The 72,089-nt window shown below is 27.9% G+C and overlaps 1 protein-coding gene across 2 annotated transcripts; it reads right to left on the bottom strand.

Annotated features, from left to right (window-relative positions):
• Window positions 1–8,448: 8,448 nt before the first annotated feature.
• Window positions 8,449–42,327, bottom strand: LOC142327754 (lisH domain-containing protein ARMC9-like). Of its 2 annotated transcripts, none has more exons than XM_075371061.1 (11): window positions 42,173–42,327; window positions 33,372–33,611; window positions 28,162–29,268; window positions 26,452–26,767; window positions 22,444–22,589; window positions 21,291–21,419; window positions 18,546–18,871; window positions 17,056–17,296; window positions 14,479–14,706; window positions 10,521–10,641; window positions 8,449–9,273 (listed from the first exon to the last, which is right to left on the bottom strand). In XM_075371061.1, exons 2-11 carry the CDS (start codon window positions 33,552–33,554, stop codon window positions 9,227–9,229), a joined length of 2,844 nt encoding a protein of 947 aa, XP_075227176.1. In that variant the 5' UTR covers window positions 33,555–33,611; window positions 42,173–42,327; the 3' UTR covers window positions 8,449–9,226. The 2 variants fall into 2 exon arrangements, with proteins under 2 accessions (XP_075227176.1, XP_075227177.1); XM_075371062.1 differs by lacking the exon at window positions 42,173–42,327 and adding an exon at window positions 41,746–41,853.
• Between the last annotated feature and the right edge of the window lie 29,762 nt (window positions 42,328–72,089).

Consider the following 72,089-nt stretch of genomic DNA (forward strand, 5'->3'; position numbering starts at 1 on the left):
TGCTATATCTGACCGGGATTTGAACTCGGGACCTCCGGATGAAAGGTCGAGACGCTACAATAAATCATTACTTTCATAAAATCTATACTTTATTTTTTCAATATTTTTAAACAATTCTCTTTTGAATTATTATTTTTTTTGTTAGGTATCACTTCTCTATATGTAATTTTTTCCACAAAGTAAGAGTTTTTATTTCAAATTTGGGTATTTTGATGCTTAAACCTTATTTTGGTAATCATCATAATCAATAAAGAAAAGTTCTGTTTTAAAAAACCTCCCAAATTTTAAAAAATTCGCAAAAGAAGTTCTTTTAGATTTAAACGTATGTAAAACTAATTTTGGTGAATATTAGCTTTATTAAAAGTCTTTTTTGATACGGCAAAATTGTGCTAGAACATATAACGACTTATTAAGGCTATTTATTTTACAATTTCGTAGAATTTTTTACGATTTTAAATTACTACTTATTTACCGGTGTAGCCGGGGAAGTCATGCAAAAAATGACAGTTTTTTTTAATGAAAATACTGTTAATATCAGAATAAGGTAAGGCTGTATATGATTATATTATAATAACACAATACATACCAATGAGGTAAACGAAAAGAAAAACTTTCAACTCTTATACGTATATGCGATTAATTATTTAATGCAAAATTCTATCCGCTTAGACCAAAATTAAAGCTTTAAAAATAACTAAAAATATTTTAGTAGGTTAAAAATAGCACAAAAAAAAATTAATACCGATGATTCAAGAAGAATATAACAACAAGCTTTCAGACCAAGCAATTGTAACCCACCGAGTTGGTCTAGTGGTGAACTCCTTTTTTACCGTTTACTGACTCGGTCACATCCTTGCAGTAATTAAATATCACTTTGTTCCATTACACTACATATGAGTTTGATCAGCTTTATTCAGGGATGAGAGATAATAAACCTAATATTTTTGCTTTTTTTCGTCAATTATCATCTATGATATCTTCAGACTGGATCTTCTTTAATTATTAAAATTCCTATCTTTTTTAAGACATGAATTTAACTTTTTACTTATTTTCTTTGCAAAAAAAAGGTGTAAAAAATTTGTATAATTTACCTGGCTATATCAGTTATACAACTCTGGTTACCACTTAAGGACGGAGATTTTTATGAAATTTCGTAAAATGACTTCTAAATATGGGCCTTGATTCTGTTTAATTTTATTTACAGTGAGTCAAGGGGATTGTATACAGTCACTATGAGTTCTGAATGTCAAAATTTTATTCAAAGAGAATTTTTTTTTGTTTACATAGTTTAATGTTCCACTTAAGTAGTAATTTATCAAGTCAAAACCATCGTTTTATAGGCTATTTTTGATTATAAACAATAAGTAAAAAAAAAACGTTTTAACATTTTAGTAATTGAGAAAGGGTTAAAATTTATGTTTTAATTAAAAACCGGGAAGTTTAGCATCATCGTTGCCAGGCTTTAAAAAAAAATTATTTTTTACTTTATGACTGACATTGCTCAGTTATTTACAAATTACGGGCTGTCAGGACAAAAAGAAAAAGAGAAATGGTTTATAAAAATTACGCAGTCTTTTATTATTGCATTCTGAACAAAAGATTCACGTATTTTTTCTTCTTATGTATGCTACAGATAAATAAAAGAAGTTTCTATAGGGTTAGAAATAGATTTGACTCATCATCATACAAGGAAGTTTTTATAAATAAATAACAGCGTGTAAATTAATATACACAAGTATGTGTAATATAAAAATAGGGGTGGAAATATGAAAATAGGGGTAAAGAGGACGAAACTACGTGACGTCATTCATAATAATATGAGGGTATACATATGCATGCGTATACTAGGTATAGTGTGATTCATTCACTATTTTGTTATGTAGCCTATGACGTGTATCAGGGTAAATTGTGTAACACCCTGTTTTTTTCGACAAAAATACCACCCTGTTTTAATAGATAAAAAGGGGAAGGAACTGGCTCAAAAAGCTATTTGAAATTAATTCTCAGCTTCTCCTTTTTTTATCTCTCTCTTTCTCTTAAACATTTCTCTCTTGCTCTCACTTAATCTGTCCCTGTCCCATGGTATTGTCAACGTATTAACAATGATGCCTTCTTATTTTTCAATTCAAATGATTCACATCTGTTCCCGTTTTGATTTGATCTTTTTCAATTGTGAGCAAAACGGGAGTATTTTTATTTATTCTGCACACACACACACACACACATACTCGAAATGGCGCGCTTAAACCCTACTATGTCTGAAAGTAATTCCTATATTTATTTTATCAGTCACATGATAAAATATCCTTGTACTCGCTGATTTCATTTTAAAATCCATGAGTTGTTAAATTTTCCGGATATTTACAGAAAATTTAACATTTCCCGCTAATGATAAATTAAAACTATTTAAAAAACCACTTATTATTTTTTTTATTACTGTCTCATTTAAATAAAAATAACAAAATAATCTTAAAAAACAAGACTCGACATAAAAAATCTATCTATTAATTTGTTTTTAATTCCAGTTTTAGAAGAAATTAATTATAACAATTATAACGTTTAATTTTTCACCGACTTCAAAAAGTCGATTTAAAAAAAATCTGATATGAACACCACATAACTTCCTTGTTCGCCTATTAAATTACATATACTTTTTGTTACGAATTTTTATTATATTCTTGTTATTATTGAATTATTATTTATTGTAAAAATTTACAAACACAGGTTAATAATTATTAATAAATCAATATATTTAAATTAAAAAAAAGTTAAGAAAAAAGGAAATAAAGTCAAATTCTCGCCAATGTGCCTTCCCCTTGTAAGATCCAAAAATTTCATTAATTAAAATTTTATTAGACTATAACTCTGGAACAAATGAAAATAAATACCAGTTATGATATATCGTTGAAAAGTCCTCAGTGAGGGCTTATTACTGTAGTTAAAAAAACGCCAAAAATCCAAATGTTTTGGGCTTTTTTTGGACACTTTTGGTTTAGTCGATTGCAATCAAAAGGGGAGGTGCACAACTAAATGTTACAACACTCCTAAATCGAAAATTTCAACATCATACGGCTCATCGTTTTTGAGTTATGCGAGATACAGATTTATGCACATACGTATGTACGCACGTACAGACGTCACGCCGAAAATAGTCAAAATGGACTCAGGGATGGTTAAAATAGATATTTACGTTGAAGTTAGAAAAACGAAATTTTTGCTATTACAATAGCTCATTGTACTTCGTACAAGGAAGTAAAAATGCTTATGACCCTTTCAACGTTCAAAATCTTCCTCAACTATTAACTGAATACTATGATTTATTATTCAGAAAAGATTTTTTTTTTTTTACTTTTTTTAAAATTAAATATATTGATTTATTAATAATAATCAGATGTTTCACCAAATCTTGTTGTTTTCTGGTTTTCTTGCCACATGACTTCCTTGCACGCCTATTAAGTTATACATACACATTTTTAAAAGTACATAAAATTTTATTTCACTATTAAATTCTTTTTATTTTCATATTTTTTTATTCTTATTAATGAATTATTATTTATTGTAAAACTTTATTTAAAATCATAGATTAATAATTATTAATAAATCAATATATTTAAATTTAAAAAAAGAAGCTAAAAAAAAATATTTGTATATGAAGTCGGATTCGAACCGATATGCCTTGCCGTTGTAAGATCCAAATATTTCATTAATTAACTCTTTATTTGGCTATAACTCTGGAACCAATGAAAATAAGTACCACTCATGATACATCGTTGAAAAGCTCTCAATTAGGTCTTATTACTGCAGTTAAGAAAAAGTTCAAAAATCCAAATTTTTTGGATTTTTAAAAATGGTATCGGTAATATATCAGTTTAGAACATCCTTTTGTCATAAATTATTGATATTCTCTACGTCCAAATGTGCCTTTTGAGGATATATTTTTTCCTAATTCTGGAATAGTATACAGTATTTTCCCACACAAATAACGTCTCACTTAAATGAAAAATAATTCAATAATTTTTTGACCAAATAGTCAAAAGTAAAGAAATCTATTAAAAAAAAAATACTTATGGGAGGTAGGTTTTATGAAAGATTTTACAAATAATTATTTTTTATAGTATATGTGAAGATATATTTTTGTAAGCTAAAATAAACAGAATTAACATATTTTGTATGAGGAAATATTTTTCCAGCCATATTATTCAAATGCGACTGGAACATGTTATCATAATCCCAAAAAAAATTACAATGAAATTGTAAACCGTACCGTAAAAGTCTTGCAGATATCATTTCTTCCGCTCAAAAACAAAAATTAATGTAATATAAATAAAACTGTTTTTAATAAAACGATACTGATATCAAAAAAGGTAAGACACTACTACATTTCTATTATAAAAATCTGTTATTTAAAATTTTCAAAAAAAAAAAATGCATGTTAAATATATGTAATATATACTAATTATAATATATAATATTATTAACCGATTTAAAAAAAAAAATAGAATGTCATCTTATTCAAAATAAACGGCTTAATATTTTAGCAAACATAAGTTTTAATAAAACTAATATTTACGGAGATAAAACAGATTGAAAAATTAATATGGCCGCCATTTTGTAATTTGCGAAGGTATTTAGTCCTGATTTTTTGCTTATTTTAAAACTTACAAAAGCTATTATAAAGATCGCTTACCAAGTATTAATGTGATTCGTCTATCGAACTTGAGATATAAATTTTTATATAAAAATAACAAAATGGCGGGCAGTGGGAGAACGAAGGAGAAATTGCTATTTTTTGTTTAATTTTATTTGTAAAATTCGAAAAAGTATAGCCAGCCCACCATTTTAGAACATATATATATATATATATACTGAAGCAGAGAAAAATGTAAGCTTTGCTCAGTATTTAGTATAAAGTAGTGCACAATACATTTTGTAAAACAGTAATGAGAATTTTTTTAATATCACTTGTTTACTTTTTGGAAGTTTGTCAAGAAAAGATTAGAAATAATAGAATCTAATTCTAAATTTCAATAATACTGGTATGGCTAGTAACTTATTTTAGGTAACAAAAAATATTAACAGATTTAGATGTACCTAAATTACAGTCGTAAAGGAAAATCAAATATCCAGTGGATTAGAGTATATTCATTAAGAATTATGTATTCTTTAATTTAAAATACAAATATCTTGTCGATACAACTAACGTCATCTAATGGTTGTACATGAAAATAAAAGTAGTACCATGCCATCTGTTAGTTAAATGAAGAACCAAATTTGTTTTTAAACACTAAAAAGAGTACATGTATGATACATATAACGTTAGTGTCCAAAATCAATGTTTATTATTACTACTCTTTGCCCTGTTAAAAGAAAAAAAAAATATTTTTTGATGAACTGCAAATGAATTTGGAATTTTATTAAACTATTTTTATAAAATTGTTTTTCAATGCTACAAGACAGAAAGTAGCAGGTGTATTATTTGTTTTCTTGTTTGAATGGGACTTAATAAAACAAAAGAAAAATGAGTTACCATTCCTGTGTAGTTTGAAAAAGTATAACTTTTAATTGAGATCTACAATGTAATTTTAGAACTGGAAAATTTTGTGGATATTTTGAATTCAACTAAAAGTATGCAAGAATCAATTTTAAATTTTTCTATGAGACCTTTACTTATTTTATATTTAAATTAATTTTTCTCAAATAAAAACTATACCATATGGCAATCGCATGACACACTCATTCTAATGAGTATGTCAAGCATGGATTTGCAGTCAGAGCAAAAACTGCACACATCAATTTTTGCCTTTACTAAAGCCAAAGTGACATTTTATATTTCATTTTTAATGGTTTACTTATATTTTATTTGAAAAACAAAACAGAAAATAAATGGTATAGCTTAAGTTGGGATTTTCAAAGTATAGTCTTTCATTTTTTTGTTGACTGTATTTTCTTTCATGGTAAGGGTTGCTGAATAAGTAGTTGATAGCTATATATAGGTATATATTTTTTTAAGGGGTTAGTTTTGGAAGCAAAAAACTAACTGTGTCACTTTAAATTACACAATCCTCAGTATTTTAGTAGACATTTGAAAAAAAATCTAAATTGAACTGTCTGTATACCTGAATGATAATTGCATTTTTTTATTTTTTATTTTTAGATTGTACTGCTAAATGTTATTTTGTTGCTTTTTGGTTGACAAACAAAGACTCTATGAAGCGCCTTCATTTTTTTCTATGTCCGTACTGGAAGTATACTTTGCCCAAGACCACCAGATATCCTGGTGTTTCAGTAGTTGGATATCTTCATTGTTGAACTGCTAGAAAGTTCACATGACTATCGAATCGCTATCTGTAACTTGAACCAAACTGTCTGATCTCGTCATGAACATAAGGCAATCCAAGATAGTTTGAATTTCTTCATTCTGAGCAAACCTTAGTGTCTCTGCAATGGATCTCGTCAAATTGTTCTGAGAACATTGTACAATCTCAAAGTTGCTTCTTTTGCACGTTGTGTCCCATAGCTCTATGCCATATGTTCAAACCGGTTTTAGAATCACTTTGTATATCAAAGGTTTATTGGACAATGACAGGTGCGAGTTCCTACCTAACAACCAATAAAGCTTTCTTTACATAAATTTTTTGCTAGATTTACCACCTGTGAATAAGACACACAGGAAAGGGTATAGTTTGGATATGATTTTCCTTAGTAATATTATACAACCTGTTATACTTATCCAATTTTTTATAATTTAGAATCCAATTTTTCTATGCAACTTACTAATACACATGGTTATTTTGTTCTTTAATTTTTGAGGCAGAAAACATTCATTTCTACAGTTTTAATATTTTTAATTCAGTTTTTAATTATATAAAAAAAATTTGATGTGGACATTACATGACCTCCTTGTATGCTTATTAAATTATATATACAATTTTTTTTGAAATAAAAGGTACATAAAATTTTATTTTACTAATAACTTCTGATCTTTTTAAAAATTTTTTTCCTCTTATTGAATTATTATTTATTGTGAATTTTTTTTACAATCAGAGGTTAATAATTATTAATAAATCAATATATTTAAATTAAAAAAAAAGTTAAAAAAAGAAGGAAAGTCGGATTCGAACCGATGCGCTTTCCCCTTGTAAGCTCTAAATGTTTCATTAATTAAAAATTTATTTCGCTATAACTGGAACCAATGAAAATAATTACCACTTATGGAATATTGTTAAAAAGTTCTGAATGAGGGCTTATTACTGCAGTTAAGAAAAAGTTCAAAATTCAAATTTTGGGGATTTTTAAAAATGGTATCGGTAATGTCAGTTAAGAACAACCTTTTGTTATCATAAATTATTGATATTCTCTACGTCCAAATGTGTGCTGTAAATTTCGATCTATGACAGAAGAGAAGGTGCAAAATGAGAACTGATTTCAGTTGCAACTTAAAGTAAATCTGTAATCTTTACTGCTGCAGCTATAAGGGGTAAGACAGCTACAACAGCGAGTGATTGATCATGACTAAGAACAGTACCGACACTGACAAGACCACTAGTATGAGAGGCAGTAATTTTGTGTTTTCTTCCATACACCAACTAAATCAACCTGATATCATGTTCATTTTAGTTTTATAAATAAATCATTTAGGGTATAAAAAAAAAGAAGTACATAAATATAGTATAAACATAAATATTAACAAATAGTTTTATAAACGCTACCACTCGTGCCGGCCTCCGTGGCGCGAGTGGTAGCGTCTCGGCCTTTCACCCGGAGGTCCTGGGTTCGAATCCCGGTCAGGCATGGCATTTTTTCATACGCTACATTTCCATATCCCATGCACAGGCTTCAAGCTTATTGTGGTGATGTCATCAAACAACCAAAAAAAACAAAAAGAAAACATAAAACTATATAAACTATGAAACATAAGTTAATCAGAATCAAAAAAAATAATCAGATGCATGGAATGATTTACTTTTACTTGTTTTGGATATTTTAGGCTTGTGTGTTGTAAAAAGTGAAAAAATTAATCGCTAGGTAATGGTCTTACTACTACTTTGTAGTTGGCATTTATAGGGATGTTTATGCATGAGTAGTGATTTATTTTGTTGATTCTATTAAATTTACAAAACAATCAAGTGAAGCAGTAATTTCTTGAAAATATTGACTTGTAGAAATTTTACTAATGCATGTTATTTTATATATATTTAGAGATATTCTACAGAATAGGTAGAATATCTAAGGGAGATTCAGGATCAAGTGAAATTACAACTGGTTTCTAATCTGTAATTTCAAGGAACTGCAATTACTATTGTCTTAAGATAATAAAGCAATTCTTATGGTTGTTTATTAATGAAAAAACCCAGTTCTTTGCTGTCATGGGATAAAATAAGGAAACATTATTAGAGGAAAGTTGGGTAATTCAGTTGCTGAAAATGTAAAAGTTAATTATGCAAGTACTTCTTAATAATAATTTTAATTAATATTTTAATAGTTCAGTAACAGTAGATAATGAATATATAAGATACAATTTATCATAACATTATAGTAATTTTGATTATTAATTTATTAAAAGAATCATGATAAATTTATATACATTATTACACAGAGTGAGGAAAGGAAAATAATTTGGAAACTGATTCTACAACTTGAATTAAGGAAAACATTTATACAAACTTATGTCTGAAAACCATTTGTTATTGAGTTAAAGCTAATGAAGCAGCTCCATCACTAGCAGCTGTAGTTCCTAAAAAGCTTCACCTAAAAATCAAATAAAACAGGTTCCAGAACCTGTTGTTTTATTCAATTTTTCAGATCAAAAAATCATAAGAAACCATCAACTTTACCCCTTGTATAATGCCCTAAAACGTCAGTATGATCACATTTCATTACAGAAATTTAAATACGGGGGAAATTTTTTGTTAGCTGTAACTTGATAAGAAAGCGTTTTTGGTCATAAGTTTGTAGAACCTTTTTTCTTATTTCAAGATCTAAAATTAATTCTAAAATTATTTCTTTTTCCTCCTGAATCATTCTGTATAATTATAAAAATTAAAGAAAAATAGAACTGTAATTCACAACAGAATGCAAGTGCTTTTCTGCTTTCTCATAAATTGTATACAGTGATGGTCTTCACTCTTCTCTTATTACAATCATGACTGAGTAACATGTGCAGAACAGTCAGAAGTTTATATTTATATTACTCAACTAATAAAAATAATTGAAGATTTAATTATATTTATAATGACATCATTGAAGCAGCTCCATCACTAGCAGCTGTAGTTCCTAAATCAAGAAAAAGTGTTTGTGTTTATTAATAAAAAGAAAGTACAATTCTAATTATAACTAAAAGATATAAAAATTACGTAATTCAAAGTGATAAAAAAAATCATGGACCTCTACTCTTCTATTGAGTATATTCTTTTAGAAGTAAAATTTTAAATGTAATGCATTCAAGAAATGCAATAAAAGAAGTCAATAATCATAAAAATTGTCACTACTAATTTTTCAATAAAATTGGTATATTTTGGTGAAATCTTATTGTATTATTTTATTTTATAAATAGTTGTATTTATGGCAAAATAATTTAATATATAAACAAAATAATTCAATGTAACTTGTTAAAAAAAACGAGGCTACCTGAAAAATTTCAGTTGATATTTTTTGAATTGTCACTACATCTATTGAAAGAACAAAAAATGATTTTGTTTAATATGAAGAAAGTAAGTAAAAATGTTTATGACTATTGATGAGATTATTAGTCTGGAAAGATGAAACTTTTAATGGCATGCTTCCAGTACAACATAATGAGGGTTATTCGAAAAGTTCTTGACCTGACAAAGAAAACACAAGATTTCTCAAAAGTTGTTCTTTTCATTTTTCAATTTAGTCATCTTGTAATCTGATAAATTTTTAACCAATTATATTTTGATTTTTTAATACTCAATTTTAATATGATTTGCTCAACTGTTCAAAATAGGTAGTTATTTCAGCTTTAATGTCATCTTTTGAAGAGAATCTTCATCCAGTGAACTATTTCTTCACATTTTGGAAGAGGAAGTAATTTATATGCCCATGTGCAAGCACTTCAAAGCATAGGCCATGATGTTGTGCAGGAACCAAAGTTGGTAAACTTGATTCCAGGGTTAGAAAATTTGGTACATAACAGTGAGAGTTTTTATGTGAGGTTTGTTTTATGGGCTTAGGCAGTGGGACAAGGATTAAGATAAAAAAAATCCTCATATTCAAAATGTATTAAGTCAAATTTTATTCATTTTGTAATAAACTGACAAGCTACTGACCAAGATTTACTCAAAATGTAAAAGTATATAATAAAGTCTTATCTTTGCCAATACATATTTAATAAATTAAAAGTGTTTTAATCGATAAGGTTCAGCTGTGGGGAAGTTTAGGAATAAGAAAGGTCTATCTCATTTTATAGCAAATAATACTAATAATTAAAAATTATGTTTAAAATTAAAAATAAATTATCTTATCAGACTATTAACATGCTATAAACAATAAAATTATACCATGTACACTTGTAGGGCAGGAGTATAATCTATTCAATAAGTCATCCCCAGAAAGGTCACCTGGCATAGCTCTTACTGGATCATTTAAATCTAGCTCTTGTTCCAACTCTTCTGGATCATCCTATAAAAGAAATTTTTTTTATTTTACATTTCATCTCATGTGATAAAAATATTGGATGAAATACAGAGTCCATGCTTGACTGATTTGTAGGTGGGTAAACAAAACTTAACATTGTTTGATGAATTAGTATAACATTAGTATTGGAGGATAGGCTATATTGTACTGATGTGTGATTTTACTCTTACAATCAAGATTTCAAAAACCAGATAAATCTTTTATTTAATCACAGGTTTATTTTTTACAATTTTATCACTTTAAATACCTCAATGATATTTAGTGAATAAATTTATTGGTAGAATTGTAATACTTAAAAAATGTTAGGATTATATTATTGGAAACCTGATCTAATGCAGTCTGGGAAAGGTGCGTGTTACTATGCATGTTAAAACTCATGGAAGAATGCTTTTTGAATTATTAAAGTAAAAACAGTGTTCATCACAATATTTTATAATGACAAGAATAAACAAAACACTTGGTTTGTTTCATATTTGATAGAGGAATATGTTGCTAGCTGAACTGACTTCAAAACTTTCTTAACCAGCTTTCCCAAGCTTTATATCAACAATTATGGATTGAATGTAACAAGGTCTCTAAATTCAATCTTATAAAGACTTCATGGTCTGTATTATCTATGATAATAATTTTTCAACTGATAAAAGGATTTTAACAAAACAACAGTACTTTAGAATTTTTAAAGGGTAAGGTAAATTTAAAATGATCATTGCATCTAACTGATATCTTGGAAAAGATATCCTACTCCATTATTAATTTCATTTTTTCAACAATAACATTTCTGCTACTCATTTTAATGACTAATGTTGTGGGTCATCTAAAATTAAAAAAAAAAAGTTAGCACTTAGTGTTTATCTTTGGTTTCAGGAAATCTTAGAAATTATCCAACTAATTTCAAATATGAATTGCGTCATTGAATAACTAAAATTTTTTTATTAAAAATTATCGTAAGACAGATCATAGAAAAAGTTTTCCAAATGTAAAATAAAATAATTATGATCTTAAGCTACAGATCATTTACAATCATATTAATAAAGAGACAGCTTCTTAAATGTGCAAAATGTTTGACTAAATCAGATTAAATGGTAGCTTATTTCATACCACAGACACAATGATTCATAAATGAATCTAGAATGAGTAAATAGTGAATAATGTTAAACAATTTGAGAAAAATGTACAAAATAATGAGAAATCAATGTTCATCTCTATTGATGATGAGCTTAAAACCAGGATTAATGAACAAAACATATTGAACACAACTAACAGTGATTAAACTGCATGAAAAATGATATGATGTTTTCTACAAATACATCAGTTCATTATATATCTTAATTCAACGTCCAATGAAATGTTAGTAATGTTAACTAACATTACAACATATTACAAATGATAACTTACAATACAAAAACCTGTATGTAGGCACATTTTACATCTGGATCAATCATTTTAGCTGGGTATCATGTTAAAACTTGGTGGATATGGTTTAATTCGTTGCTTAGGTTTTATTTATTAAACAAAAAAATTAATTATGGTTATTTCTTTATTAGAATTTGATTATTTGGTTGTTTATACTAAAGTATGTTTTGTTTGATTCAGACAAATTTTAATATTTCGGTGGCTGTTGATTCTAATGAATTATAAACTGCAGGAAAATGAAAGCTGTTTTATTTTATATCAATATTGGATGTGAGAATGGGTTCAAGTACAACATTTGAATATAAACAGGTCGCTACTTTTGAGAAATAAGATTCAAGGCTCTTTGAATTTTCAAGGAAAACAATTGTTGACATTTGATTCTTACTTGATATTCTTTTATTTTTAAGATAATACACTTAATGAGGTTCCAGGTGGTGTTACAGAACAGTTTGTAAGCAAAGGGAGTTACCCAGGAACAATTTGTGTCTGATTTGTAAACACTTTTCTGTGAATTATGTGAGTTAGTTTTTAAATAAAGATTAATCTTGACTGTTAATTGCAAATATTAACTCTGTTCAATCATGGCAAACGTAGTTATTTAATTTGAAATTAATTAGTTAAAAGTTTACTGACCTATTGTTTAATAGATTTTGAAGACAATATTTATAACATATTATTGTTACATCTGTAGATCTGCAAGAAATGTGAATTCTTCCCACATGCTATATACAAAAATATTGTAGTTTTAGGTATTTTTTGTTCCATTAACTGGGGAGAAGTATAATAAGTTGTCAATGCTTCTGTTGTTATAGCATAAACTCAGAAGGTCTAGGTTTACAGGTGGCACAACCAATCTTGATGCTTGGTGCCACGGCAGAAACAGCCACACTTGAATCATTCTACAATCTTTTAGCATAACATTTGCTTCATTACCTAACAGCGAATGGAGCCTTCATTAGATGTATTGTGGTATTAGTATTGGATTGCAGAACATAATTTTTTGAAATTTTAATCACTTCAGTGAATAGCTATTAACATTTTGAACATTATTACATTTTTATATTTAATTTTATGTATAAGAGAGGGGATGTGAAGAGAGTGAGTAATAGAAGAGAGATGGCTCATAGATTGAGGCAGGTGGAGAAATTCTATAGAAGGCACAACCCGAGGAAACTTGGATATAGGGAACTGAAAATGATGATATGTCAAATTTAATTGGTTCACTGAAAAATGTTTAATTAATGGTTAAAACCATTGAAAATGGTTATCCAATCGTTTTCTATGAAAAAATATGTTATTATGAATTTTTCAAAACGGTAACAAGACAAGAATTACAGTAGTGCTTATATGAATCTGGGAATTGTAACAGTAGGCTTACACACAAAAAAAAAAAAATGGTATAACATGCAAATCAAAATGAATTACCTACATTGAATGTCTGTAATATTCCATTTTATTTTCAAACAAATATTGAAAAGGTAAATAATGGTGATATTTAAAAGGTACAGATAATGATTAAATATAACAAATAATAAAATTAGAAATTACAGCAGAAACTAATTATTTTTAAATGTTAGAAAAAATAAAACTATTTTAAATATAGAGGGTGAACGCCATCCACTTAGCAAGAAATATTAGAATTTCTGAGCTTAATGTCATCAGAATCATCATCATAATCCTTAGTGTCCCTTTCACTATCTTCTTGTAAAGAAATAATAAATGATTCCATAATATCCATAGTATTGTCAATAATGTGTTCTTAATGCATATATTTATTCAGCTTCTGTTTCTTTATCACAATACACCTTCCAATATTTTTATTCCTATTGGCCACTTTATTTTCAGCCTTTGAACATCTTTATATCAAACGTTATGTTTGCTACATATTCTTTAACTTCTGACCAAACCATCTCGATAGGATTTAAATCCAGGTGGAGACAGCCAGAGAATGTCATGTCATACATTGTATTGTGTATATATAGTGTATATATTAAACAATATATATTTATAGAATAAGAAAATGTAACAAAAAAATTAGCACAATTGATATAAGTAATAATTGCACAGCAATGATGCAGAAATGTCAGAAATATCTTGTAAGAAATAATAATGAAAGTATTTATGAAAAGTAAACTGTATCTATTAAAATTAATATTTTTCATTATTTATTTTCACTTCAGTCAGATAAAAACTCTACAAAATATTGAAAATGAGAAACAGACAGTTATAAAATTGTTGTTTTACAAATCCCTATGTATAGGAAGTTTTTTCATAAATTTAAAAGAGCCTATTTGATGTGTGTATATATATGTAATAGAATAAATATAAAAACAAGAAAAACAATTTTTTTTTTCAGTTTATAAGAAGGTATTATTATTTATTTATTTTTTTTTTTTTTACTTAACTTACCATTTCATCCTCATTATGATCTTCTGATACAGCAGGTAAACTATCTACATTCAATTGTCTCTTATGTAACCTCAATAATGTTTCCAACTGTCGAACAAGTGGTACATCATTATTAAATCTGTGTATTAGCCTTAATATTGTTTTTTCTATATCATATTCTTTTGCTACTTGATTTATATCATCTCTAGTTAATAAACAATAGATAGTTCCAGTTACCACCGGTACAATCTGCAATAATACAAATAAAAAATAAGAAATTATTACACTAAATAAAGTAGCAACAAATCATAAAACTGTATAAAATATTACAAATTGTACAACTGCAGCTTCATCTTGGACAAAAATGTTGCAAATATGTTGGTTGGCAAAGAAGACACTTATCCCTTCTGCATCATTTAATATACCTAGGAAGATGAAGAGATCTTTTAGCAATTAATTTATGATACTGTAAAAAATTAATTTATGATTGAATGTTTATTTTTTTTGTAATCTATTCTTTAGTTTTCCTTAAAAATCCATGTGATATAAGTAATTTCTATTTTATCTAGATGAGTTTAACTGATTCACATATTTTTAAGTCAAACCTTTCGAGTAGTAGGTGTAGAAAAAAAAACGTAAATCATTTTAATTATTTATTTTATATTATATAAGTTTTTATTCTAATAAAAATTAAAGTATAAAAATCATTGTGTATTTTATTTATTTTATTAGGTAGTAACATTATCCTTTTTTCTAGTTTTGTTACCTGGGATAACATTACCTATTTTTTTCTATTTGATCATCATTTTCTACTTTTTTTTTTATTGTATGTTGAAACTAAAAATGTCTTAGAAATAATATTAAAGTTTGGAATTAAGCAATATTAATGTTTTATTAGTTCCATAAATAAATTTTTTAAGTATTTATTATTTTTAAAAAAACCAAAAAAAAAACTTTATTTATATTTCAAAATTATAAGTGTTATAATCAAATGGCTATAGTAACATGAAATTTTATGAAATCATATATCAAATTTCATTATCACAGTATCAAATATTCTCATAATAGTAATTTGTTCATTATAAACAAAAAAATATGATGGAAAAATTATATAGAGGGAATAATTTGTAAGTGATTTTTAAAAATTTTAATGAAATTTAACAAAAAAAAAAGAAAATGAAATGAACACTTTAATGTAATAGTATAACTTATTCATAAATACAGTCGACCTCTGTGACAGATGGTGAAGCATGCTTGCCTTTCATCTAGAAGTTTTTGGATTCATAGTTCATCCTTTGTGCTATTGGCAACTTTGCAGTTATCTACACTTCTGGTCACTTACTGCCATATAATATCTTTTTATCGTAATATTGTTCACCCACACTTATGCATGCACATTACATGAATGTTTGATTTGAAGAAAGTAGATTGAAATTTTTTTTAAATTTAATTTTACTCATCTTTTTTTAAAGAACCTAACTGTGCTACTGTAAAATTCTACAATTATTGTTCTATACTGCTGGTTAGTAAACACTTATCTGATATAAATTCTACAAATCTGTTTAATAAATAAGATATCTGTTTTGAATTTTATTTTTAATTGTTTAATTTAAAGATTTATTTTTGTATAATAAAATAAAACATTCAGGCACAAATATATGCTACTACATTTTATGATATCAGAAATAGTATTCTAGAATAAGAAATGTTATAAAACAGAGTTAAATATAATTAATTCTAAATTGAGTTAAATCTTTTCGTTATTTATTTTAAAGTGTATAAAACTGCATGCACATATACACACATGAGTAATTCATGATACTGTTAGTTCAGTTCTAAATATGATTACATTATTCAAGCAAATTTTAATTGAACAATTTTCAGGACATTTCAATTATTCTCTAAAAGAAACTTTCAAAACCACCAATCATAATTCAGAAAACCACTTTTTAGTATATATTTTTTGCTTAAAATGGTTTAATTTTAATTAAAATAAAATATTAATCACTTGTTATATCAAAACTTATTAAATAAACCTTTAAAACAAAAAAAATCCTCATCATCCAAAAATTAAATTCAAAGGTGTAATGAACTTTTATTTTTAGAATAACAATATGTCTAAGATTAACATGATTTTTTTTTTAGATTTCAATATAACATAGTAATGAAATAAGTGAAATGGAGTATATAAAAATTGTTTTACAGCCATAAACTTAACTGGCAAGGTGAATCACTCACTGAAATGGTATGCACAGTTTATGAATGGTGGAGAACTGTACAGAGACATTTCACTTTATGAAGATAATTGGAAGATAGTTAATAAATAAAAATAAATTTATATTTTTACTGTTTTTTTCCTATAAGCACTCTTATAGAAAATATTGATTGCCTCTTGGAAAAATATCATTTATAATGCGTTTTTTTGTGAGAATTATCTTTATTGATTTGTTAAAAAATAAAATTTCTACTCATTTACATAAGATTGGATATTTCTTTATAAAGGTTGTTTTCTTTTATCACAACCATAAAAAAACTGATACTAGTTACTATTGTTTGATCTTATTAAAATAACTGAATAAAAATAGAAACTGAGGTTACCTGTATATGTGGTGTATCTAACAAATATATTAATACAGATATTGATGCTGGTGGGAATAGCTGTCTAGCTTCATCATGAAGACATAAATTCATTAACAAGGCTGTACTGTATTCTAATGTATAAGCTCCTACAACAACAGCTACTCCTGGACGATCCACATCAGGCTGAGTAAATAATTTCATCTTTTCTATTAACCATTGAACCACACCTTCTTCAATCATCCATAATCTTTGATTTTTTCTATTAAATATGAAGAGAAAAGAATTAAGTAGTATAAACTTACCGCTGGAAATAATCTATAGTCAGTTTTTAATATATTTGAACTATTAAGGATTATTTACAAATTCAACAACTAATGAGAAACACAGAGTTAGTAAAAGTTAGTAATGCTTAAACATTAATGCATGTAAATAAAATTTAAAAAAAATACAAAATACAACAAAAGAACTGTGAGATTATCATCAAATTTAGTCCTGATTTAAAAATTTATCTTGAATCCATGAACTGTGAAGCACAATGTGTAGATACACTAAGTAGGAAAGTGAGAAAAAATAAAAAAGGAAGTGCAATAAGTTATTTAGAAATCATGATAAATTAGTACAATATCTAATGCAAATACAACAAAATCATTTACGAAAATGAAGAAATATTGGTTGATGCATATTAAACTTCGAACAGTCATCATCATTAAAGATAATTATAAATACAAAAGAGAACTGATTTTAAAAAAAAATAAGAAAAAAACAAGAGACAGAACCTGCCTTCAACTATTAAAAAACAATTAACTTTTACTTTAACTGTAAAGCAAAGGTAAAGCAGTTTACTGTCTTCATCTATTAAAAACTGAACATCAGTTGAAATAAAAAAGAAAAGAATATGGCTTTCCATAGAGAAAAAACATGGACCTTCATGGATGAAAAATAATTGATCCGTAGAAGGAATAAATATGAAGAAGAACAGAGAAGATTAAATTGACAGATTTGATGATAAACATAAAAATTAGAGAAAGGAAAATACAATAAAAAAATAAAATAAAGAAAGATTAAATATAACTGTCCAGAAAATATAGCCCTCCAGAAAGAAAATATCTACTGATATAGAAAAGAATGTACAATAATTAATAAAAAAGAGGACAAGTAAATGAAATTAGAACTGATGAAAAGTGAACTGTGATTTTGAAATCACATGAAAGTAAGGAAATACAGTAAACTACATATATTTATGTCCCTAATGTTTTCAGTATATCAGTAAAATATCAGGAATTACTATCCTGTATTACAAAGAATCTTCAAAGTAACAGTAGAATTGTCCATTGCATGGATAATTAAATGTTGCTAATATCCTAGTAAGAAGTTTATAACCCTATTAAAAAAAAAAAAAAATATAGTACTGATATATTTTAACAAAATGGAATACAGAGTAAAAAAGACAGATATGACAAAATACAGAAACAACCGTAGTAATGTATACAATTAATTTAAGTACTGACCTAAGGCTTAATTTCTGAAGGGTAGCAAGAAGCATATCAGCAGTTGATTGATCAATTCTAACATTATCTTGTCGTAAAGTTGTAACCAAAAGAGAGAGTAATCTGTTAGATGGTGCTAAATAATCTCTACCGCAACGCAATGATGCAATGGTATTGAGTAATCTAGCAGCAGCCTGTTGTAATGGATGAGGTGTACATGTTCCTGGTGTTATTAACATTTCTTCTAATACAGGACACTGACCACCATATTTTATCGATAATACATCATGTTGTGATATCCACAATACTGTTTGATCTCTTTCTTCACCAGTTGTACGAGTGAGTCTCTATCAAAGATATAGAACAGAGTTAACATACTTATAAGATGTTTTAAAATATGTAATGTATAAAATGTTTTATAAAGCGATATAGTCATTTTGAATACTATAGGTTAAAGTAAAGTCACACAGCAAGTAGAATCAGTTTATTTATATAACAGCTTAAGTATGGAGACCAAAATTACAACCATCAAACAGTTTCTATATTTATAAAACCATGTAGTTCTCAGATCATAATCATAAATATATTGTAAGATCTCAAGACCATAGATATCAGCTGTTTGAGTGACATCAGTAACAAATAGATGATCAGCCCTGACTGGAAATAGTTTTGGATGCTTCAAATACGTTACAGTACAAGTAATAACTATCTTGCAAACTTCTTACTACGTAATTGTAATAAATATAACATGTAACAGTATTCACAATCAATCTTTCAGCTGTTTTATGCTGTTTTTGTTTTGCACACCTTCAAAGAATGTATTACAATAATATTGTAAAGTATATATCAAAACTATGGAAGAATCAGTGGAATAAGAATTGAATATGAAAACAGGGCGAATATTTAAATAATCTGTTTTGAGTAACTTATCTCACACAGTACTATTATTTTAATGAAATTGTCCATCAAGGATATATTATAAATTTATACAGCTTAACATTCTTCTTTAGATCATAGTGAAAGGCTATGATAAGCATGGAATATTCATCTTGATGTGATCATCAATGTTGAGTACACACTAATGCTTTAGTAACATTGGATTACTCAATTACAGTTTGCCTTAGGATCAGTTATGTATCTGAAACATGTAAAGGTTTTGTACTTTAAAATCTTCAATTAAAATATTGAGCTTATCATAAAAGTATTAATGAATTAGGAAGGGATGTAAGCTTCCTTAAATGTAATCATGGGAACAGATTTGAATGGTTTTAGGTTCATGCTATTTCTGTCTTTTCAGAGATAATTTTTTATCTTATTTGGCTTATATGATAAGCATGCATAACATCATGGCCGTAGTTGAGAAGAAGGGTTTAGTAGAGTAGAAGATTAAAATAAATTTTGATTAGGATTGCCTTAAACACAATTAATTTGATTTTTCACTTTTATTTTAAAACACTGTTAGAAAAACCTCTTTATAGCATTTAGTATGAAAAATTGTTTGTTAGTTAATTAATGGGTTTTTTATTATTTATTTTCTTATCTATACTATTTCCTTAGTGTCTACTGATGATTGATTAATAACAGAAATGACCATCTGGTTTAAGATTTAAACATTTTTGAATGGTTTTTGAATATTTTTATTATTTTCCAGTTTTTTAAAATTAGAAGTAATAAAGAAAAAAGATCTGAACAAAACTAGCACAATAAGAAAATAGTACAACATAATTAATTGTATATGCAATGTTACAAACAATTAAAAAAAATAAATAAAAAACTGTCAAAAAATTATAATAAAATTAAAATATTATACTTTTAAATTTTTTTTAAGTTCCAACATTTGGAAGTCTGTTAAAATAATAAAAACTACCAGGAACTTATTAATTCTTAATTTGGGGCTGACTTCAAGTTAACACATATAAAGCAATATTAATATTCTTTTTAGTACAATTATTTAAAAGTTGGTCTATTTTTTTTTAAATATTTTACTTTACATTTTTTAGCCCTAATTATACTTAAAATATGATAGGCCTATAAAATATGAAAAAAATATTTCTCACCTTTGCTTAAAATGGTAGCAAATGTGGTGTATGGTTCTCTGGAATGCAAAAATTTATACTGCTTTTTATTATAAGTTTTCTGAATAATTTCCTAATATCAGAATGACATCAGGATATACATCAACATATGCTATAAAAATCCAATATTAAGCAATAATAATGAAAAAAAAAGAAAAATTCCTTCAAATTGGGTCAGTGTTATTTTCTGTTAAAAAAAATCTTCCACTTAACTTATCTGGGATAAATTTACAATGAAACAATTAGAATACCTTTCTTTATTAAATAAAAGAAGAATAAAAATTGGTCCAATGATTGAACTTAAGTTGAGAAGAAAAGAACATACAAAAACATAAAGAAAAGATGTTCAACAAAAGATAGGATTGTGAGTCTGAGTATGTTTTGAAGTTGATCAAAATTTTAACATGTCTATAGTTCCTTTGTTTTTAGGAAAATCCAGTAGGATGAAATTTATAACAAATATTACATATTAAACAGAAATTAATTGAATAAAGGAATGCAAAGTAAATTATTTCTAATGCTATGAAATTATATACTATATAGTGATGGAACAAAATTTAATTAAAATAACAGAAAAAAAAACTTATTTTAGTAGTACAATTAGATGAACTAAAAACCATGAATCTTACAACAGTTATAATGACTTAACTTCATTTCAACAATTTTATATTCAGATAAATTTACAACATACCCATCTAACTGCTTGTAGCAATAAAAGTTTTGCTTTAATGCTTCCAGTCGCTAAATGTTGTTTAATTTTTTGTACATCCAAATGATAGCATGGCATTTCTTCCTGTGGATATGGCACCCTGACATCTTTCTGTAAAATTAATAAATTCTATTTTAATAACAAAAATAATGATAAATAACAAGATCAAAATGTCAAATATTATATAAACAAAGAACTTCAAGGTACATCAGAGATTAGATAAAATTTTGTGAAGAATAGTAAACTAAAAAAATTAGAAGGTTGCGTAATATGTAGAAACATCAGAAGGACACTGACAAACAGAGCAATGAAGGTATTACAGCACAGCAATTGAGTCTATTGCATTTTTATAGAATAATGGCTGTGCCTACATTGACAATGGAAGTGAGACTTGGTATCACTTTCAAAAGAGGAATCATGTATTCAGTCAGCTGAAATGAGATTTTTATGATCAGGAAAAAATTGTTCCAAAATAGACTGAATTAGAAGAGAGAATATAAGAAAGGAACTGCAAATTGAACCGGTTAATGATTTCTAAGAAGGTAATGCAGGAATTGGACTGAACACCTTTTTCATATGCCAAGCCTTAGACTTACTTTATGTGCCTGGCATTACAAGTCAACAAGGAGAAGAAATCTAGGCCAACTGAGGAAAAGATGAATGTCACAACAGACTTTTTAGCCTAAACCTTGTGGGATGAAGAAGAAGAATATAAAGCAAAGTTTGTGTATTCAATTACACAAAGAAACTTATAAGCTTTTGCACTACAATTATAAAAGATAAATGGTAATAATAAACAATAGGGCTTGTTTCAAATGAAATAAAAAAACTTTAAAATCTGTGTTTTTTTTATGAACTTTGTTTTATAATTCAAGACACTTCAAAAATTCATAAAATGTCTTCTATTTTGCTCAACAGAAATCCATGATATTTTAGGATCTACAGTTTTAAAATCCCATCTTATACCACCCTTAGGGACAATGCTAGTTATAAAGCTGATGCAGGACAATCCTCATAGTTGAAAATGTAGTAGTTTATTAATTTAAACAAATATAACTAATTTGGTTAAGGTAAAAAAATACAAATTTATGTCACCATATAAATACATGATTTCAAACTAATTTAATTACTTTACCTTAACATTGTCTTCACCAGTATTTAATCTCGTTTTACTGAACAATTCTGGGAAAATTTTAACGCAATTATTTAATGTAGCTTTTATATCAACAGCTTGACCTCTAACTGAATTTTCAAGGGCAGCAGTCAATTCTGCTGCAACACCTAAAATAAACAAATATATTGAACAAAAATTAACTAATTTATATTATATATTAAACAATGATAAATCACTACAAAGAAATAACATAAATTACCATGAAATTTAATTAATTAAAAAAAGAAGTTAAAGAAATAAGTTTAAAAGAAATAAAATACATTATTGTGCCAGGAAATCATTTGATGGATAATAATACTGACAGCAATTTAATGCATTACTTCCACATCTAATTCTTTTCTTAATAATCCTAACACACACACAAATTGTTTTTGTAATCTCAAACTGAAATATATAAAACGGATGAAATAATTTAACACTTTAAAAATAAATAAAAGTTAAGTTTTGTAAACCAATCAAACCGTAATAATTAAAAGAGATTTTTTATGATGCAACATAAAGTAAAATTAATACAAGATGAAAATAACTAATTAATAAAAAATATAAAATAAACAAATACAGATTTAATTTAAACAGTAAATTGGTTACAATGTGCTTGAAGGAGTTTAATCCTTTACTTATTCCAACCAAATAAACAAGTTCTGAACTGTTTGTATATGGAATGGCCTGTTCTTTATTAATAAAAAGTATCTTAAGCCTAACTTGTCTTACAATTGAAACCTTATATATTATATTTATACCTACATTTACATTATTAGGAGGGATAAGAGGTCTGGCTTTATTCCTATTTGCCACTAGTTATGTGTTTGTACAAACTAAGCAGATAGAAAGTGGGAGCCCTGGACAACCTGGTAAAGAGAGTTATCAACTAACTACTTACTCCTTTATCAGCCTATCAAAAACACCAGTTTGGTAATTCCATTGTAACATTGCTTTGAGAGAAACTCATGTTAAAAATGCAGAAAACAAAAATTTTAAATAAGTTTACTGTTATTTTGCTCTTAAGACATGTAAAACAGATGATAATTCATGTTCATTAAAAAAAGTAATTCAGTAAATGATTCTTTTTTGTCTTCAAAAGTGAACAAGATTTTTTCACTTTGAAACTGTTTTCAAACTTTAAAAGGTTCTTCAGTATGCAACAATAACTAAGAATTAAAATATCTATCAATTATTGAATAAAATTAGTTTATTTATTTATTCCAATGAAAAGTTTTTAATCTTTTTTCCTGTTAAATTAGTTTAATTTTATTTTATTGCTACATGATTTATTGAAAACTCTTAATTAACTCTAAATTAACTCTTAATAATTTGGTGAAAACAATGAAATTATAAATTTATCACTTTCAAATTTTCAAATTATTAGAACTATTTTTAATTAACCTCTTTGGAAGAGTAGCTCCATTAATCTAAAGGTGAGTTATTTATCATTTTTAACAACTTTAATGTGTCATCATTTTGTTCAACAAATAAAACTTTATTTTTCATAATATTTTTCTGAAGTACTCAAATACAACTAAAGTTGTAATAAACTACTTTTTGGTGTAACTGCTATATAATTAAAAAATTTTCCAAAATTATGAAGATATGTACAGTTATCTGATTTGTTTTCAATTTTCAAACTTGTGGAAAAACTAAGCCAGATTTTGAATGCTAAAGAAAGATATTGTTATTCTATATAAGTGTACTAAATTAATTACAAATCACATGAAAATGTCAAACAAATATTAAATGATCAATATTAAGTTTTTTAAATGGAATTTATTTGGTTATTGCTGCTACCTATGATGAATTAAAGCTTTAATTATGATTAAGAATAATTATAATAACTTCAACAGTATGCACAGTCTTATATGTTACGTTGTGAAATATTATTAAATGGTTTTACTTTAATGATAAACCTTATGGTTCAAAAGGTCTCAAAGTATTTTAATTAAATAACACTTATTTAAATAAGTGGAAGGGAAAAAGAAGATATCATTTTTATTATCTCTTATTTGTATTAATAAATGTTATTAAATCACATCTGATATATTAAAAATTATGGAAAGAAATTGGAAAGTGGCAGAAAGGGAATAATTGTTAAGACATAACATAATAAATCAAAGTACAATAATTTTTTATTTGTTTATAAAATTTGTTACAACTGAAGTGGTGTAGATAAATTAAATATTCGACAAAAATTTTGCTGGGAAGTATATAACAAACATAAAAATCTCCATACTATATAAAGTAATGTGAGAAGTGGTTTTTTGATGACATTTTCATAGATTGAAGTATAATGCAAAAAAGGACAGTAATTTTGTACTTTGATTTATGTAGTAAAATTACAAAGGTGGATAAAACAAGGAGCATTTAATAAATAGACTAAGACAAAGGAAGCTTTTTTACAGAAGAATTCTGTAATTATCAAATTTAAGAATAAACATAAAACAAAAATGTTAAGATAATTGTGTAAAACACAGTATGAGAGAAAAAGAAAGAGTATTAATTATTATCTTTTAAAATGTGTTTTGCAGGATAAAAATGAAAATTATTCAACATTAAAATAAGTATGAAAAAAGAAATGTTAAGCTAAATATTGTGATAGGGAAAAAGGTTTGCGCAGAATTTTTAAAACGAATTCAAGGTTGGTCAGCCATAACTTTAGATATTTGAAATTAGTTAATTCAGTGTAGAAGATTAAAAAAAATTGTAAGGAAAGATAAATAGTAAAATATGTGAATCAGAGAAATGAAGATATATTAAATATTGTGAGAGTAAAAGATCGACACAAAAGGAAAGGGAGTGAAGACTTAAACTACATAGGTAAAATTATTCAGTACCAAAAAAAATGGCAAAGTATTGCTTGACTTTTTTGGCCATTAATAATTAATATTAAAATAGTGAGATTAAAAATAAAAAACCAAAAAACAGAATATATATTGTTTAGAGGTAGGAAACAAATTCTAAGAAAGATTTTTCTAAAAATATTCATGTATAGGTTAAGCTTAAAAAATTTGCTTAAGTTAAATTTTCTCTAAATCATTTTAGGTCTAGGGTTATAATTTTAAAAAAAATTGTAGACATTTCATGATAGTTCTGTATATGAAATATAAAATTTCGAAAAATGTTTGAAAAATATTTAAACTGAAGGGAGATAAAATAGAATAACAAAAAAACATATAATTCAATTTTAAGAATGAAGGTTGATTTTATAAAAAACAATTTTTGGATTATTTATGTATACATTGTAAGTAATAAATAAATAATGAATTAGTAATTAAGTAATAATAAATTTGCTTTAATGAATTTTTTTTTCTAAAATGCTTCAGAAAAAAACTGAAATTGGTTTTTTCATTGTACCTCCTGAATGAATTTTTAAAAATATTAATATGATCAATACCCCATATATAGAAATATTTGAAAATGATTGAAAATCGGTTTGGTAAATCTAAGGCCAAAAGGAGTGAAACACACATACATTTTTTTAGTTAGGTAAACTAGTCGAACCCTAAAATGTAATGACATGGAAAAAAACTGATACTCCATTTTTGACATGATCACCATACTTTCCCTTCAATTCAGTTATTCTATCTATATCACCTGGAAAGTAAAAAAAAACTGTATGAAATTCTTTTTATTCTTGGCTACTTGAGACTACATGGAATCACATCTGAAGTGACTACATGGAATCATTCTTTTGCTAGAATTCAAATTTTTTTTTACAGTCTATTGAAACTATCTGCATTTCTTTTTTTTAAATTAATTATTCAAAATTATAAATTGTCAACTTGTTATATGAACAAAATAATGTAAGCAAATGATGATACACTGAGACAGTATTCTCATGTCCTTGAATTAATTATGCGTTTTCTCACTGAATATGATATATTTTTAGTACAATTTAAATATCAAATTAAAGTCATTTAAACACACAAATGCAGTGAAATAGTAGTAGTTTTAAATAAGTTTAATTACAATACTGACCAATCAAATTCTGATGATCTCTATGAAGTTTTTGAAATTTCCATTTAATATTTTTATAACGTCTATTACTATCAGTATTATCTTGTGCCTGAGGTGAACTAACAATTTTAACTGGAGTTGTACTTCGTTTTTGTAATACTTTTTTTGTCGGTTTTTCATCATTTTTATTAATACTAATATTATTTTCTTCATTAGTTTTACTATTAGTCTTATTATTTGGATATAATCTCATTAAACTGGGTGTAACTGTATTACCATAACTATATTGCTGTATAAAATCTATCAACCTTTGTTCCATATTTGATGCCCAAGATTCCTATAAAAAAGATAACTAAATATTTTCTATTAAATAAATCAGTATTAATAAACGAATCACCTAATTTTAATAGTATAATAAAAGAGAACTCATCAATTGACAAACATCTTTTGGTTGTTAGATGATCTTCAGTTTTAACTTCTAATCATAAATTACGTTAGAAGTGAAATTTCTAAATTAAATGTGCCGTATTATATCTAATATAAAATTCTTTTTTATGCTCTGTCTGATTAACTATTCTTATTATAGAAAATAATTGTGTTTAATGCAATCAATGGGATGTGGTTTAATTGTTTCTTCCATATTAATGTATCTAATATTCATTCAATTTATAAATTTCTTTCAAATGCTGCTCTCCTTCACATTTGATATTAAGTACAGTACAACGCTACTTTTGATAACTTATATTTAAGTAATAAATGGAAATTTTTAAGAAAATTAAGAAATAAATGTTGAAAAAGTATACTTTATAAAAAATTTAATTTTTCAACAAAAAATTAACAGAACATTTGTTTTCTGTTGAACATTCCAACAGAAATTTAATTTTAACAAAAATGTAGTTGATCCCATTAAAGCAACCCTAAATATAGATATGCATCAAGAAGTAATCTAATGAACAAGTTATAGTTTTTAATGACAGAAGTTTTAAAGTAGATTATACATATTAACTGGTTTTAGTTTTTGTATAAAGAAGTTATTATATTTTTTTTTAAATCAATAAAAAAACTGTTTATATTAACAGAGTAGGTTAGAGATCATTTAAATGAAATAATGCTAATGTTTGATTTGCAAAGCTGCAGCTGAAATTCATCTCATTCAAAAATAAATAAGCTAGATAAGATTGAAATACATTTACAATCCAGTGTATTTTTTAAAATCAAATAGTTTTTTTTTTTAAGAAATGGTGAAAATCTACTGCTGTTCCAAAAGCTATTAATATATACTATCAAGTAAATTAGTAAAATTTATGGAGTAAAATTTTTGATTTAATTAAAGGAGAGAACTGAATCTTTTCATAAAGTTTTTAAATAGATCTTAAATATACAAAGGAATATTTTTCCCAGTTTATAATTTTATGGTATATCAAATTTTAATAAACAGCAAACATTTTTGTAGAAGTTTTTAAATTAAAACCCATCAATTTAATTGATTTTCTCCAGAATCTCTGAAGGAGGTGATAATTGAAATTAACTTTAAAACTGTTCTATATATTTTATAAAAACAGTTCATTATGGACAGTAGAATGTAAATGTGTACATTTTATTTTATTCAAACAATTAAATATCATAACTATTTGTGAATTTTCAGAAGATATTCAAATATATTAACTCTGATGACTCTGTAGACACTGAGTGAATTTAATTATAATAAAACAAAACAAAAAATCATCTTACCTTAAAAATTTCCATAAAAGATGGATGAGTTCTAGGATTACTAATAAATGGTAAAGCAAAATATGGTAAAAAATCAGGCTCTGAACTAAATTCTGGACCTTTTGTAGTTAAAAATTTTTTAAGAACATCCATAGCAGTTTCATTAGAGTCTTTTTCATTTTCACCATTATCGATGTTATTATTATCATCATCATTGTTCACAATTACTTCATTTTCTGAATGAATGATTTCATCACTAATGACATTTAATTCTGTTTGATTTTGTTTTTCTTTTTCATTTTCATGATCCATAGTTATTAACTGTTTGCCATTTTCTTTAATATTCTTATCATTCAAATTATTTAGATCTATTACTTCATCATTTTTACTATTCTTATCATCGTTATATTTCAGATCTTCTTTTGATCTATCATTACCATCATAATCTTCTAATTCCTCTTCTGAGTTTTGATTAGTTTCATCCTTCATACTTATATTTAAAGAATCTTCATCAAATCCATCGCTATTCTTTTTTCTATTGATAATTTTTAATATCGGTATATCATTATCATTATCATTTTCATCATTATCAATCTTTTTCATTTTATTATCAATATCTTCATCAATGTCTTCTTCTGTTATTACATTATCACTTTTATCTTTTACCGTTATTTTATTAATACTATTTTCTTTTTCCACAGTAATTAAATGTTTTTCTATTATTTCTTCTATATTTTTTTCTTTATCAGTCATTTCTACAATTTCCTTTACATTACTACTGTTATTATTATTATTATTATTATTATTATTTAATAAATTATTTTCAATTTTAATCATTTTATCATTTTTTTTCTTCATTACATATTCATTATTTTCTTCTTTATTACTTTTATCATTATTGTTACTTTTAATATTTACAACAATACTATCATTTTTATCATTATGGTTTTCTTTATTAACATTTTTATCAGTTTGATCATGATTTATATATGTACTTCTATTATTAGTCTCATTATTATTTTCTGATTGTCTAAATGGTAATGTAGCAAAATAAACATATAAATAAAATGTTAATTCTCTGTATACATTTGATTCTTTAACACTACTTGGTATAAGGGTTTGCCACAACTAGAAAAGAAAATCACACATAAACAATAATTAAATAAAAATGTCTGTCATTACTAGAATAATAGTTTATATTATTATTATTATTATTTATTTTTTAATAAATTATAAATTAATATTTTACTTGATACACTCTATAAAGCAAAAAGAATGCCTTAAATTATAAAAGCAAAAACATTTTACCTTATAGAAAAATTGTAATTTTGTTATAATACATTGTATTTTTATGTGGCTGTATATTAAAGCTTATTAATAAATAATTTTTCTATTTATAGTTGTGTAGATCGATAGATTCATATGCAAAATTATCTATGCAAATCTGTATATTCCTATGTAATATGTACCCTTGCAATGTATGAACCACTTTTTCTAGTCAATGAAGTAAAATCAGAGGTGTGTGCCATACATGGGAGTTTAGAGTTAAAAAAAAAATGGGCTGAAAAAAATAATTAACAGCACAAAAAATAAATCACATATAAAAAAAGCTCTCACAGGTTTTATGAACGAGGTCTGTAAATAAAGTAATGAGACTGGTTTGAAAAATTTTTTTTTTACAATCCAATTATACATGGACTCTTTATCACCTTTGAAATAGTTCCCTTGGGAAGCGACACAATGCTTCAAACAGTTTTCCCACTCTTCATAGCAGTGTTAGAACTCAGAAACCAGAATATCCTTCAGATGATCGGTTACATTTTATTTTATGTTTTCTACTGTTCCAAAATGGTGTCTTTAGAGGTGTTTTTTTTAAAGTTGGGAACAGTAAAATAGTCGTAGGGACTCAAGTCAGGTGAATAAGGAGGTTGAGGAACTACAGGAGTGTTTTTCTTTCCCAAAAACTTATTAATTGAGATTGCAGTATGACAAGGTGCATTGTCATGATGCAGCATCATGGATCAAATCAAAACCATGCTAATTTGTTTCTTCAATAGTAATAGCATTGTCCATAAGGAGGTTTTGCCTATGACAGAATTTATCGGTATGTTTACTGATAAATTCTTGAAAGAATGTGGAAAAGAGTTGCCTGAGTGAGACCAGCCATCAAAGACAACTGGATGCTCCATCATGACAATGCACCTTGTCACACTGGACTCTCAATTAATGAGTTTTTGGCAAAGAAAAACATTACTGTAGTTACTCAACCACCTTATTCAACTGACTTGAGTCACTGCGAATTTTCCTGTCCCTGACTTTAAAAATGCATCTCATAGGACACCAGTTTGGAACAGTAGAAAACATAAAAAAAAAATGTAACCATTCATCTGATGGATACTCTGGTTTCTGAGTTCCAACACTGCTATGAAGAATCAGAAAACCAAAGGAAGCATTGCATGGCTTCCCAAGGGAACTATTTTGAAGGGGATAGAGTCCATGTATTATTGGATTTTAAATATAAAGTTTTTCTGAACCAGTCTCATTACTTTATTTATAGACCTCATATATTAATCAGGAATATTTGTTCTTAAAAATTTCATATCATATTAAGCCTAATGCAATCAAACTATTATTTTCATAGAGATGTCATCAATGCTTAAATATTTTATACGTGCATTAATCAATCTTTAAAAAACAAGATAAGAAATTTGTATATAAACTGGAAGGTCAAGACTAATCAGAAGATTACACCTTGTAGTAAATGTGAGGTTCATAAGGTTTTATAAATTCTGACGTATATGTAATTATGACAAAAATTTAAGTAGAAAATGTATAGGTAAAATTAAAATAGAAAATAATAGACAGGAGAGAAGACAGGTAGAAAACCATGGATAATGAGAACCATAATAAAATTGATAAGTAAATGCAGAAAATATAAAAATACAAAGAACATGAAAGAAGAAAATAATACTGAAATATAAGAAGTACAGAAAATTTCTAAAAAGGTTTTAGTCCCATCCTTCATAAAGTTCAAGTTGTTATTCTTTTAAATAAATGAATAATAAAACCATTATTCTGTAATAGAATAAACTTAAAAAAATCCTTTTTGACATGCTGGAAGGCAGTGGTAGATTTCACTGATGCTAAGTGGGAGAAAAAAAAGATTTCCACCTTAAAATTAAGAAAACTTCAAATTTACTCAATACGACAATGGTTGCATGTGAAAAAAGTTTCACTTATTTAGCATACAACAATTCCTTCGTCTTACAATTCCAGCAAAGTTTTGGTCATCCCTTGCTGTGAGGGTTGGTCATATGAAAAATTGTTTCAGACAAAGGTTTTAGGCAATGTTTAGAAGACTAACAACCATTTTAAACTGATTTGACATTGTGCCTATTAAGGAGGAATGATGGTTTTGTCTTCAAAACCCCCATTTTTTCAACCCTCTGAGCCAATGGTTGGTGATATAAAAAAACCTTTCTGTTATAAGTTTTAGGCCCTTATCCAAAGAATAGTAGGAACTTTAAACAAATTTGATATTTTACTTAATAAGAAAGTTATAGTGTTATAGTTGATTTTGTAGTTATAGTTATATTTTGTTTTTTCTAAAAAGCCCCCTTCATTTCCATTCCCATGGTGTGATTTTGGCCGTTAACAAACTCGACTGAGATTTTCGAACGAGTTATTTTTAAGGAACAATTTGAAAGCAATTGGCGCTTTTTTACAGCAGTTATCGTGTCCACAAGAAAGTGAAATATGTATTATATATATATAGATAGTAGATATATATATAAATATATATATAAACTTTGAGCTGATGGTGGTTTTGGGATCTGGGGGTTGTGAAACACGAAGATGTCAAAATTTTCCGGAAGTCGAAACATGGTACCAATTACAATAGGTAGCTTTCTTATGAAATCTACCTAAAATCTTAATAAAACATGCTTAACAATGTACAAAAAAAAAAATTATTCTTAAAATTTTTACTTTAAATCAGAAAGTTTACAAAAGTACTGCCTATATGAAAAAATCCATTCAGAAGATACATAGAGACAAAAATCATGCATTGTGCAAAAATTAGTAAAGCAATATGGAGAAACAATGTACAAAGGCTGCTTGCTATCTAGGGTGAACTAAAGTTCTCTGGAATGATTTATTATTATTTTCATTTCAGTTTTCAACTAATTTTTTTAAAATCTCCTTCAAGTATATTTTGAACATCAGAAAAATATCATTTATCATTCTAATCATTGTTCTTAAACAATCTAATACAGTAGTAATAATGACAAAAATCTAATAAACATATTAAAATTACATTAAACATATTAATACATTAACATATTAATTAATTTCTAATTAAACATATTAATACGGTAAAGAAATAATTCTTTATTTTAAAAATCTATATCTTAAATTATCTAGAAGAAACTTAAACAGACCATCAAAAGAATATTCCCCTACAAAATAGAAAATTATCATTGAATTTTATGACTTTACAAACAGATTAAAATCTACTTGTTTTTTTAAGTCTAAGCAAACAAAAAACCTATATATACAATTTTATATGGATTATTGAATAAATTTTTTTCTGGACAATTTAAAAAAATAAATGATACAGTACCATTTACTGGTTGTTATAGATATAAAAATAAGAAGAATTTTGTAATTACAATTTATCATATTTGATTTTTTTTATTGTTTTATTTCTTCTTCTATTTGTACAGTAGTACTTTTCCTTTCTTTTTCCTGTTTAGCCTCCGGTAACTACCGTTTAGATAATTCTTCAGAGGATGAATGAGGATGATATGTATGAGTGTAAATGAAGTGTAGTCTTGTACATTCTCAGTTCGACCATTCCTGAGATGTGTGGTTAATTGAAACCCAACCACCAAAGAACACCGGTATCCACGATCTAGTATTCAAATCCGTGTAAAAATAACTGGCTTTACTAGGACTTGAACGCTGTAACTCTCGACTTCCAAATCAGCTGATCTGGGCAGACGCGTTAACCGCTAGACCAACCTGGTGGGTTTTTGTACAGTAGTACTGAACTCAGTTGTTTTTACTCTCCAATTCAAGATTTATAAGTGCTATTTCTTTATACACTTTTTACAATATAATTGTTGAAAAATAATTGAATTTTATATGCCAATAATTTAATATTCACCACTTAATAATAATTTGTCATAATTTACTATGAAGTAGTATAATGAAATCAAAAAAATACTTACCTCAAAAAATAATTTATAATTCTTTGATTCAAAACTTGTAATTATTTTTGTTATATCATCTCTTTTAATATGGGGTAGTGGTAATATAATATTATCATGTTTTACATTACTTTTTACACTCATTTTGTCATCACCATCATCATTATTAAGATTATGATTAAATTCAACTGGAAATCCCAGCATTCTTGCTTCATCAATAAATACTGGAATGGTAGATGTAAACTCATAGTGGATGAGAAACTGTAATATAACAATACTTTATTAAAAATTTAACTTCGTAAGTATATTTACACAATTTCATATAATTAAACCAGTAAGTTCTGGTGACTAGCTAATTTTCAAACTCAGTTGAAATATAAAGAGATAATACCATATTGAAAATTTAATAATGATTGCTTTATAAGAAAATTTATAGGGCATGCAAGCAGTTAATTCTAGAAAGTACAGATAAAGGTAGATATTAAGATTATTCATAATTAAGCTTTACTTATATACTCGCACCCAAATATCTTCTGATGCAATAATTGAAAACTAGCATGACTAAAAAATTAATTTACATCTCACAAAAGGTAATAAGTTAACAACTGAACCAAAAATTCTTACATCATGGAAAATATAGAAATAAGTAAAGCAGAGCTAGTTCTTTTTATAGCTAATAATACACAAGATGATGATAGGACAAGTGTCAGTCCCAAATGACTTTAATGTTAGATTAAAAAGTAATATCTTAAACATGCCGGCCTCTGTAGCGCGAGTGGTAGCGTCTTGGCCTTTCATCAGGAGGTCCCTGGTTCAAATCCCGATCAGGCATGGCATTTTCATACATGCTACAAATCATTCATCTCATCCTCTGGTCTTGGAGGTTAAAAAAAACCATCTTAAACATAAGACAAGTGCTCTAATACTGAACTATTGTAAACTCATGTGCACAAAACAAAAAAAAAATAATTAGGTAGTATTAATTGTAGTAACTACTTACTTCATGTATAACATTAATACAGTTTAATTCTTTATTAAAATATTCTTGGAAATTTTCCATATTTTTAACATTTAGAAATATAGAAAAAATTATTAAGAAGATGAAGAAAAGAAATATGGATGTATTTTTCAATAACAGATAAGTACAGCAAATAAAAAAAATAGATTTTAGGAATGTTATGTGAAAATTGTTGTGTAAAAATATACAGATGTGTATTGTGTCCATGTACATTGAAACTGAGCATGCTCATTAAAGTAGCAGTACTGCGTACTAATGGTAAATGTAAAACCAAGGTAGCTGAAAAGAAACATTTGGTTGTTAGGTTACTACTGCAAAGTATTGATTTATAACACGAGAGGTCAAAACAGTAACAAATAATAAATGAATAATTAATAATCTTAGTAAAATGTGTGTAAAAAAGTACATCATTCATAAAATATTTTATACAGATTACCATAAAAAAACAAATAAATAAGTTATAAATAATAATAGTTTATTTATTTTAGAAACTACAGTCCAACCGTGGCATATTATTAATGAGAGATAAATTTTATAGATATGAAAAATATCAAGCCTGACCAGGATTTGAACCCTAAACCTTTTGGATGAAATACAGAAATGCTATCACTCCACTATGATAGTTATGAAACAAAAAATAATAATAATAATAACATTAGTTTTAAAATAAATTTTATGTTTCCTAATACATAACTAATTATTATTTGTTATAATCTCAGTAATATTTATTATAAAATTGAATACTCAATGATTAAAGTTGATAAAGTTGAAATTAAATAGGTTACCATAGTCATGTTAAAATTAAATTATGACAGGTAGCAATGACAGGTAGCAAAGATGTGTGTGTGTACCTTCTGCAGCGAAGTCTTTTTCTGCAAGCTAAGTATCTATGATGTACCTACTGCAAATGCTGATTCCACCTTTTGTGCCAGAAGATTTCTGATGAAAAGTATCTTATCTATTATGAAAGCAATAAATGTTAAAGCATAAATGTTAAAATTGTTTGATGAAGAAAACATAATGACAATACACCTGTCACATCTCTCACCAAGGCTTGTTTATCAGTGTCAACTGAAGAAGATGATCATAATGGTCGAGTAGATAACGTTGAGCCCTAGTATTCTACTGTTAATGTTGACCAAAGTACATTTAATCAAGTCTCTTCTGTTCTGTGCACAATCCGATCATCATTGCAGGATGCTGTAATTGAGATTATAAATACTCTGCATGTGAAGTATCACAAGTTAAATCTAAAATCCAGTCCCTTTAAAAGGAAAATTCAGATTTGAAGAATGTTATTGCTGAATTAATCATCACTGTTAAGGGATCTTTGCCTAGATTGCCCATACTTGCTGGTGCCTCAGCTAACACCTTTAGTAACTGTGCCACTGATATTTCTAGTAAACATTTAAAATCGTATTCTTCAAACAGAACAAAAATCTGGCCTGCCTTGAAAAATAGAGATAAGATTAATTCTAAGTCTTGTAATTCTAACCTTGCTGACTTGAATATTGGTATGAACCATGAGATTTCAATTGATGACACCAACGTTATTAATGGTAATGAAACTTTCCTTCACCAAACAAAACTTCTGATGAAATTTCAGAAAAAACTGGAATGAAAATTTATCATCTTCTTGGGCTGTTGTAGTAAATAGGAAAAATAAGAACAAAAGCACCCAAGGTAATATTAAAGTTAGTAATAATAGAACATTGAAACCTAAGAATGTTGAACTTGGGAATTGCCATGTCAAGGCTGGCAAAGGAAGTAGGAAAAAAGATGTTAAGTTTGGTAAATCTAATACAAATATTAATCTCATATCATGTTACAGAGAGAAGGCGTTGCCAAATACCAGATCAGGATTTCGAAATAATGTTCAATATCAGATCAGAAAAAAGTCATTTAAGAAGATACAATATTTGTCGGTGAGATTAACCGCCAAATGTAAGAGTTAGAAGTGGAGTAACCCTATTAACGTCGACTAGAGCTACCACCGAAGCGGTTGAAATAAACACAAATCTGCAAGCGGTCACAATCAGAAAGAAGCGTCTTCTGCAGATCACTATCTGCAGCATATATTTGCTGCAATTTTGATTGTTAAGAGAATGACATAACAATTAACTGCTCAGCTTCCCCCACCCATACTACTAGTGGGTAACTTTAATGCACATAATCCTATTTGGGGGTCGGATCGAGTAGGTTTCGGGGAAGAGAATTGGAAAAGCTCCTATTTAATTCTGATTTTATTATTTTAAATGACGATTCAGGAATTTTTTCATGCCAGAGGTGGATATACGTCCTGTATAGATTTAGCATTTGTTAAGTGTATCAGTAGCACCAAAGTACACTTCCAAAGTTTTAGAAGATCTACACAGACGTGACCATTTCCTGGTGCAAATTACAACTGATGCTACAAAAAAATTATATCCCATCTCCAAAAGATGGCTGTTTCATAAGGCAGATTGAACGAGCTTCATTGCTAATATGATAGTCCCTGAAACAACTGAAGTTATCAAAGCAAATGTCGATACAATAACAAATGTTATATTTGACTCGGCATCAAGATATATTCCTTGAACATCCGGAAAACTCAAGAAGTGATCCGATCCATGGTGGAATGATAAAATAAGTGAAGCTATAAAAAGAGAAAAAAGTGTACAACAGTTTTTAGAAAGGTCCAACACTGTAAAATGTAACTGCCTTTAAAAAATACAGGGCATACGCAAAAAAACTTATGACAGATTCTATAAAATGATCCTGGTAAAAATATGTGTCATCAATTAACAGAAACATGACTGCATCAAACATTTGGAAGAAAGTGAAGGCTATTTGTGGGCAAACAAACTTTACTTTCATAACTTGCCTGCCATATGAAGATGAAGTTATAGATACTAAAAAAGAAATTTCAAAGTTACTAGCCAATCATTTTGAAGAAGCCAGCAAAATGGCTAACTATGATGAATTTTTTAGAAGGCAAAAAACAGAACTCAAGGGTCTGCTAAATTTCAGAACTAAAATGAATTATTCATATACTGTACCTTTCAAATTAGAAGAACTTGTGAAAGTGTTGGAGAAAACAGGCAGAGGAGCTTCTGGTCTAGACAAAATTCATTCCGTCATGATCAGACAGCTAAGTACCACTGCAAAATGTATATTGTTAGAACTATATAATCAGATATGGCAGGATGGGATGTACCCATGGCAGTGGAAGAAAGCACACACTGTTTCAGTTCCAAAAAAAAATAAAAATCTGGCAGATCTCAATAGTTATCATCCTCTTTCTATGATATGTGCTAGGGGAAAAGGGTTTGAAAAAATGATAAATAATTGACTAGTTTGGATTTTAAAGCTAGAATATCTTTAGATTTTGGAATAGAAAATCTTTTATCATCTCATCAAGCAGGTTTCCGATAGTACTACTCAACTACTGACTAAATGATAAATTTAGAGAATATTATATAGAACTGCTACATCACAAGGAAACATTGTGTCAAGTCTTCTTTGACTTACAGAAGGCTTTTGATTTGACCAGGTGTCATGGAATAATGATTCAACTACACAAGTGGGGCATTTGTGGCAATCTATCAATATTACTCGGCCGCTATATGAATGACCGTACTTTTCAAGTACGCGTTTACAATGGGTTCTCATCAGCCCAACCCCCGTAGGGGAAGACACCCACCTCATGATGCTTCTGGTCGCCACACCACCCCCCCATGTTCATAGCCCTGATGGGTTTTAACAGAGGTCGTCTTTTTGACCCTCTAACTGATTACATCTTACAGTCATCAGCCAGGCCTCAGTTGGGATGCCACTGATTTAAATACCTCGGTAGACATTTACATCAGTGAATTTCTGACTCAACCTTCACCTTCACTGTACGCTTCTTTCGGACATCTTGACTGTCCTACATTGTTGCCCTCTGAACTAGCTAACCGAGATCATGGAAGCACAAAGCCCCACGGCTTAGTTCTACATTTTAAATAAGCTACTAGCGACTGTAAATATCTCATAATATATAAGTCTATTTTAGTTATTATAATACACATCACAAGAAATGCTGATCGCAACAACAAAATTTGGACCTAGTTCCCTTAGTGATCTCAATTTGATCAATTCTCTCTTCAATTAAATTGCAACTACGGACTCCAATCTGGTCTAGGGAGAGGAAGACAGACCTTCTATTCCCACTCAGCTTCATTGTAGAGTCTTGCGTGACATTTACTTCTTAACATAAAAACTACCATCGTCAAGATGACGCTACAGCTCACAGCTGCATGGACAACCATGCCCTTGGCAATGCAGTCACCATCCTGCCGACAGCGATATGGTTGAATGTATCATTGATCATAAATTGAAGAGTCGACCAATTAGAGAAAGTAATCGAAAGCCAATGAAGAAAGAAATAGATGTCCCATCAGAAAAGATTGTTACACAACCAAGGAATGCCTGGTCGAAGGTTATTACACAACCTTCAACCAAGCAAAAGGCGAAGGAAAATGAAACCAAAATGAACAAGACTGAGTACAAATTGAAAAAATCCCCACTCAGGCACCTGCAAAACCAGAAATAATGATTTTGGAAAAGGAAGATTTACGTAAAAATAATGGAGCCTTCAAAAGCACAAAGGCCTTTATGTGAGGGGGTGAGCAGTTTGGCTGCCCCATATGTTCTAGCAGTGAGTGCATCCAGTCTCAACTGTGATGAACTTCTGACCGCACCAGTGAGCTGGTGTCATCTGATGCCAGCAGCAGGAGACCCTCTACAATTTATGGTGGAAGATCTGAGACTCCATCTCTAAAGCCTCAGATGCCTTAGAATTCGACATCGAGGCCATCAGGAAGATGGAAAAACAGAAGAAGAAAGGTTGGCCTAAGGGAAAACCTAGGTAATAATGATTGAGATAAATAATAACCAAGATATTTTTTAAGAATTTTGAAGAATCTTAATCAAAGAAGAGTTTTAATCTCTTTTGTTTGACAATAAATTTAGTTTTAAGTATCAACAACATTTCGTAAGAAATGGTTTGAGAGTTAATGTGTATTTGAAGTGTTCTTAAAATGTCAGTATTCCATGTTTTTTTAAGGGTAAAGGCCCTTACACCCTTGTCATGTTGTGTTTCTCTTGGGGTTTTTAATATCTCTTAAAAAGTCTATTTAACAGTGCAACTAGTATACTGACTATGTCGCTCATGCTTTTAACAGGGAGGGAAAAGTAATTTTTCTTTTTCATGTGGAAGGAGCTAATGGCCATAGCAATCAATGCCCCTAATATTTAAAAAAAATAAAACATTAATAATAATAATAAGAGTAACAATAATAATAATGCATCATATATTTATATACAGTAAATTGAATGGTATTAGTTTTTGTGTTTAGGCCTTCTATAGATTCAACAAGCTGTAAATTTAGTACTGCACTGTGATCAATATCACAGCAATGAAGTGATGGATAATGGTCTAACGCAAATACGGTACTAAACTCTGGTGTAGTTCAATATACCTTAAGTTTACATGAAAATGCTAATTATACTTCATTTACTTTCATGCACAATGTTTTTAAATGTTGTTTTGATTTTGTCAATTAGTTTTTTTAAAATTTATATATTTATTGAATTTACATACAAAATCATGCAAAATTTTGCATAATTTTATCATCCTTTTTAATTTCTTAAAATAGTTGTATAGTAAATAGGTGATGGACAGGTAATATACTGTGTGGGGAGCTTGTGGTCATGTATTAGGTGGTGAGAAGATGATTATTTATGAGGAGATTATTTATGTAAGGAGTAACCTCTCATACTGCTAGAGGATGTACCCTATTTTCTAAATATACTTTTACAGGAGAAAAAAATATGTAACATACTAATACTTTGAATATATTTTTAACATACTCCTTAATAGTAGTTAAATCACTCATTAATACTACCTAATGTAAACAGAAAGAAAAGACTCTAAATGAGTCTTACGGAATGAGGGAAAAAGCATTGTAAAAAAAAAAACAAATGACAGCATTCTAATAACTTTAAAAAGTTTAAACATTTAGACATCTTATCTGATCATCTAAGCACCTAGAATACTTTCAATACTGCATGCTAGTTTAAAATTTATACCACAATTATGCACCAAACACATTATTTAAAGAGTGTGAACAATTGTAGAATGATTTGTCAAATTTTGATCACAATTCATTTTATTGAAAACATAATTAAGTAGATATTTTTTTACTGAAACAGTTAAATAATTTTTGCAATACTGAGATTTTAAAAATGTTCTATTTTGGAACAGTATATTCACATTTAGCTTATGGAAGCAAGATTTGGAAGGTGCTGCTGATGCACATATTGAAAGGTTACTTATTCTACAAAAAAATGCACAAGGGTAAGTTTTAGTTTAAATTGTTTAGTTTTAATTGTTATATGGGAAATCTGTGAATAAAAACTATTCACCTTGTATTCTTTATATATTTGCAAAGTAATTCAGGGCATAAAAATTAAAGGGAAATATACTTATAACAATGAAATACATAACTGTAATACTAGAAGAAGGAATGACATTCATATGGATCAGTTTGCTCACAAATCTAGAATTGAAAAGCAGTAAATTTAAAAAGGCCCTAAAAGAATATTTAATTCATAAAAATGGAATTAATAAGTATTTTGAGAGAGGGCAGGTATTGTAATTAAACATTCACTGTTTTTTCTGATCCTGATTATGAAAGTAAAGTCATGCAGTAACTTATGCTTGACAACAATGTAACTACATAAGTTAAGGTCAAATAAAAAAATATTATTGTTTAAGTATTTATTGTATTGGTGTGTGTGTGTGTGTGTGTGTGTGTGTGTGTGTGTGTGTGTGTGTGTGTGTGTGTGTTTGTTATGGTATTTTTTTGTATTGTATTTAGTGAACCATGTTAAGGTATTGTGTAAAATTAATATAGTAATTTTTGTTTGTTTGCTGAAGTCTAATAATGTCTGACAAAATTGTAAGATTTTATTATGGTCAATAAATTAATTATGAATGAAAATGAAGTGACAAATGATAATGGAATAATTTTATTGAATTGAGGAAATGCAGAGATGCTAATAAATGAGGGTGAGATTTTAAACATCAGAAATTATTGATGCTCCTCAACGTACAGAATTAACACTTTATGAATGAGCATAACAAAAATTGACTGTTATTATTTTATGGCATAAAATGTTAATATATTTTTATGTATAACTTTTAAGTCATACTTTGAAAGACAGCCCAAAGTAGACATATAGAACTTATATTGTTAAAGTGTATAACAGAACTTGCTCCAAATAAAAGATTTTAAAACTAGATTAACAAAAATAATAACGTATAATAACATAACAACGTATGGCATTGTATACCTTTTTTTATATATTATATCATTATGTTTTGTAATTTGGAGTTTATATAAATTTTCATATATCAAAGAACGGTTTGCTTTCAACAAGTTCAAACAACTATTGTGTCAATGTCGGTACTGCGCCGACAAGGCACAGTACCGACATTGACACGATAACGGCAGGCTTGATTTCACATTTATCGACACGGCTCAGTACCGACATCGACAAGAGTATTTTCACATTACAAATTTTAAATAAGTTGGTGTCCACCGGTTTCAGTGATTTTTGCCTTGTTTTACTGCTCAATTTTTTTTTTTGTTTTTTAATAAATGTTTCTTTTAAAATGAGTAAATTTAATAAGACTATAATTATTTGCTGTAACAATTTTTTATCGGAGTATTCTATTTCTATTATCATCATTAAACTTAACCCAACAAGGAGAGCTTACCTTTCTACAAGGTCAACGTTAAAATATCTGTCGTGCTTGCAACCGAAAACGGAGACATTAGCGCGAGTGTGAAAACTATTGATTTAATTGAAAACTGTAACGATCACTGGAATAGTTCGCTATGTGTAAAAACAGCCATTATCGTCCCTGAAACGACAATAAAATTAAATAAATAAATATCTACTGACTAGTAAGATACAATAATTACTACTTGTAAAATTTCCAAATCGCATCTCAACTGAAGTACAGCTATCTCACATTTTAGAAGTTTCAAAATGAAGCGTATTAATAAATCTAAATAATAAGGTAATTAACAATTAAAAAAAAAATAATAAATTACGACAAAAATTGGTTAAATATTAAAAATAATTATAATTTCTGATTAAAATCTTTAAAAAGTAATGTTTAAACATAATTACTACTTTAGTTACATTTTACGACGACAGATAGCCAACAAGTATTAATAAACTGTACTGCTAATAGCCAGGACAAACATCATACTCAGTACTTTATTTGTATTAATGTTTGGAAGTAACAATTTATTTTCTTTAGCAGATTTTTTTTATATTCGCTTGTTTATTCTGCAAAACAGGCGAATATAAAAAAAATAATACAAAATATAAAAAATATTAACTGTTTTCTTGAATAGTTTTGTTTCTAATTAATATTAAATTTAATATGTAATTATTTGCTAAAGATTACTTTAGAAAATAACTAAATTCTATCTTATATTACAAACATTTCTTTCTTCAAAATGCTCTTTAACAATTGTTGTTCTGATTTTTATTTCCTTTTTATTCTTACAATCTTCTGTTCACAAGCTTTCTAAATATCTTCACAGTTTTACTAGTTAATTTATAACTTCTTTGATACAGATATCATCTTACATCCTTGCATTTTAAAAATAATTCACCATTCTGTTATTGCATTTTGATTAAACAACACATCCTGGCCTGTAAACCATAAATGCAACAATCAATAGGTACACTCATAAACAATGGACAACTTCCAACACACATTTAGTCAAGAAAGCTTGACTAAATGTGTGTTCTATTTTTTTTTTTTTTTAATATCCTGTATTTCATCTGTATTATTCTGTTATCATCCGAGTATAACCTGTATTTCTGTATTTTCACCAATTCATCATCTACAAATCTTCCTGTTTATTTTTCTTCCTTTAATGCTAATTTCTTCATCCTTTACAAGAATAACGTTTAATAACATTTTTAATATACATATTGAAGAAATCATAAATTACCATTTAATTAGATAAAATTATAGCCAGGAATAACCAAGGCAAAATAAAAATTAAATTTTACATGAACCTGTTTTTCCCAATCATTTTAAGACTGTTATTTATTGGCTAGCTTATTTCATCTTTTACCATATCGTAACTTTTTGTTACTTTTCTTTTATTAGTAATTAAATAACAAAACCTTTTGTTATTTTTACTAACGTCAAATTTTGAGATTTTTTTATAATCAATTATTTGATTTATTTAATGCTGTTCACAATTTTTTTTCTGTTAGGTATTAATATTTTATTCATTACATCCTTCCCAGTAACATATACATAATTTTTTCTGTGCTGCTTTGTTCCATTGTGTCCTTTCTATGGGCAGTGTCTGCATGAGCTGTTTTAATGGTATTTGGAATTTGCAATGGTCATTAGCCATTAATAGACACCATGAGTGTATAGGGAAATTGGTTCCAGTGTTGTTTAATCTAAAGAGTCTACAGGAATCAATTTATTAAAGCATTTTATCCTTACTGAACACTCTTCAATCTTCATGCTGTTCCAACATGACATATTCCTGGTCCTGCAGAAATGTTAATTTGTTGCACAGTGATGCAGTTCATCAAATTACCCTGGAACTGAACTAAAGAAAAGAAAGGAAAAAGAAATTGGGCATTACACACAGCATGTTATTTTTCTTAATTGCTGTTTTAGCAATATATTTCAATTGTTTTGTTTTTAGAGAAAATTATATGGTTGATAAGTAATTAAAAGCGGAGATTTTTTTTTTAAATATGTGCATTTGTAACTGCATTTATCAGTGGGATAACTATAAAAATTATTAATAGTTGTTTGAACTTGTTGAAAGCAAACAGTTCTTTGATATATGAAAATTTATATAAACTCCAAATTGCAAAACATAATGATACAATATATAATAAAAGGTATACAATGCCATACGTTGTTGTGTTATTATACGTTATTATTTTTGTTAATCTAGTTTTAAAATCTTTTATTTGGAGCAAGTTCTGTTATACACTTTAACAATATAAGTTCTATATGTCTACTTTGGGCTGTCTTTCAAAGTATGACTTAAAAGTTATACATAAAAATATATTAACATTTTATGCCATAAAATAATAACAGTCAATTTTTGTTATGCTCATTCATAAAGTGTTAATTCTTGACATTGAGGAGCATCAATAATTTCTGATGTTTAAAATCTCACCCTCATTTATTAGCATCTCTGCATTTCCTCAATTAAATAAAATTATTCCATTATCATTTGTCACTTCATTTTCATTCATAATTAATTTATTGACCATAATAAAATCTTACAATTTTGTCAGACATTATTAGACTTACAGCAAACAAACAAAAATTACTATATTATGTTTACACAATACCTTAACATGGTTCACAATAAATACAATACAAAAAAATACCATAACAAACACACACATACACATACACACACACACACACACACACACATATATATATATATATATATACACACACACCAATACAATAAATACTAAAACAATCTAAACAATAATATTTTTTTATTTGATCTTAACTTATGTAGTTACATTGTTGTCAAGCATAAGTTACTGCATGACTTTACTTTCATAATCAGGATCAGAAAAAACAGTGAATGTTTAATCACAATACCTGCCCTCTTTCAAAATACTTATTAATTCCATTTTTATGAATTAAATATTCTTTTAGGGCCTTTTTGGCTGATAAAAAGGATGATAAAATTATGCAAAATTTTGCATGATTTTGTATGTAAATTCAATAAATATATAAATTTAAAAAAAAACAGGCAGTAATTTTATTTGTAATCGTAATCACGTTTTGGGGGAAGGTTATGCGATTTTCCAGTGTTTTGCTCCTCTTTTCCTTAAATATTATTCTTTGGAGCTCGTATGGTTGTGATGTAAATAAAACTCAGTGGGTCTGGATCCGGGTTTCGGACCCGGGATGTCCGATGAAAGGCCGAAGCACCGCCACATCCATCATTAACTACGCATCAGAGAAATCTATCTAATGAGCTACTCAAACAAAGTAGTATTTTCAGTAAGGTAAAAAAGCTATATCACAGAATTTGAAATAACATTTTTCAATAATCCCGCTTAAGGTATTTTATATACTCTCTCTCTCTCTCTCTCTCTCTATATATATATATATATATATATATATATATATATATGTATATATATCCATTCTAAAATATCGGGTGGGGCTGTGTCGGGGCGCACGGCCGTTGGCCGTCTGTAACGGTTGGGGCGCAAGGACTATAACGTTTCACGTTAACGTGAAACGTTACAGACCTTGGCTGAAGTTCCTACAAGTAGCACATAAACGAAATGCCGCTAAATTTCTTCGGGGAATTTAATCTGAAGAGGAATGTTGCGAGCTATCGCCCGCTTTAAATTTCTGTCGAACCAAAGTCGATCACAAACGCTGCAAGATAGACCAAAAAGGATTGTTCACAAATACCGTTTTGAAGCATTTGTCCGCTGCACGCCAATGGTCCGCATCGCATCAATTCGACTGATGTTGATATCCATCAGTCCGAGGACGTCTTCGACAGATGTATGGGTTATCTTCACCCGATATGTCTATTAGTTCGGGTACAGCGGCGGTAGAGGTGCTCGCACCGTCGGCGTCGTTCACTGAGCGCGCCGTGGTAGCTTTTCGACGCTCCTGAAACAACCTCGCTCGCTCGGCATCGGACAATGGGATACGTGTGTGTGGTCCATAATCTCTCCTTTCCAACGATATGCTTAATTTATATTTCCGGCCGGCTTTTGCGTGGGCTGAGGCTGACATATTGGATTTTTATACTTTTTACTTGTTTATTTTAATGTTTTATACATAAATATTGTCCAAAATACGCTTATTATTACTTAAATCGATCTATCTCGACAAACTCTAAACACAAACACACGAATCAGTGCGCTATCACGCAGTGATTCATGCGTGAATGTGTAGCTCACGTCCTTGTCGTGAGCTACACTGAATGGAAGTGAGCAAGAGCGTCTGTTTTGGCCGATTTGCGCTGTGCCCCCTTCCCGCTAGTGACGCAAACTCAAAGTCGTATCGGCGAGCTGACCATGTAAATTATAAAATGACACCTCATTTCCGTCTCTGGGACTAATAGTTAGGGAGTTATTAAGGCAGGATGATATAGAACTTTTCGAAACGCTACAAATTTCTGTTCTGGTACCCATATGTTTCAGCGTGATTTTAGAGACGTTTTTCGTAAAAAAATGTGTTTATCCACATATTTCGCGATCGAACTACTTACTTTATTATTTTTTGTATTGTTATTGATAGTATCACCTACAGAGGCAAATTTTTTTTTATAGGAAACTGGATAATTATTATTATCTGTATTACCCAGTTTAATTTTTATTTTAAATTAAGTCTATGTTTACTATTTCAAGACGTTGTTCATCATATTTGTCCACCGCACACGCAACTTTTATTTTGTAATACAACTTCAAGCAGTTCCAGATTACGGTTTTGCATCAATCGGACGTGCAGTTTCTTTAGGTGATCTTAATTGCAAAAGTTATATTATTTTAATTGTATAAATTAAAATGACAATCAATAGTACTGATCTACGAAAACAACCTAAAAAAATGATTGGTATTAATTGTAGTAGGCGATCTACCGCTGTAGTTATTTAGTTCATAGATGGCGCCACTGAAACGCTAATTGAAATAAGAAAATAAATTAACAAATAAAATTTATTCATTTTTATTTTTTCTGCGCTCGCTAGTCAAGGTTAGCGAGCGTAGATTAAGTTTGGTTAGATTATATTTATAATTTTATTTATTTTCTTATTTCAATATAGCATTTCATTGGCACCATCTAGGAACTAAGTAACTAACTACAGCGATGGATTGCCTACTTACTTCATTAATAATAAATGATTTTTAGGATATGTAATTATTTAAAAGAATTTGTGCAAAGCAAACTTAATACTGTAAATATGGGAGGTTTTTAATGCAATGCAGGAAATGACTGCAACCATGTGTGCTGTATCAATGCGTACTATACAAAATTTTTGTCGTGAAAGAAGTGAAAATGCATCAGCCCAAGGTGAATTAGGCAAATATTCTTTTGAATCTAGTCGAAAAAAGTTCCTTATACAAACTAGGTAACTGATTTGGACTATTTTAATAAAGATATAGTGCGTCGTTCCATTCTAGAATTTTTGATAGAGGAGTGTATCTGATGTGCAGTAAACTTAGACATTTAAAAAAAAAAATTTACTGAGAATTTGTGTTCCACGAGGAGTATTGTAAGAAAGTTAGGGTTCCACCTTTATAAGTGTAATGACGGCAGAAAAGTTTTGATGGAGAGATCTGACATTGTTCTTGTTCAGGTAATATGTTTAAGGAAAATGCACGAAATTAGACAAAATAATTTACCAAATTGAAACGTGGGTAAATCAGAACCATTCCAGGAAATACATCTGGTAGAATTCAACAAGTAGTGGTGGCCTTAAGATTCTAGTTGGAAAAGGATTCCATTTAATTATACGTCAGCGCTGGTTCTATGAACTTGATTTTATAAAAGACTGTGCTCTCATTTTTCAGTCGAAGCATATGCAGGACTCCCATCAAGAAATGAACGGTGATGTAATCTGAGAATGGTTTGTAAACTTGTTACAAACAAGACTGTGTTATGATGGATAATGCCATCACAATAACTATTGTAATATAGCTAATAATATTGCAAATATTTTGCTAATAAATATATAAGATGAGTTGGAGAAACATTGGCTTGTAGAATGAAAAAGAACAATTCAGTATTTTATGACCTTAATGTATTGTATACCTTAATGTAGGGGGAATGAGGAGAAACCTTAGGAAGTGGAAGGGGAAAGAGCGCCTTTCAAGAATCATTTCTTCTGGATTATAAAAATATTCCTGCCGCTGGTAAATTGGCCCAAACTATTAACCATCACAAGATAAGTCTGAAAAAAGGAAAAATATACAAGATTTATATAAGCCGTAGTGATATGTATGATTAACATATGTAAAAATGAAAAAAACCTTAAATATTAATCCATTTTAATTATTAGTATTGTTCTATGCAATAGCTAAGTATGTTACTGAAGAAAGAATCATAACTTTTCTACAAACACCCACTTGTAACTCTAACTGCAATTGAATTGATCAACATCTGGCCACTTTGTTCAGTCCTATTGATTTTTTCAATAAGAGTGTTCTATGTGCATTCCAATGATGAAAATGTTTAATTCACAACCTGAAGGAATCCTTAACATGTATCTCACTATGCAATTTATGATGGCAGTATAAAAATCTTTCTTTCATAAGTAGCTAGAGAGGTAAGTTCCTAATAATACAAGTGCATTTATATTGAAATTAGCGATAAAATTCAGAGAGACAGGATCTGTTAACAAGGAACAAAAAAATTTGTGGCAGTGTTAAATTTGAAATCATTTGCTTAACTCATCAAAAGTTAATAAGCTATTTGTTAGCTATGCTATGTAAATATTAAAAATATTGGATTTTGCATGCTTAACATCTTTGTATGTTTCATGAAATGTTACTGCTTCAGTAGAAGATAAGCTTGTAATGAATTATTTATGTGAACCAAAGGAAAAATTACTGAGTTTATTTTTCTTTGGCTGCATATTAATATAGAATGATATTACAGTATTTTAATGCAGTTTATTACACTTTTGGAGAAAGACAAATGAAATTGCTGTTATGTTATCATTTATTTACAATTTAAATAAAATCAACTCAATGAGGTGGAGTGGGATGGAGCCTTTTAAAATAAGTTCCTGAGTTCAAATCCTGGTCAGGCTTGAAATTTTTCACCCGTACAAAATTTCTGTACTGTATTCCTGAGTAAAAGCTTGAATAAATCTTATCTGATGAAAAACAAATAAAAATTCATTTTATTTATGATATAAAATAATTGTTTTTCCATTATTATAAGCATTTTCTTATTCAGCTAATCAAAATGAATGTACAAGTTTTTTTAACTTCTAAAGTTATCATTGCTGACTGAAATAGCAATTACTGGGAAAGAAGTTTTAATGTAAATGGAAAATCATTGATCTGAAATTGTCCAAATCTGATAAGAAAATGAGGAAACATTAATTTTTACATAATTGTATAACAGTGCACATTTTTAGAATATTTTTTGCTCGTTTCTCATGGGCATAATGTTAAGTTAAAAAATAGTAAAAAAGGAACTTTTATTAAGCTTCTCATTAGATTTTTTTAAGAAAAATATGGGTTACACATTGTAGTTGTATACATTATCAGAAAAGTAATTGGGGGGAAAAAATAAGACTGCTCTGAATTATTTTGTTATCATGAATAATATTGAAGAAGTTATTAATATTCAAACTAATTGGCAAAGATATAATGCAACTGGTATAGAAAATAGTATAAATATGTTTTTTTACTAAAAATAGCATATTACATAATAATATCTACTAGAAACTAACAATTAAAACAATGACCAATTGAAAATATCTTTACAGAATAATTGCATTTTCACTAGTGAAAATCAAGTCTAGACCTAGAGTAATAAAACTCCTGGAAATCAATAAGTTTATTTTAAATAGAAGGTATTTTAAATTCAAGGTAATTTACCAAATATAATATTATGTAGGAGAAAGAAAAAAGAAAAGAAAAATGAATACCAGACAGCAGGAAACAATAAAAAAAACAAGGAGATAAGAAGAGAACAATATTTAATATAAATAACTGTACCATGAAAAAGATTATGGGAAAAATGTTTTAATCATTAAATAATAAAAGAAATATCAGGTTTTTAATAAAAAATGGATTAATTATATTTAATAATACAATAATAATAAAATACAGAAAAATACACTTAATCCCCAAATTAAAATAATTTACATAATTGTGAAAAACAAACTGATAAATGAATCAATTTAATAATCATAATAATAATTAAAAAATAACCTAAAAATAATAATTTACAATAATAATAAAAATTTAATTTTTTGTTTTTGTTATATGGGCATAGACTTCTACAATCATTAGCCTTAATCACATCTTTAAAACAGTATATAAAATACCATTTGGCTCCTCATATGTAAGGGTGTAAAGGCTCCTTACATTTTACTTAAAAACACCAAAATACACAAGATATTAAACACAAACACTGAACACACTTACAGGGTGTAAAGGGCCCCGATATATTAAAATTAAAAATAAATAAAACACAAAAATATAAATGAAAAAGAATTGCTTCACAATAACAACTTTTCCTTTTTTGTCTTTCTTATTTTTTTTAAGCACCCCCGGGGCAACCGGAACCGCCGTTATGCAGCACATCAGTCGCCCTGGGATGCCGCGGCAGTTGACTATAGTCAATAATAATTATTATCATTGAATTATTACATGTTAAAATAAAATTGTATAAATAATATCTACTGACGAGAAATATACATTAATTGCTCATTAATGAGGTTGACGTCTTGGCGAGTGCTGTTGGGTTCTGCTACGCTCCGTGTTTTATTGTTATTACTGAAGTTTTTTATTATTATTTACGTTGTTAGTTTATTAGTTGTTTTTCGTTGTTCTGTTATGTTTGGTTAATTGTTTTGTTCGGGTTTTTAGTGATTTTACGTTAATTTAATCGTAGACTGGCTGGGTAGCCATATTGGCTATTTAGATTACCGTGTTGTTTTTGTTAATTGTATTAACAGTTTATTTTACGTATTTAATTATTTGTTTCGTAGCTTTAGGCGCTCATTTGAGCCTTTTTGTTTTTACTTTGGTGTTTTGTACGGTTAATATACGTTTATTAGTGTTTACTTGGTACATAGCTACGGTTGCTGCGGGGTACACTTACCCCGCAACAAGACTTTGTTTAGGTTTACGTTCGACGTGTACAGATTTTGCAAGTCGAACTCTAGTGTTTTTATTGACTTAGAAAAGTATTAATTAAAACAGCTGTTTGGTGTTAATTAATTAATTAAGTTAATTATTTTTGTTGTGGATTCGGTCTCATGGCTGATCAGGATCATCCTGGGGATACGACCACAACCAGGAAGGGGGTTTTTACCCTAATTAGAAGAAGGCAATCCCGTAGAACGAGGAGATCCCATATCGTCAGGGAGATACTCTCTGGCTATAGCAGTACCGAGAGCGCTGCAAGTTCCGATGATGGGACTTACCGGAGGTCAGTTGCAAAGCAGATGGAAACCAGGAGAAAGGAAAGTATGTTTGTGGAGGTATCGGTGCGCCATCAGCAACGTGCGGTCGCCTCCGTTATGGAGTTCAGCGTTGAGAGTGATGATTTCAGCGAATATGAAAGAGATTTTCCACTCTTGTCGGCAGCTTCTGCTGCCGAGGTGGTCGAGGCACGGTCGGCGGGGAAGTCCTTCAAGCCGAGGTTGAGGATCTCTTCTCCGGCTGTAGAAGAGCAAAAGAAGCCACGAGCCGAGGAAATCGAGAAGTTCGACCGGGAACGAGCTGGCTCGGTCCGGACGGAGGAAGTGGAGGAGTTGGACCTTCTGATGGTGGTAATCGGCGAGCAACTTTCCTATACCATATGGATGCTTTGTCTTGTTAGGTCAGGGACTTGAAATTTCAGGTGGGTCGTAATCCCAACACCGCTGTCGAAATTAAGCATTTTTGTAAGAGTCTGGGGCTCTTCGCGAAGAGGATCAGTGTGCTTCGCAATGTTTGGCAGGTGGCGCCTATGACGAATAGTGTGACTGAGTGTACACCTCCAGAGACAGCGTCTGTGGTTACACAGACACCAGTGATGTTGACGTCTGCGGCCACCCACGGAAGATAGTGATAAGGCTCGACTTGAAGTCCGGAAGGAACTTGACGATAGTGTGGATGATTGAGATCTACCCCGTCTGTTCCTCCAGCGGTGGTCAAAGGACGCGTTCACGTCAACCGAGGCGGTCGTTGATGTTAGTTGCCTGAAGGGGCTAGCATGGGTGATCGATTTGTCTAAGAGTTCGGAGTATTGGAGTCATTCGCATTTACTGGAAGAGACGCCTTGGGTGGGGCCGATGCCTCGTTCCGGCACACTACAGGTGGGTCAAGTGTTGGTGGGTAGCATCAGTTCTATGAACCTGGCTGGTGGGTCCGTAAAGGTCCGCGAGTATGCTTATGTGATGGCTGTGGATTCCACTGAAGGCGAGAAAAGACTGGTCTCTCGCCTGGTGGAATCGGTGAAGTTAGTCCTGGTTGAGGATCCCAAAGTTTGCTTTTGTGGACAATTTGGGAAGATAGATAGAGCTTTACCTTCACTGGGTAGCCGAATATTTGGCACGGAGATGTTCAAGTAAGCTCCAGATCTGTATGGACAAGTCGTCGCTGGGTGCTGATGGGAGTCGGGCTCCCAACTGCGATGATGGTTAAGGCGGCGGGTCGGTCGGTCGTATGCGGACCTTCTCCGCACAGTTAAGGACACTGTGTCACCGGCTGAGGCGGATATTCTTTCCGCATGCAGGGGTCAGGGAGAGGACCTTCATATAAGAATCCATGATACAGGTGACGCTTCTGCCAAGTTTCGGCAGCAGATAATGGATAAAGTTGAACGTGCGACAGTGACGGCAAGTATGATCGGACTTGGTAACGATCGATGTCCTTCTCCTAAGGTCTTCATATGGAAAGACGAAGGTGGAGGTGGTGGTGGTTCCGCCTCTGCTGGCTGAAGGTTGGGCAACTTTGCATCGTTTGGGTGTCCTGTCGAGTGTCAAAGAGGTCCGCCGAAGAGCGATGTTATCGGTGTTGGGGGTAGGGTACCGGGCTGGGTCCTGCAGCAGTCCCGACAAAAGGGGGATTGCTTTAATTTTGGGGCAGTGAGACCTCTTCGGAAAAACTGTCAAATTGAGGCTAACTGCTCCTTATGTAAAGTTCAAGGGCATTCACTTGGGGGCTGTGGCTGTAGCACCAGCAGCCACAAAATAAAGAAATGAGATCCATCCACTTTTGCTTTTGGGGACGACCTAGGGTTGGGATAGCATCATTCCAACCCACTCCTCCTAGGGACGGGATGCTCAGGTATCCCACTTTTGATGATTGAACAGGGACTCCCTTTGGAACTTCATGACAGGGCGGTAAAGTAAGACCATAGTCCTGGTGGGGGATCACTCAGGGGTTCCCCATTAGAGATGTGGCGTCAAGACTGGAGTCCTGATGGGGCCCCCTTGGGTCTCCTCATTACAGGAATGGCTAATCATTAAAGCCTGAGTCCTGGCTACCTTTTTTTCTTTTTCCTGTTTAGCCTCCTGTAATTACCTTTCAGATAATATTTCAGAGGATAAATGAGGATGATATGTATGAATATAAATGAAGTGTAGTCTTGTACAATCTCAGTTTGACCATTCCTGAGATATGTGGTTAATTGAAACCCAACCACCAAAGAACACTGGTATCCACGATCTAGTAGTCAAATCTGTGTAAAAATAACTACCTGAGAGGTAAAAAATGGCTACCTGGGAGGAACCTTAGTTCCTGCTGAGGTAGTTTTAGGTGATGGCACCCCCTGGAGCTGTGTACAAGCTTAGTTGCTAGTTGCAGATCTCACTCAACAACAACAGGGGGGGATAAACAAAGGGGACGATAAAAAAAAATGTAAATATAGCGAAGAATAAATAATAGTAATATATTAAAAATAAAAACTTGTTAAAAGAATAATAATAGCCCATTTTAATGTAATATTAATTTAAATTATCAAGTGTGGGAATGGGAATGTAAATTTAAATGTAGCATAAATTTAAATTATCAACTAATCAATAGGAATATAAAATTTAAAACTGTATTGTAAATTATGGTAATAATAAATAACAATATTAGAATATAAAAGTCCTACATATAAATTAAGTTTAATGGAAAATATTAAGTTTTTATTTTTTAAAAGAATAAAAAAATAATTATTTCATATTTTAAAAAAGATGTATTAAAACAAATTTGTAATAATAAACATTTACTCATAGTTTATTTTTGTTAATGTACTTGAAATAAAAAAATCATTAACTGCAATAATTTTGTTTTAATTCTCAATTCTGCTAATACTTCCTTGCTTATCTATTTTTTTTTAGTATTACACATTCTATGAAGATATTCATTACAATAAATTTATAAATAAACTACAATTTTAATTTAAATTAGTTTCTTTTGTAAGATTAAAAAAATTATTTGTTGTTTTCAAAGGAAATTATATTGTTTATAAGTAATTGTCTTGTTCAAAGTATTTCAAAGTAATTTCTTGTTGAAAGTAAGATGTTCTTACTTTCTAAAGAAGTAATATTTAATGCATGTAAATCTACTATAAATTTCCTTTGAAAACAACAAACAATTTTTATAAACAATATGCATCAGAAACAAACAGATGTATGTATTCCTCATATAACAAATAATTGCTTATCACATGCACTTTGTCACATTTTATTATAGCGCTATATATAGAGGTGGTTATTTAGTAATTAAAGAAAATCATATTACTAAAAAATAAAATAGTATATTTAATAAATAATCTGCAATCAAACTGATAAAATCATAAAATTATTGTTTTAGTAAGAAAACATTAAAAAAAATTTGTTATAAAGTAAAACTTTTATATTTTTTATGAGAATAAAATTATTAGAACAGAACTCTATATTACTATTTTTAAAAGAATCGAATAGAATGTACAAATAAGTAAAAATAATTAAGTACTGAAATTAAAGGAACTTCAGTATAATATGTGAAATTTTTCAGCCAAATTCTGATGTACCTATCAGTGGACATATCATTATACCAAGTCTAAACAGCCTTAAAAAGGAATACCAAATTAGTTTAACGGATAATAGGTGGCTTGTTACTTTCTACCAAAAAACAATACAATGGTTAATAAATTTCTATATTAGCAAATAAAAGTGATTATGACTAGTAATGTATACTTCTAATCAGTTAAATTACTTGGATAACAAATAAATTTTAGCAATAAACAACTTTCTTAGGCTTTATATAGCACATGATGATAGTGTGGGATAACTAAAAACCACTTTGCAAACCATACGTATAACACAAAGAGTATTTTAATTTTAAAAACAAAATTTATAAATGATATGATATTTATAATAAATCTATTAATTTTAAGATTTAGATAGAAGTTTTATAAATTACCACAGAATTGAGGTAACTGCATTTAATAATGAGTCAATAGGTGTGTATATTTAAGTAACTGATTGAGTTAATCAGTTCTTTGGAAGTAAAACTTACTTGTATCAAACTTCTGATTTCAATATTCTAGTTGATTTAACTTTTATTCTCTGGTACAAAAGTGTACTATATACTTCATGTATAGTACATGTTAGTAACTATTAACAGAAATCATTGGTAGTATGCATTTAGATAGAGAAGTTCTTGTTTACGTATTTTGGTTCAAATATAAAGTGAATAAAATTTAAAAAATATATTTACTGATATCCAACAAGTAAATGCATAAATGTTTTTAGCAGAAGAATACAAATATTGATAATTCAGTATCAAGCAAATAAATACTGCATTATGTGAAACAAGCTGCTACTTCAGTTATTAACAATCAGTCTTTCAAATATCACAATACAAAAATGTTAATATTTTATTGAAAATAATAAAAACCTTTGATTTAGAGCTAGAAAGTTAAGAATTTGAGAAATTAAAAAAAAATTTGATTTAGCAAAAATATTATGAAAAGATAAAATATATATGTTCACTATCCAGTAAGATAACGTATTTAAAATCACAAATAAAAGATAATTGGTAGTTACAAACTTTAGTATTATAAAAATTATTAGCATGATTTGATGATGTTATTCTGCCGAATAACATACCACCATTCTTTGATGCATTTCAGAGAATTATGAATTCATTCAAAATCTGCCAGTTGTTATTATGGGATGATAGTAAATTAAATTAACCTTAATATTGATTCAGTCTGCACAAAGAAGAATGCTGTTTGTGTATGAAACTAGTTTAAAGACATTATAATCACTTGGTGTAACTAAATGGACACCTGATGTAATCATGGTGGGAATAAAATCTAAATCACTTATTTACTCCATGACTAACTTGAAAGAAGGAAGTGGCTGGGAAATACTTAATTTAAAAAACGAGTTGATATGTTATATGTATAACAACTCACTAACTTGATTTTTTTATTAATAAATATAAAATGTGATTGACAGGTTCTTTATGATTTACATAAAAGGTTGCTGGATGTCTATAACATCGTTTGCCTCAGATTGCTCTGAGGCATCACAGTTGGAATCTTGCAGTTATAACAAAGGTGCTAAAATTCAGACATAGAATAAAGTATACTTGTTTTTTACTAGCTTAGAAACCTGTTGGGTATAATTACATAAAACAAATTTTTTACATACTTATTAAATTAAACTAAAACGAATAAATTCTGGTAATTACAGTAGTTATTATTTTGAAGTCTGATAATGAATAAAAAATTGTGAGAAAAATTTTTAACAATTCATGAGAAATTCTTGTTCTTAGAGAAAATATAAGTACTGGCAATATAAATATTAAGCAATCAAAGGATTTGTGCAAACGTTAAAATTAATTTTTTTCTGTCTAATACTGACAGTGCTGAACAACAAATCATAAATAATTAAGTATAAAGTTTTGTATTTTGTTGAGTTTTGTATTAAGTTTTTTTATTTAATTTCTTAAAGTATATTAATACTTTATAAAACAAACTTTAAAAAGTCACAAATATACTTTCTAATATTATTCTTAAACGTTCATTAGGACAAGATCACATAGTATCAAAGTTATTTTAAAATTAGCCCAAAGTCAGACTTCTGTACAAGAAAAAGAAAGATAAAAAACGCTTACAGAATTGTCCTGAAGGAATTTGAAAAACTCTTTGAAAGCTTTTATGTAATAGAACTTTTTAAAACATGGTATGCTTCCACTTTTTCAGCACAGATTTGAAAGGATGTTTTCAATATCATTAGCAACTGTTAAATTTCTTTCTTATATTTATGAGAACTTAAATGTTCAATTAAAGATTAGTAGTATTTCTTTAGTTCAATTCATGTTTTTGATTTCTTTAACAGATATTTAGAAAAATTAATTAACTATGTGAGATAGGAGTTTATGGGTATCCTTGAAGATGCTTTTTTCATTTTTTTTACCCAGTGCACTTAAAATACAGTTTGTTGAAAATAAGTAATTAGAATATTTTATAAGTTAATGACTGGTAGTGTTGTACAGATCAATATTCTTTCAGATCACATCTGAACAGTAATAACCGTGATAACATGGTTCTTTCTTATTACTTATTATTAATGTTCATGATTTGGCTAAATTAATAAAAAATAAAATAATAAATCACACTGACAATATGTCAAGGTTTATAATAGGCATAATAGTCTCTCTACAACTTCTGAATGCTCCTTAAGGTCATTAAAGAAATACTTTAGAAATAATAATTTAAAATTAATTTATTACAAAAAAGAAAAAAAAAGTTTTATGAATTTTAGTAACAAACCAAAATAATTCAACATTACTAAGCTCAGTTTACATTAGAATTATCACATTTATAACCAAACAAAAAACATAAATTTTCTTGGAGTTTATTTAGATGCATTTTATAGAATCATACATTAATTTTATGTGCAATAGAGTAATAAATGTCCTACTTGTGTAGATATATGAGTACTATAAATAATGTTATTTATAACATTAAGTGTATATGAGTATTATATATGTGTTATACATAATGTATATAATTTCTTATTTTTGTTTACAAGTATATAACTTAGTATGGCTATATTATGAAATAATTTATCCACTCATATTGTATGGTGCTGAGTTCTGAGATGCAGCTGCATCTGTTCATCTAGACAGATTATTTAAATTATAAATGCTTATAGAAAGAGTTATTTTCAAAATGAATAATGAAACGGCATTGATTTTTATGGGACTGTATTTTAAACATATAAATTGTTAGCTATACATTGTTTACATGTGTTTAAAATTAAATTTATTTAAGTTTGTACCACGACCTATAATGATGATTAGAAGTAGTATTAATAAATTTTTTATCTATATAGTTATGAAACTAGAACTTATCACTACTATCTCACATATCAATCAAGGATCAAGTTCTAATCAGATGTAAATACTATATATGGTTCCTAAGTACATAAAAACTGACAATGTTAATCTCCCTCAGGAAGCCTTTTTTATTTATCTTTAAAAAAAAATTAACTTACTTTTACTTTCTCTTAATATTTAAGCCTAATATGTTGAATTTTTAATAAAGAGATGAGGTAAAAAAAAAGGGAAAGGAAAAAAAATCATATTTTTATTAATACATTTGTATTTTAGGTTAATTTTGGTCACATTTTTATTATTATTTTCTTCCTTTTTAATTATGTGTTGTTTTTTGTATTATTAATTAATTTAATCTGAACTCAATGTGTTTCATATATATTTTATGAGTTTATGATAATAAATGAAATTGTTCTAAAAAGGTAAAATAAGTTTCTATAATAATAACTAACATAAAAATTAAGTAAAATTTCAAAATTTATTACCTTAGAAAACATTTTATTAAAATATCTTTGAAAGGGATACCAAAAAGTTTTTTTTTTAATTCATCATATTCATAACTTGCTTAGTGACAGTATTAAACAAAACCACTAGATCAGGTAATATTTATCTACAACAAAAATACAAAAAAGAAGAAATTTAAACACTGACAATAATTTCATTCTCCTTAAGCAAATTATATATCATATTAAATTAGGCTGGTGGTATACTTTGCAATGAACCAGTTTAATAATGAATACTATGTGATCATAAATTCATAAAACAATCAACCTAATTTCATGTAAATATTAATTACATAAAATAAACAATAAATTTATTAAATATAATAAAAATAATACTCTTAAATAAATGTTACTCTTTTAATAGCAATATTAAAAATGTACTCTTGCTTTTCAATAATTCTAAGTTACATTAAAAGTCTTTTTTAAAAAAAAAAGTAGCCTTTCCTAACAAAGTTGCTGACCTAGCCTAGGATGTTGTAGCCTGTACTTAAATCTGGGCTCAGTTAACACACCTAAATAAAGGTGGCTTAGCAATTGCCTTCAAAAAATATAAATATAAAAAAAAGTAGTAAATATTAATTAAGATTATGTTGATTTTAATTTTTGTTAGATTTCATTCATAAAATATTTCTGATAAAGTATTCATTGAAATTTTAAATACTGCATTTTTAAAATAAAATTTATTGTTTAATAAATACAATTATTGAATTATTTAATTTTTAATTTATGTATTCCTTTAATAATTTTGATTAACATTCATCTAAGTTAATTTTTTCTTTTTTTTTTTGTATAAAATTAAATTTTTTTCTACATGAAGTAAAAAATAGTCTATTACAACAGATTGCATCATGTTTGCACAACCATTAAATTTAAAAAAAGGCATATAGCACACATGTTTAGAATATAATAAATACATGTAATTATAATAAGAATTTTCCTGAATGATATGAAATTTTTTTACTGTCAATGAAATAACTTAAAAAAATGTTAATATTTTTTTAAAAGGAAAATACACATTGCTTAGTAGAAACTTTTTTTCTGCTACTTGGGGATTACTGTAAACAATACAATAACATACAAAACCTGTTTATATGGAATTAATAATACAAGATAAAATTTTATCTCACAAATTCTAATTTTAGTTGTTTGAAGTGGATATCAACAAATGGAAAAAAAGTGAAACAAAACAGAATTTGACTGAAAAAAGAATACTGCAGCTGTGATTATTAAACTACAAACAGTACAGAATGTTACTTTAATGTCATCAATTTATTTTATTTATTTTCTTTTTACAAAAGAATAGCAGTAAGCAACCAATAACAAATCATTTCTAAAAATGACAAAGCCCTTAAAAATGCAGATGATATTTAGCTCTACAAGTGAAAACTTTACTTTATTAACCAATGAGGTACCTGTATAAAGGAACAGTATTCCTCTTAAAGAAAGAAATTGGGTGTTTCTTGTACCACGGATATTTTACTTGTGTCACAGTCTTAAGGCTGGGGAAGATAGTGTTAAAGCAATAAATTTACGTACCCCTTTCTATTGGTAAATGATGAATATACTATCTCATAGGGAATAATTTTGTATATTTAGTTTATTCAACAAATTTAGAATTAGACATAATTGAATCACTAATTGTTCATAATACATATCATTCTTAATTTAATTTTGGGCCTGGTAATTAACTGTAGATCCTCTTTTTTTGGTACTCTGTCCACTGTTTTAGAACAATTTTTTTTTTCTGTTTGTAGAACTGAAAACTATACCAAGTTTACACCTTTGATTAAAGATGCCCGTTAAATTTCCTTTAAAATTATTTATTTTCATCAAATAAAATGTATAATGTAATAATATCTCTATTATGTATATCATGTTAATTTTCATTTTTTATTTTAACAACTTCATTTACAGGTGGACGATATTATAAAGAAAGTAATAAAATGAGTAACAGAACAGTTAAATTAATAACATAACCGAAATAAGTACAAATAACAGTATGACAATAGTTTTTTGCTTATGAGCATAATTAATAGTTATTCTTGTATTTTGTTATCACGCACTCTCTTTCATGCATGTGTACACAAACAGACATAAAACAGACACAAACAAGAATAGACAATATATAAACAAATTAATTAAAATTAATCTATTTAATCATTTGAAGGTTTTATTATATTAGATGGGAGGCAATGTTGCCTAGTTGAACAACAGTATCTGTATGGGTAACCCGTGAATAGTACACTTAAATGGCTAAATGAGAAATGACTGAATATCAATTGCCTTCCCCCTTCTATGCACATACACAAATTACCCAATTGAATAACAATGTAAAAATTTAACAGACAATCAAAGTTACATTAAGTTACAATAAAAATAAAAAAAATAAAAATTGAAATTTTGATTAACTCCATTTTTTTTTACAAATAATAGAATTAATTATCTCTATAAATTTAAAAACAAAGTCATAAATTTACATAATTACGCAAAATTAATTATAAATGTTCAAATAGATTAATAAAATAAATGTTCATCCTAGCAATAACGTCAAACATAATTGCCAAATGTAATAAATTTTTTGCCATAGAGATACAACAAGAAACAATAGGGTAATCATTTATTTAAAGAACAACATATAATTAAAGGAGATACAATAACAAAGAACACTAAAATATAATAAATACTAACGAATATATTCATTATATAACCAGTGCAATTAAATACATTGCTATATAATTATTAATAATTTTTTAAACAAACTTGTAGGCTTTAATTAAAAATAATTTAACAATTATTTTTAAAATAAAACAGATGTAATATATATGATGAACAAAAAAGAAATTATTTAAAGAACAATTATTATTTAAAGCTAACTTTTCTCTTATTTCCTTTGAATGTGATTTGAACTAGCAAACAAATTTTTCTTACAGATGTTTTCATTCTATTACTTTGGACAACTACAAGGAAACTAATTTGTCAAATTGACAAGTTCAGCATGTTTATTATTAAAAAAAATATTTTCTGATCAAAATTTTCTTCAATTTTTTTTTATAATTTAAAAAATGCTGGCGACAGAGTTCCTATGTCTTCCTAACACAGAGAAATAAAAGTTATATTTCAAAAATTAATTTCTACAACGATTTCAACATTTTCTTATTCTACAATGACTTATAAAAATAGGGCCAAATATGTCCCCATACCAGTTCTGTAAAATTTTAATGTTAAATTTAAAGTAGCACATTAAACTGGTTGAACTGTTTTAATATCAATGTAAAGTTTTGAAGTTTGAACGAAAAGTGAAAAAAATTAAATGTTGATAACTTTCTAAGAGGGAGGGGTGAATTATTTACAAACCATTCTTTACAATGATGCTCCTCATGATTTTTAAATAAGCATATATAGTAACTTTAGTACCAATACAGCTTGATTAAAGTAATTTTAAAACTTTATTTAAATTCATCAAAAATGTTTATGAATTATGGGCAAAGCACTCAAAGATCAAAAGAAATTTGCAAACATATGATAAGCAATTGTGCCAGTAGTGTATTTGCCTGTGTAGTATATTGTGCCTGTGTATGTATTTTAAATATATTGCTACTTTTAACTGATATTAAAAGAAAACAAATAAATAAAATTTTATACTTGGACTTTTCCCAGATGGGGGTAAAGATTTTACAATTTTTTTTGCTGAAAGTTTATGCAGTACTACGTGTTACATATTTTACTAAAAAGGATTTTTTTAAATCAGCTAAGTAAAATGTCAAAAATGAAAAATTTCAACTTTCCCTTACCCCCTTTAAAAATTTGCACATGATTTTAACATCTACTGATCAAGTTTGAACAAAATCAGTTTATACAGCCAGAAAGATATTCAGCGAAAAACCATGACAGACACACAAGTAAAACTGTATGCGGGTGAAAACTAGAAAAATGTTTTTATTTTCTGAATGGATTTTTTTCCTTTCCTGTTTAGCCTCCATAACCAACATATGGTATTACTTCAGAGGATGAATGAGGGTGATATGTATGAATGTAAATGAAGCATAATCTTGTTCAGTTTCAGGTCAACCATTCCTGAGATGTGTAGTTAATTGAAACCCAACAAGCAAAGAACACTGGTATCCACGATCTAGTGCTTTCTTAATAGACTCTGTAGGATGTAAAACATCAAGATCTCTCAAAAACCTAGTATTTGATATTTTCTTTTACTTATATATAAGTAAAAAGATACAGCCAGCAAAGTAAAAATATGTGTACAATTAAATTTAACATTTTGTATAAAAAAAAATATAATAACATTTTTGTAATTTTTAATGAAATCAAAAAACATTTTCTAAATACATATTACTTATATGTAACCAGATTAAGTTTCAGCAAGTTAGAACATAGAGAAGATATATTTTTTTGTCTTATAACATTTTTTTTTAGTGTTATTTATCCAGGCCATTTAGTTTTGTTTACATCAGAAATAATTAATCAAAAAGATAATTCTGTTTGTGGAGGAGAATGATGCTTGAAAATAATTTATTAATAAAAAATTATATTTCTACAAAAATTATGTCCATTAGAAACAAATAACATTAAGTAACTTTGGGTCTCTATGTGATTGGAAAACAGCAACTATACAATGGTCAGTAACTATAAGAATAACGTTTAAAAAAAACTGAAAAACATTTGTGCTTGAATTTCAGTATTTCAGAAGAACTCTCTCAGAAGTAGAAAAATCATAGAGGAGCTTCATCAACAAGGACTTGTTGCATGTTGAAGATTGAACACATGATACAATGGAGAAGTTGTTCCCTTGACATCAATAAACCTAAGTGTCCAGTGTCAATTACTTTTTGTAATATAAACAATGTAAATTGGGATAAATTTTAATTAAAATTTTTTAAAAATATTTTTGAAAATTTAGTTTTTTTACTTTGTACGATAAATTAATGATATGCCAGACTATATTATTTTTAATTTTTACTGCAAAAAAAAAAATATAGTATATAAAGTTATTTAACATATATGGTTACTACACAGTGTAGTGAATGATGTTCTAATTTTTTCACCTACAATATATTTCATTTACTAAATGAGAAGCACATGCTTTAAGTTAACAAACATTCCTAACCTCAAAGTAATATTGTTATTACTTATTAAAGAATTTTTTTCATTAAAACATTAGTAAGCTTTTTTATTCATTATGAAGACATTTGTACAAGTACTTTTTTCAAAATACTAAAAACTAATTTTATTATCATAAATAAATGATAAATGAATTTTTTAATCCACAATAATGGTTCTTAATGAATTTGTTACCATTCCCTGTTATTATGTTGCTATCTTTTTCTGACTGGATTCTAATAACGATTAATAATTATGGAGAATTAGTATCAATTCAGAGATATAAAAGTATAAAATTTTACTTTGGGAGTATTGATGAAGCAGTACAAAATGGTTGATGCATAATGATAAGTATTTCTAACGAACATTAATTGAATTAAATTTATTTATATATTACTTTTTGTGATATAAATTTGTCAGTAAAGCATTTTTTTAAGATTTATTTTGCAAGTATATATTGTTCAGCATTTAAATAAAAAATATATACATGTAAAAAATCAGTTAAATCCACTACATTATGTAATAATTGGGGTAAATATTTAATTAAATTTTACTAAAATATTATGTTAATATAATAGTATACATTACATTAATAATAAGTCTTGTTTTATAATTTGTACAATATTATTGTGCGTTACAATAGCAAAACGACAAATATTTAAAAAATTATCTTATGATTATTCTAATATAATAATCTGTTCCTAATAAATACATAAATCTATAAATATATTTAAAAATACCATAAAAAGTTATAATCAGATATAAAAATTGGTGTTATATTAAAAATTATTATTACACTTTTTATTACAATAATAATATTATTTTTGTTATTATTATTATAAACACTAAATGACAAATTAGAACCGCCATTTGAAGTTATTTACATTAACATCGCCATTTAATATGGAAAAATGCAATGTAGATGAGCTGTAATCAGATTTACAACATACAGCAAGATAAAAAAATATATCCAATCACTAAATGCTTAATATTAATGAATATAAATATTACGACTGAGCCTGTCAAGTCATAAATTACTGATTAAAATCTTAACCTTTACATTGACTCTCAAAATGGATATATGATTTATAATACTAATTATATATAAGTGATACTAAAACCTTTTCTAAATTACTGATAATTATAACAATCAATAAAGATAATAAATTGTTAGCATTATTATATACATAACAAGCAACAATCATAAAAGAGTTTGGATGATTCAACCTAAATGAAATGACCAGTTTTGCGATAAGTCAAATAATGAAAGATGTTATTTATTTGTGTCAGTAACTAAATATTTACAATATTATGGAAAAAAGTGGAATGATTATAATCACATAATAATAAGCATAAAATAATTCTATGTTTTACTTTAAGGATTCATATGTAAATAGAAAAACAAATTCTTATTTATGTTTTTAAAAGAGAAAATAAATGTAAAAATTTACACTGAATTTAAATTAAAACAATCTAATAGTCACCAAAATTTTTACTTTTGAATTTTGATTTTCTGATCTGTTTCTTCTTATGCCCATAAAATCATGAGTCAACATTCATATCAGTGACTTTACATTAAAGGTTGCTTTAGACCACTGTCCAAAGTGACCTTTAATGTAAAGTTTTTATCTATCTATAATCTAGAGGGTACTCACTACAGAAGACAGTTCTAGTCTTAAACAACTATTTCCTATCATTCTACCCTGATTCCTATAATAGTATTTCAAATTTATTTTGATTCTACATTCTAATTAATAACCATGTATCAATATGTTAATTTTCTGATCAATATCATTCTTATTCTGATTTAATATTAAATAGCATGTAGTCAATCAGTTATTGGTGTTCATTAGTAAATAATAAGCACAAAGTATGAACAAGGGTAAATATTTTAATGACGATTGTCATTTTGATAAAAATACTCCACAAAAGTAGTAATAAGTACTTAACTGAGCATGGTAACTTAGCTTAAGTATGTCAACTATTTGTTAAATTGTCAGATAAAACAGAATGTTGGATAAAATTTGACACTATTAGATAAAATTGGCACACTATAATTAATATTTTCTTAAGAATAATAAATTTTACTAATTACTGTAATTCTGTAAAATTTATAATTCTAATCATTATTATTTACATTAATAATTTTATAAATATTCAGTCTTAATGAATAATTATAATAATATATTAATTAATAATTTATTACATCAACTGGATTACCACATTTAAATAAATACATTTAATACAATTTTAAAAAATGTGAAAAATCAACATGAATATTTATTATTGAGAAAATTATTTTTACAATCAGCTAATAAAATGCAAATAATCAATATTAATTATTTAAATAAATAATAACGATTTTCAAAATAAATTTTTTATCTATTTTTGGAAATTTGAGCATTTAAAAATCATAACCTACTTATAAAAACCAATTTTACATTAATCAGTCTAATAATATTAAGGTATAAATTACATGTACTTCTTTAAATAAAAAAATTACTGTACTTTTTAAAAAAATAAACAAATATGAAAAAAATTATCTATTTCTAATCACATACATAATATATCTATTAAATAATTTTAAGTGTATATACAATAAATACATAGTATATAATTTATATATAAATATATAATACATAATACAGAAATTTATTTATTTATCTAATAGTTATATGAATATACATATAAAAAAAATACCTCAAGAGATATAAAAAATAAATAAAAAGCATTTAAATGGGTATGTAACAAACATGTAAAAATATGTATGCAAATAGGTATATATAGTCTTTAAATAGGATGTTCAATACTTTGTCAATTGTTAATATTAGTTTATTTAAGACAGTTCTATTAGCCTTACAAAAATAAATTATTGTTTGAGTAATAAAAAACTAAAATTTTTTCACCTACAATAAATATTATAAATTCTTCGTTAACAGTAGAACCCCGTTTATGTAAAAAATAATTATTAAAATGCAATGAAAATTAAAACCAGGATGTATTGTGGTATTCTAAAGAACTGTAAACAACTAAAGAAATATCTAATTCTACTTACATGATATTATTGAGAAAAATATTTGATTATTATTGAAGAGATAAACATAAACTCTCAGTACCACAATGATGCAACAAAATATAATATTGTGAATTTTTTTTGAAGAAAAAGTTCATAATAAAAGTGAAATACAGTACATATATTCTACAGTACTATATTACTGTACAATGATTTTAAAAAACACTACATATTACACTCTTTATCTCAGTTATGGCCAATAAACATAAAAAATTAACTGAACATCAAAACAGATTTAAGTGGAAAACATTTTTAATCTTTTTTTTATTTTAAACTCAAAATCCTGGCCTAGACTGCTATGTCTCTTCACTTCTATGCTCATAAAATATCCATAGGTGTTAAATAATTGGGTGCTGTTCTAAATACTGCAGAACAATAGTGAAGATATTGCTTTACGATATTTTGAATGCATGCTTGGCATCTGTGTGAAAAACCTTGATAATTAAAGCATCTTCATCGTTACTGTCTTCCTCCTCCTTCTCATTGATCGGATCCTGTTGCACAAGTGTAGCAATTATCTGACTGTCGTTCAGTTTTTCATTAGTGTTAGCCTCATCAACATCACGTTCAGCAAGCTGTGTTCTATTATGTCGCTGTGTAATATACAAGCAGCAAAGCTTGAAGATCTTGGACCACTTCCTTTATGTCATCATCACCAACTTATTTTCTATGGAGATATTGTTTTCTGTCTCCAAACTTGACCACAGTTTCCCCATGATTTTTATATATTGTTGTTTCAGACATTTTTTCCCAGGCTTTTGCAACCATTAAATCGCATCTTTTATGTTCAGTTTTTACATTGCTTGAAAAAGGCCATAGCCCTCTTCTATTTTTTCAAGAATGGATCCAGTATATTTTTGACTGTAACTTTTTTTTTCAGCGATGCGATCACACCCTGATCCATAGGTTGGTTGTGTGGTGTGGATTGAGCTAGCAGGTATATTGCTTTAATTCCTCCTTTTTGTAATTCATTTTCATCTGGATGACTTGGTGCGATATCAAAAAGAAGATGAGGTTTTAGTGGAATTTTTTTTTATTTTAAACACCTTTCAATTAATGGTACAAATTCATCTTAAAACCAGTTCTTAAAAAGATTGCAAACCATCCAGGTAGAATCCTGGTTACAATAATAAACAGACAGTGAAGATAAGTGTAGATTCTTAAGACTCTAAGCCTTTTGGACTTCCCAATAATAAATAACAGCAGTTTATGACTTCCATTGGTATTGCTGCATAAAGCAGTTGCAATTCTATCCTTTGCCCACTTGATACCAGTAATATTTTCAAATTTTGATGCAAGTGTTCTTTTCGGGAGAATTTTACAATTTAACCCTGTCTCATCAATACTGTACAGTCAGTCGAGTTTCAGATTGTTATCATCTAACCAGCTTTTTAAATTTTACTATAATTTCTTTTGCAGTAGCATCATCGATTGACAATTTTTCCAGAACAATGGTAACTTGTTAATTTCCATGGTGCTTCTTACACCTGTGAAGCCCTCACTTGCTGTATATTTTTAATTTTCCCCTACAGTTTCTTGAACAGAACCGTTGCTTTTTCTTTAATAATGGATCCAGATCAAGGAACTCCTCTCTGATGTTCCTGACAGAACCAAAGCACTCCCAAAGAGTTCAGTTTAGAGTTAGACTTTCTCAGCATTTCAGTTTTTTAATGCATCTTCTCCTTCAATGGTTACTGTATGTGCTTTGAGGGCCTTTCTGTTTTTCCTCCAGTTTTTAATTCTGGTAATACCGACTCCAATTCTAAAGATAGTTTTTGCACAGACTCACCCTGATCAAGTTGTTCAAGCACTTGAAGCTTCTGTTGCAATGAACACAATACACGTTTTCATATTTCACTAGGTATTAGTGAGCACACACAATAAAAACTGACAAAGGTTCAATAGCCTGATCGCAAAATTCACAGTAGCAGCGGCACTGTCAATATGTGTGCAGTAATGGACAAACATGTGCTATTGAACTATACTGGTTGAATTAAAACAGCCTTTTATTCCATGTATGTATACAAGGCTGTACAGTAGTGCAGTATGTACGTCCCCCGATAAGATGTGATAATATGAAAATCAGTTGTGGTGATGTACATACCGAGCTGCAACACTGTACTGTGTCGGTTGGATATACCGATGAGTTGGTTATACAGAGGTCTGTTATGGGGGGGAGGGGTGCTACTGTCAAAGTCATTCTTCCTTTTAACATTCAATAGAAATATTTTCCACAGATATACATGTAATATTAATTTAAAAAAATGTATAACTATTTTTAATAAGTTTTATTCATGCTGATCAATATGTAAAAATCTAAATTATTAAAAATACATCCTCTGTTAAATTTAATCATTGTAAATTAATTTTTATTATTGCTACCTTCATAAAAGTATAAAAATAATATTTTAACACATTGATATATAATTATAAAAAAATATAAACAACATAATAAAAAAACCACTGCCACAAAAGATGGTTTAATATATATAGTTAATATTAATATTAATTAGCAATAAAAATAATCACAGATAAACAATTTAATCAGTACCATTTAAGTTATATATTCCGAACATGTGGTATGTTGAAAGTCATATTTTCAATAATTATTGAAAAACAGTTTGTGTCACCAAGATAGTATTAATTTTGATTATTTACTTATCTTGTGCATATTTTTGCTGTACCTTCATATCATCAATATTGTATTTTAAAACTAAAACTAAAAAAAACTTGAAGTATATAAATCAAATTTATTAAAAATTTAAAACTGTTTCTAATCATGTTCAGATGTAGACATATCATGTTTTATCAATTAAAATAGTTTGATAAATTATATATAGATATATAGATTATGAGATTTTATTATGCACATACCCGCATGGTCTTTTGGTAGCGCTTTGATGATTTATACCCAGACCTTGTATAGTATGTTATTAAAATATAATTTCTTTTCCCATATTTTATGTTTAAGAGCAGAGTATAGCGATACTGTATAAATTACTAATATTAGATAACATTATGCTCTATCACACATCAACAAAAATTGGACATGGATTTTATTTTTCTTTAATGCTATGTTTTGTTCTAGTCATAAGTAATATTTTCTTAATTCTAATAAAACTAATTTTGTTTTCATTGTTTTCTTAATGTTAAGCTTTACAAAAAAATGTAAATATTATCTCATTTTTCATAATAATTTTTAATCTTATCTAAAATAAATTTTTGTATAATTTGCATTGGTACGATTGAAAATATGTACTCAACAATGACAAAGAAGAAAATATGTAAATAAAATTTAATGCTGAAGTGAGAAATATAAACTGACTTTGCAGTATCATTGTCTGGTTGGAGTTATGAATTAATATTAGAAAACTCTCTTAATGATGACAGAATATATAGATTATGGATTACACAACAAAAAAAGGTTTATACTTAATTTTTTTTTTTTTTAATAAATAATAATAATTTTTAATTAATCTATTTTAATAATAGTTTATTTTTTAATAAAAGAACTAAATAAAGCTAACTTTGTTCTTTATTACACAAAAAAGTTATACTAAAAAATTTGTCAAAGAAACATACATAATGGAAAGTTACATAAACTATACATCAAATAAATAAGATTATTTAATAAACCATAATTTAGTAAACAAAAGTGTAAAAAAGTTGTTGGTAAAACTCAAACAAATATTAAAATGTAACTTAATGAGTATGTTTCAATCTATTCAACTTGAGAACTCCCCCCCCCCCCCATGTAAGGTGAGGATGATACATATGACTTGAAAATGAGGCTGCGTTTGTACTTGCTCAGGCCAACCATTCTTGAGATGTGTGGTTAATTGAACCTCAACCACCAAAGTACATTGGTATCCATTGCCTAGTATTCAAAGCTGTATAAAAGCAACTAACCTTTATTAGAATTTGAACCTCAGAACTTTCAATCACATATCATATATATATATATATATATCACATATTACATATATATATATATATATATATTGTGGTAGGTCGTATGTTTATCTGTAAAATAATTAAAATTTATTTAAATTACAAGCTTTAACAAATAAATTCAGGATGCATTGATTATAAACTATGATAATGGATTGTTAAACTCTATTATTATTTAAATTTGTAGTTAAATAATGAATCATTACATATCACTTCAAAACATCATAACAATTCAAAACATATCACTTTATTTATAAATCTCTAATGAATTTTGTTCTTTAATATACAATACTTTTCCCAACAATTCATGTCTTTTCCTTTATTTAAATATCATAATCATTTTGTGGAATTTTATTTTTAAATCTATATTACATGTTTTATTAATTGTTACACAAACATGTGTATATATATGTGTATCACAATCTTTATATTTTATGCTACACAATATATTCTAGAATAATTACATAGATTTGTATTTTATTCATATGCTAAATTTAAAGCTTAGATTTCAGTTACCTCAGTGAAATGAGCTAGTACTGAAATTTTTAGGACATTAATTAAGGGGTAGAATTGGTGACTTTTTATGGTTTTTGATATGAAAAATCGAATAAAATAGGTCCAGAATCATATGTGCAGTAGTTTTTGAGAAATCTGGGGTAAAATCCAATAAATTGGGATAGAAAATCCTGTTCTTTATGTTTGACGTACAACGTCTTTGTTAAATGGGTAATAAACACATAAAACTTTTAAACAAAACTTGTACAGAATTTAATTCTGAATAAAATGGGTAACATAAGTAAACAAAGAAAAATTAGTGTACATCTCCAAAAAAAATTTAGCAAAAGAACTCCAATGAGGCAATTCAAACATTCTAGTTATTGTCTTAAATTAAAAGGAGTTGTTGGATTATACGTCATCATGTTACTTGAATACTAATTTGTTGTTAT

Source organism: Lycorma delicatula, chromosome 7, assembly GCF_047948215.1.
Source record: "Lycorma delicatula isolate Av1 chromosome 7, ASM4794821v1, whole genome shotgun sequence".
NCBI lineage: Eukaryota > Metazoa > Arthropoda > Insecta > Hemiptera > Fulgoridae > Lycorma > Lycorma delicatula.

Bases quoted from the DNA above. Each gene is read 5' to 3' on its own strand.
- LOC142327754 (XM_075371061.1), bottom strand. From the start codon at position 33,554: ATGCTGGGATTTCCAGTTGAATTTAATCATAATCTTAATAATGATGAT. The intron at 18,872-21,290 runs GTATGTTGTAAA...TATCTTTGATAG, and splicing joins TGCTACAAGCAGTTAGATGG to AGACTCACTCGTACAACTGG. The intron at 9,274-10,520 runs GTATAATTTTAT...TTCTTGATTTAG, and splicing joins CTGCCCTACAAGTGTACATG to GAACTACAGCTGCTAGTGAT.